The sequence below is a fragment of the Oncorhynchus kisutch genome, linkage group LG27 (genome assembly GCF_002021735.2).
Source record: "Oncorhynchus kisutch isolate 150728-3 linkage group LG27, Okis_V2, whole genome shotgun sequence".
Classification (NCBI taxonomy): domain Eukaryota; kingdom Metazoa; phylum Chordata; class Actinopteri; order Salmoniformes; family Salmonidae; genus Oncorhynchus; species Oncorhynchus kisutch.
In genome coordinates, this window is record NC_034200.2 from 22,036,334 (window position 1) to 22,108,422 (window position 72,089).

General features: G+C 42.1%; 3 protein-coding genes and 2 pseudogenes across 5 annotated transcripts; 2 read left to right on the forward strand and 3 right to left on the reverse strand.

Annotated features, from left to right (window-relative positions):
* The window catches only part of LOC116357765 (selenoprotein Pb-like), an 8,543-nt pseudogene extending 6,099 nt beyond the window's left edge, over window positions 1–2,444 (reverse strand).
* On the reverse strand, window positions 763–3,938 carry LOC109872152 (THAP domain-containing protein 1-like). Its single transcript, XM_020463266.2, has 4 exons — window positions 3,476–3,938; window positions 3,097–3,250; window positions 2,716–2,894; window positions 763–2,484 (listed from the first exon to the last, which is right to left on the reverse strand). Exons 1-4 carry the CDS (start codon window positions 3,623–3,625, stop codon window positions 2,110–2,112), a joined length of 858 nt encoding a protein of 285 aa, XP_020318855.1. The 5' UTR covers window positions 3,626–3,938; the 3' UTR covers window positions 763–2,109.
* Window positions 3,891–8,442, forward strand: LOC109872151 (target of EGR1 protein 1-like). The gene is made up of 7 exons (XM_020463265.2): window positions 3,891–4,576; window positions 4,728–4,768; window positions 4,870–4,966; window positions 5,047–5,208; window positions 5,366–5,625; window positions 7,287–7,449; window positions 7,609–8,442. The coding sequence occupies exons 1-7, from the start codon at window positions 4,463–4,465 to the stop codon at window positions 8,311–8,313; spliced, it is 1,542 nt and encodes a 513-aa protein (XP_020318854.1). The 5' UTR covers window positions 3,891–4,462; the 3' UTR covers window positions 8,314–8,442.
* Window positions 8,443–11,099: 2,657 nt separating this feature from the next.
* On the reverse strand, window positions 11,100–33,705 carry tesk2 (testis associated actin remodelling kinase 2). Of its 2 annotated transcripts, none has more exons than XM_020463339.2 (11): window positions 33,202–33,705; window positions 30,938–31,184; window positions 24,145–24,266; window positions 22,108–22,156; window positions 19,240–19,386; window positions 18,814–18,896; window positions 14,563–14,647; window positions 14,340–14,423; window positions 14,001–14,087; window positions 13,709–13,847; window positions 11,100–12,450 (listed from the first exon to the last, which is right to left on the reverse strand). In XM_020463339.2, exons 2-11 carry the CDS (start codon window positions 31,163–31,165, stop codon window positions 11,495–11,497), a joined length of 1,980 nt encoding a protein of 659 aa, XP_020318928.1. In that variant the 5' UTR covers window positions 31,166–31,184; window positions 33,202–33,705; the 3' UTR covers window positions 11,100–11,494. The 2 variants fall into 2 exon arrangements, with proteins under 2 accessions (XP_020318928.1, XP_020318927.1); XM_020463338.2 differs by having other exon boundaries at window positions 30,938–31,245.
* A 463-nt stretch (window positions 33,706–34,168) lies between these two features.
* Window positions 34,169–35,447, forward strand: LOC109872143 (transmembrane protein 53-like; annotated as a pseudogene). The gene is made up of 2 exons (XR_002252409.2): window positions 34,169–34,368; window positions 34,618–35,447. The product of XR_002252409.2 is annotated as a transmembrane protein 53-like (transcript).
* Window positions 35,448–72,089: the final 36,642 nt, after the last annotated feature.

Here is a 72,089-nt window from a genome sequence, read left to right on the forward strand (position 1 = left end):
TTGGAGGCCTGTGTGAGGCAGAAGTGTCAGCAGGCTTTCAGTAGAGCCAGAACAACTACATTTCCAAGCAGCCCCTTCATGGGGGCCCCATGGCCCTTGATCTCACAGCGCGGTGCCGGCTTACAGATCTTGGAGGCATCATTGTCCCCTTCTACTAACAGAGGCGATGCCCATAGGAGCCCTGGCAGAGCAGCACACAGCCTCAGAGTAAAGAGACCCTGCATCATCTTCTCCCAACCTCACCTAAAAAGAGTTCCAGGAGAGAGGGCAATGTCAGAAGCTCATTTTCAGATTTGATTCTCATTGCAAATCTTCAAATGCATCTCTAGCAAGGAAAATAGCTATAGTCTCTGCTAAGTACAGTATGCAATTAAAATAAACGACTGAATGACATAACTGGACTGACCTAGTTGAGGCTCTCTTCTGCTCGACACAACTAACCGAGTGTTACACTGCTGTTTTTAAGCTTTCAAGTCTCATTGCAAAGGGTCTGAAAACTTGTAAATAAGGTATTTTTATAATTTTTTTTATAGATTAGCAAACATTTTTAAAAACCTGTTTTCGCTTTGTCATTATGGGGTATTGATGAGGAAAATGTTATATTTGATCCATTTTAGAACAAGGCTGTAACGTAACAAAATGTGTAAAAAGTTAAGGAGTCTGAATACTTTCCAATTGCACTGTAGTTCCTGTAACATGAATCAGTTTCATAGAATCTAGTCATCACAGTACTATGAGTAAGGTATTGTCTCCTGTGCAAAATAATGTTTCACCCTTTATTGTAGTGATAAATGTGAATACTTCAACACCCCAAAAAATTAAAGCCACAAGCAGCCTACTTAAAATATTTATTTATTCTTCTTCTACAGTACCGTTGTTTTGATCAATCAGAGTATACTCGTGTGCCCCTTTAGTATGTTGTCTACAAACCTCCTCCCACCAAGAGGTTCTGCTTTCTAGCAAATATCCCATTAGTGATTGTAACAAAATAAGCCTCAGGTTATTCAGCCTGAGTTCAGGGGACACAGCTAGTATACAATGCAGGCACCACAGTTCTCCAAAGGCTGTACACGGCACTGCAGTTTCCAAATGCAGCTAAACTGATTCCCATGACAAAATACAACCTACTCCTCCAATTTGTCCACTTAACATAAGTGACATTCGGGGGGGGGCAAATAAAAACTCTGCAAACAGTGGTTAGAATTCTGCTCTTCCTTAGTATTTGTCAAAACATTCTCAGCAATAAAATTAAAGGCCATCTGCAGTACAGCAAATGATTAGCTTCTGAATTATGGCCCCATATTGAGCACAGAAAGGTGGCTTGATATTGCAGCTTAAAAGCATTAGGCAGATGACTGCTGCTCTTTATTGTTTTGATGAAGGTTATGTTTCCTACCCAAAATAAACACCTAATTCTTTAGCAGAAGTAAACCATTCTGAAAACCACTTGTGAAACCAAGTCCAAAACCAAGAATGTCAAAATCACGAAGTACCCCTTTAAAGCAATGAGGCCCTTTATCTACTTCCCCAGAGTCAGATATACAAATGGTATCCATAAGTTTGTCTCTGTGTCCTGAGGTATCCCTTCAAAACGTGTTCTTGGTTTTGGACTTGGTTTCTCATTTTATCCCGGGAGCCACATCCGGTCTTCATCATGGCCTGGTGGGCCGCACTGAAAATTTGATATAGCGTCAAAATTTGCTAACATTGTCCTCAATCCATCATTTTTGGAATTGTCAATGCTCCCTAATTATCTAGCTTTAATTTGTTTGTTTTTTATTAGCGAGCTAGACAGTCATAAAACTGGATGAATGTAAAGGTCCTTTATAATAATTTAAAATTGGTTTTAATCATTTTAAAGTATATGGAGTTTGTTCCTCCCAACTATTTAAAAAATATATACTTATTTTTCCTCAAACCCCCCCCGGGCCGTATGTTTGACACCCCTGCATTAACACACACATCTCCCATTGTGCATACGCTTCCAAATTTTCTCCACCACATAGGCCTACTAGCTGTCATACAGTCAGTCTTTGCTCTATTGTCCTGTAATTTTGCATTGCATTATTCCAAAATGAAACACATTGAAATAAATAAATAAAAAATCTTTCATGAGATCACTCCAATGAAAGCCTCATCGTCCCCATCTCCCTCTGGACTATCACATGTGGATATGATTCCTAGACCTAGCTCTGCCAGCTCATCACACCCCATGGCTGTCGTCACCATGATTTTGTTATCCAGGCGGTTGCATAAAGTTCTATAAGATGGCAGGGGGTAGCCTAACTCCCGGAGGAATTCATAACCCTTGCCACCGACCGCACATCGGATCTTACGGGCCTTCAGCACTGTCTCGTGGGACCACACAGCTCTCCGGGAACGCTTGGTCAGTGTCAGGGCGCGGATCTGGTCTTCATACAGAAATGTCTGGAGGCCCCTCTCTATTCTGTCCAGTCTGAACATCCGCTTTTTCATTTCCTCTACCTACACAAAAGAAGAGAACATACATGTTGAAGTGTTGTCTTTTCAAAGATTTTCACAAAACGGTGTTGTTCTTACCTGTAAAATCATTCTATTAACTAAAAGACTGAAGGGTCCATTGCATAATTGCGCATAACAATAACTTCCAATGAAAAAGTTTGAATGGAGAAAGTTGTTTTATCTAATATGAGGCAATAGTTTGAAATTGTTGAGAAAAAGGAGCTACCACCACACCTCTTTCTGTAATCTGGCTGTGTGTTGCATTTCTTGTTCCAGCAGTGTTCTGTAATGTTGACAATGGATGCAGGGACGTTCCTCTGCCTTGTGTAGTTCATCAGCATCATCTTCCTCCATGCCCAGAGTCGTTTTCCGTCGTGCGTAGCCATGATCCCCCACATTGAGATCCCTCTCCACTAGATAGACAGAGCATTAACAACACATTTGACTCAGTCATTTGATCCACTGTTACGATCAGGAACAGTTGTGTGTTAGATCAACAGGACCAACATTTGCATTAGGCTTCTATCTGACAAATTGTGTGCTATCTGGTAATCTATCAATATTTAATTTCACTTTTGTTAATGTGATTTTGAAATAAATAAAAAGTTAAGTTACCTGGCTCTGGCTTGAGTGGTAGCACTATCTGTGGGTTTACGGGAAAAGGTGGATCTCGCACATTGAAAAGAGTGGGGACGGCATTTGGTTTCAGCTTCTTTCCCCCTGCTGGCGACCTGGCGATTTCTTCAAACTGACTCAGCTCAAAATGGTCCTGCGAGAAGACATAGCTGTATGTTTAACGTTAGCTGGCTACATACATATCGATGTATTTTCTCTTGGTGCATTATATTGCACTAAAATCAACTAATAACGTTATGATATTAAATGTGTTGGCAAACTTGTCAACATGTTTTGTCCTAATTTGGAGTTAGGAAACTGTTTACTGATGGACCTAGCTAGCTAGCCAGTAATGTTAGCCACCCATAAAAAAACTTGCCTGACACAGTCTGGAATGTGGAGTTGGTAAAAAATTACGCCGGCAGTTTACAAGCCATTTCTTCTTACGTATAGGCTCTTTTGGAAAACGAAACAGTTGCTTCCCAATTGTTGTTGAGTTTGAGCAATTTGGAGCGGAGCACCCACCCATATCTAGCGAGCTAACAAGTCAAAACAGCTAAATATAGCTAGCAAGCTAACCATCAGCCAGTGTTGTTGGCAATGCAATCGAACGACACAGCTAACTAGCATGTAGCTTGGTGAGGCTAATGCTACCAGAACGTTACACTTGTTCTCATAGGAAACAAAACACCAAATACAGAATGTGGTGAAACATGATCTCATCCCAACCATTAACAAAAATATTAAGCGATGCCGAAAAAATATTAAATTGCAAAGAAAGTAAATTCCGACTGTTTGAGCCAAAATGGCGCATTTGCCCCAACGGTTGTTTGCTGGCGTCACCGGTATTCGTTATCCAAGTAACTGCCTGCTTCAAATATTTTTTCAAGATTAGTAAATACAACATCTCACGCATTAAAATTCGAATTATGGTGACTAAGAAAAAACACCATATTTTTTGTCGATATTGTCCCCATATTGAAAATTAAGTGATTACAGAAAGGTAAAAACAAATATTTTCAAAAACATAAACGGTCCACGCGTACTGGGGTCCTTTGTGTGTTGACGGAAAATCTGAGAGGGCCTATTCAGACCACTTTAGAATATTTGCAGTTTTAAACTACGCTTCATTTTCCCCATGAATTTGGATCATTCCAACTGGGATAACGTGAAGAATATCGCATACTAGTGAACAGAACGCTTTCATTGGACAACCGAAAACACCATGCAATGAGCTCCCCGGCCATTCAATAAGTCTAGTCACTCGATCCCACTGTCTTCAGCTAACATTAGCTTAGCTATCTAGCCAACGTTAGAATACAGACGTCGAACATTTTGGTTGTGCTCAAATATTTACCAGGTAGCTATGACATCCTCCATGGTAGTCCCTGTTATTGATGTGCAGAATGATAATTTCAAAGAACTGTGGCCTGCTATGGTCCTTGCAATCAAGACGGCCTCCTTCATTGCACTGGATACGGTAAGTGTCGCATCAAGTTACAGCGAGTTTAGTCGAAAAAAAATAGCTAGCTACGTACATGGTCTTCTATATGTAATTATATGGGCCCAACAACCGTTATGTAGGTCTGTTGACACTAATAATGTAATTCTGTCTGCATGTTTTGTTTCAGGAATTGAGTGGCCTTGGAAATAGAAAAGCTTTGCTGGCAGAGTGAGTATGGTTGTTTTATTAATTTAAATTTAATCTGGATTTTTCTCATTATATCTCAATCTCAAGTGATGCATTGGATCTATCTCTGTTTTTATTTTAAGATGCATAGAGGACCGTTACAAAGCCATATGCAATGCAGCTCGCACACGCTCCATTCTCTCCCTTGGGTTTGCTTGTTATAAGAAACTTGAAAACAAGGTAACGGTCTCCTTTGCACATTGACATTCAGAAAGCTAAATGTACAGTTTGACATTAATTGATGTCTTATCTCTCTCCAGGATGATGATGATACGTACCTTGTGCAGGTGTACAACCTGACATTGCTCTGCAGTGAGGAGTACGTAATTGAACCACAGTCCGTGCAGTTCCTGGTGCAACATGGATTTGACTTCAACAAACAATATGCTGAAGGTGTCCCTTATCTCAGGGGCAATGACAGGGTGAGATCAAGATCTTGTTGTTAATCGCTCAGATCCACAGAGACAAATGCACACGTTTAAACGATACTAGGCCACAGCATTTATTTTGTGGACTATTCCTAATTGTTACCTTTAAGTGGTGAAGTGATCCAGTGTTCTATTCCTTTCTTGTATCCAGAGAGTGGATGCCCATGGAATGAACATGAGGATGCTGTTTGTGGAACTCCTACGGGCTCGCAAGCCTTTGGTGCTGCACAATGGCTTGATTGACATGGTGTTCCTTTATCAGTGCTTCTATGCCCAACTGCCAGATAAACTAGGCACGTTCACTGCTGACTTGTCCCAGATGTTCCCTGCTGGGATCTATGACACCAAGTACGCTACAGAGTATGAGCTGCGCTTTGCTGCCTCTTACCTTGAGTATGCCTACAAGAAGTGGTTAGTATAGTAAATACTAATATATTCCGGGCTCAATTCAATCACATCCGCATAGCGATTGTTTTGACATGTCGGAAGTGAAAATGCATTGGAGCGCACAAATCCACAAGTGGCTCCCGGCATAATACCTAAAGCGGACACTGCCATTGGCTGCACGTAGTCGCATTAACAAAAATCCCCATGCAGCCTTGTTTACAAGTTTGAACGCTGGAACTTTATGTAATATACACCTAGATTAGGCTGATAAATCGGTAAATAATACAGATTTCTTTCAATTAGATTGTAATTATTTCTATATAGCCTATACTTTCCCGTGCTGAACTTCTAACGGGAGTAGGGAGGGTGTGGCTGCAAGAGCAGCTGCTCACTGATTTTGACTGAGCCAATGCAGTTCCACCTCTGACAACGTCAAAACATCCGCTATGCAGGTGTCTGCTATTGCCAGTTAACGCTTGATCTGATAGACTAAGGCCTAAATTAAATCTGACCGTAAAGCTGTGGTAGTATATCAGTGCTGTTTGCCACACCATTTTGATAAGTACAGTGCATTCTGAAAGTTTTCCCGACCCCTTGACTTCTTCCACATTTTGTTACAGCCTTATTCTAGAATGGATTAAATTAAATGTTTTCCTGATCAATCTACACACAATATCCCATAATGACAAAGTGAAAACAGGTTTTTAGAAATGTTTGCAAATGTATTAAGAACAGATCTTATTTCCATAAACATTCAGATCCTTTGCTATGAGACTCAAAATTGAGCTCATGTGTATTACCATTGATTATTCTTGACACGTTTCTACAACTTGGAGTCCACCTTTTGGTAAATTCAGTTGATTGGACATGATATGGAAAGGCACACACCTGACTATATAAAGTCCCACGGTAAGGTCTACACTGCTTGTATTTGGTACATGTGACAAAATTTGATTGGACAGTGCATGTCAGAGCAAAACATGATGTCAAAGGAATTGTCCATAGAGCTCAGAGACAGGATTGTGTCGAGGCACAGATCTGAGGGAGGGTACCAAAACATTTCTGCAGCATTGAAGGTCCCAAAGAACAGAGTGGCCTCCATCATTCTTAAATGGAATAAGTTTGGAAACTCCCAAGACTCTTCCTAGAGCTGGCCGCCCAGCCAAACTGAGCAATCGGGGAGAAGGGCCTTGTTCTGAGGGGTCGACCATGAACCCGATTGCCACTCTGACGGAGCTCTAGAGTTCCTCTGTGGGGATGGGAAAACCTTCCAGAAGGACAACCATTTCTACAGCACTCCACCAATCAGGCCTTTAAGGTTGACTGGCCAGACGGAAGCCACTCCTCCTTAAAAGGCACATGACAGCCCGCTTAGTTTGCAAAAAGGCACCTGACCATGAGAAACAAGATTCTCTGGTCTGATGAAACCAAGATTGAACTCTGGCCTGAATGACAAGCTGGAGGAACCAGGCACCATCCCTATGGTGAAGCAAGGTGGTGGCAGCATCATGCTGTGGGAATGTTTTTCAGTGGCAGGAGACTAGTCAGGATCATGGGTAAAATGAAGAGTAACCTAACAAAATGTGGAAAAAGTCAAGGGGTCTGAATACTTTCCCAATGCACTATATATGTGCCACATTTCAAGAGGTAGTTTAAGTTATTTGTGGTGGTCATTTGTTTCACAGCAAACTGGACAACAGCAAGTCGATTGAGGCTGGTGGTGGTGGACGCCATCTGTTCCTGGAGTTCTGCAAATACTCAGCGCCCCTGAGCAACTATGTGGACTATAGGCCTTGTCTAGCTGGGTTTAGCCCGGATGGACTTCTCAATGTCTGCCAGCGCTTCTCTGTAAGTAGTAGTACATCACCAGGTTCTGTTTTAAAGGATCCCTAAAATGTCTGTGCAAGGATAATCAGCACTGGGGTATTTCATATACTATTTTTATAATGGTAATGCAGTAATCAGTACCATGTTTACCACTTAGCTTGTATTTTCTGTATTTGCCAGGCCTTTGGTTGGTGCCCCAATGGGTCACAGTGTCCCTTGTCACATGACACTGACCTCATCATCCAGCACGATGAAAAGGAAAAGAAAAAGAAACGGAAGAGGAAAAGAAAGAACTCTTCTCAGGGGAAAGTTGAAGGTGCCCCCATGAGCAAGCAGCCCCATATGGAGCTAAAGCAGGACCAGGTGATCCCTGACAAAGACACCAAACCTCCCCCTCTCACAGAGCTGGTAGATGGGGCTCAGGCACAGATGCCAGAGAGCGATGAGAAGATGAAGACTAAAGTGGAGGAAGGCAACGGAGTCAGAGAGCCACAGGCTGTGTCTGCAGATGAGGAAATGAAGACAGACAAAGAGGTGGAAAGAAATGGAGTGTCAGAGCCACAGCCTCTGGCCACACCGGATGCAGAGAAGAAAGAAGAGTCCAAGAGGAAGAAGCTGGAGGGAGGTACCCACCGGGCAGGGTTTGACGCATTCATGACGGGCTACATTTTCTCCTATGCTGCCACTTTGACAGAGAGAGTAGGTAAGCCACTGAGCTCAGAGTCCTGGCTCCCAGAGTGCATGAACAAGGTTTACCTGAGTGGCAAGTCTGTCCCGATGCATATCGTCAAGAGCACATTCTCCAAGTCCTTCAAGGCTCACCTGCACAAGATGGATGTCGTGTGGGGGAAGGATGTGGTTAGCAAAGTAGAGGGAACGGTATAAAGATGAAATGGAACCAAACCTATTCCTGGTTTATAATAAAGCCTTTTTAGTTAAAGTACTTCGCTGTACATTTTAGTTTAATTTCATGCAGTATTGTTTCAATAAAGGCTTTTCCTTGGTTATGACATACATGGTGATTTGTGTCCTGAAAACTACTTGATGTGAGATTAGGCAGGCAAGCCCTTATTTCTAACGATGAGTAAAGTGTATGACTACCTTTATAGGGTCACCAAAAGAAGCAAAATATAAACATTTATTTAAGCGATTGGGAACATGTTCCTTAAACAAAGTACAACTCAAACCAGATTTGGATTAAAACAAGCGTTGTGCTAATACATGTTCATAAATCAGCCAAGACTGGAGGGGAATAAACAAAAAAGAATTTGAACAATCAATATCACAACATTGCATCCAGACAAACTGCATACAAAGCAGTAAGATGGTAAGATTTTTATAAATATCCAAATAGATCCTCTATGCAAAACAATCCTGACACAGTTTACATTTATTGCATAGAAATGTAGTGATAAACGAGATTAAACATTGTTCTTTTCAAGTGCAATTTCCTATTAAAGTAGTTACTGACTGGAGTATTTCAGTATATCAAAACAGGTGCTAAGGGAGTCATGAACCAAAGCACGAGTGAGTGAGCCATCCACACCAACTAGTGCTGTTTGCACAGCTTATACCCAACGGAGCTGCTGACCAAAAATAGGACCCACTGACAAAAGTGTGGCGGATCACACATTCAAGCCACACTCAACACATTCCTCTATACAGAGCTATAAAGTGATACTTTGGTAGATTCTGAACCAGTTTCTCTCTAAGCAGTCATCTGAAAAACAATCCTTAAAAATGTGCACACCAACATATAGGCCTGCCAAACATTTCAAAATGTTAAAGGTACGTACAAACGATCACATTTCCAGTGCTCGTGTACATTTAAACTTGTTTTACTGGTAAGTTTACTGTTTAAATGCTCTGTAATGTACATTTTTATTAGTCTCCACAAGAGACCTCAGTAGTCTGGTAAACCACTCATTAACTAGCCCTTTAATAAAAACGGTAAGGATCTATTCCCTACACCTTAGCTTGGACTCGTTCATCTGAAGCACAATCGTCCAGAACAAAAATACTACCAGTCACAATGAATCTTAAGGCAGGGATCTCAATGTTGGGAAGGCAGTGAGTATGCCGTTTTTCATTCAGACCACAACCCTTTCTCCATGTTGAGAGCGTTAGATTTGTTACTTTCATAGGTATAGTTGAAGTCAGAAGTTTACATACACTTTAGTTGGAGTCATTAAAACTTGTTTTTCAACCACTCCACAAATTTCTTGTTAACAAACTATAGTTTTGGCAAGTCGGTTAGGACATCTACTTTGTGCATGACAAGTAATATTTCCAACAATTGTTTACAGACAGATTATTTCACTGTATCACAATTCCAGTGGGTCAGAAGTTTACATACACTAAGTTGACTGTGCCTTTAAACAGCTTGGAAAATTCCAGAAAATGATGGCATGGCGTTAGAAGCTTCTGATAGCCTAATTGACAACATTTGAGTTAATTGGAAGTGTACCTGTGGATGTATTCCAAGGCCTTACTTCAAACTCAGTGCCTCTTTGCTTGAAATCATTGGAAAATCAGAAGAAATCAGCCAAGAACTCAGAAAATAAATGGTAGACCTCCACAAGTCTTGTTCATCCTTGGAGCAATTTCCAAACGCCTGAAGGTACCACGTTCATCTGTACAAACAATAGTACGCAAGTATAAACACCATGGGACCACGCAGCTGTCATACCGCTCAGGAAGGAAACGTGTTCTGTCTCCTAGAGCTGAACGTACTTTGATGCGAAAAGTGCAAATCAATCCCAGAACAACACTAAAGGACCTTGTGAAGATGCTGGAGGAAACAGGTACAAAAGTATCTATATTCACAGTAAAACAAGTCCTATATCGACATAACCTGAAAGGCCGCTCAGCAAGGAAGAAGCCACTGCTCCCAAACCGCCATAAAAAAGCCAGACTACGGTTTGCAACTGCACATGGGGACAAATATCATACTATTTGGAGAAATGTCCTCTGGTCTGATGAAACAAAAATAGAACTGTTGGGCCATAATGACCATTATAATGTTTGGAGGAAAAAGGGGGATGCTTGCAAGCCGAAGAACACCATCCCAACCGTGAAGCACTGGGGTGGCAGCATCATGTTGTGGGGGAGCTTTGCTACGGGAGGGCCTGGTGCACTCACAAAATAGATGGCATCATGAAGACAGAAAATTATGTGGATATATTGAAGTAACATCTCAAGACATCAGTCAGGAAGTTAATGCTTGGTTGCAAATGGGTCTTCCAAATGGACAATGACCCCAAGCATACTTCCAAAGTTGTGGCAAAATGGCTTAAGGACAACAAAGTCAAGGTATTGACGTGGCCATCAAAAAGCCCTGACCTCAATCCCATAGAAAATTTGTGGGCAGAACTGAAAAGGCGTGCACGAGCAAGGAGGCCTACAACCTTACTCAGTTACACCAGCTCTGTCAGGAGGAATGGGCCAAAATTCACCCAACGTATTGTGGGAAGCTTGTGGAAGGCTATCCAAAACATTTGACCCAAGTTAAACAATTTAAAGGCCATGCTGCCAAATACTAATTGAGTGTATGTAAACTTCTGACCAACTGGGAATGTGATGAAAGAAATAAAAGCTGAAATAAATCATTATCTGCTTTTAATCTGACATTTCACATTCTTAAAATAAAAGTGGTGATCCTAACTCACCTAAAACAGGGAATTCTTACAAGGATTAAATGTCAGGAATTGTGAAAGACTGAGTTTAAATGTATTTGGCTAAGGTGTATGTAAACATCCGACTTCAGCTGTACATGTACTTCCATGCATTTCCCTATGGGGCAGAATATAATCACAATAAAACATCAAGGAGTAGGCAGTGATTTAAAACCAGCATACACACAAATAACATCAAGGAATTAGAAGAACCCTGGTTTAGGGATACCTTTAAGAAAAAAAAAAGCACTTTTCAGTATATTAAATAAAGACAATCTTGAAAAAATAATCTATCTGCAAAGCATCGATAAAGATGATCTGAGGGTCTCTCTGAGGAGTGTCTCTCTCAAAGCGCCTTTTCTCCATGACCTGTTTAGTCCTAGATGTCACACTTAAGATGGCAGTTCTGTGGAGGCGTGTATGGCCGTACATGGCACCAGTACGATGGGACTCAGATGGCCTCCGTTTGTGGCTGGGCTGAGGGTGACAGTGGAACAGGAGGTCTGTTGCTGGTGCTGCATGCCCTCCTGGTCCTCAGCCTCCATCTCCTCACACATAGACACCACGCCTCTACTGTCCTCCACTGGTCCTCCATTCTGGGCCTGCATGGGGTAGAAGTGTTTGTCCTTGTCCTCCACTGGGCTCCCTTGGCTGCTAGAGCAGTCCATAGCCTCTGCACTGTCACTGGGCATGGGAGAAGGAAGCCAGCTCTCATCTACTCTGTTCTCCTCCTCTTTCTTTACCTTTTCTTGACCTCCATGGTACGGCGGGATCTCTATCACAGCATATTTCCTGGCCCAGGCGCTGAGCACCTTCTGCCTGACCTCTTGGCCCAGCTGGGCCGGGTCACACTTGTAGACAGTGGCAGAGATGGGACAGGAGGTCGGGGGGCAGGAGCCATCTGAGAGGGCCAGCTGGGGGGAGGCAGGCAGAGAGCGGCACTGCCTGCCGGTGAACCAGGTCTCCTGCCACATGCCTGGGTGGACAGGGGCTCCAGAGTGGGTCTGGGTCCCAGAGGAAAACACGCTGTCCTGGAGAGAGTGCAAGTCGAACATCAGGGAGAACACGGACTTGCTTGGCACGTCAAAGAACTTGATCTTGCCTCCGCACAGGTCCTCACGGGCATTGAAGGGGTTGATCTTGCGGGCCCCTGGCACAGCCCTGGGGCCTGGGTTGTAGTAAGGGTCATGGACATTGACCTTCCTGCCTGGCTTGCGGGAGAAGATGTCTGACTGGCTGCGGGAGAGCCAGATGTTGCGACGAGGACGTGGTGATTTGGGAGGGATCTTGTCGTCCTGCAGACCCAACGAGTTTAACCTCTTAATCCCCTGGACCTTTTCACCTGGACCTGGAGAGAGAGGGAGAGAGAAGCAACAGTCAAACATCTCTTCCTCACAACACATGGGATTGTTATGAAGTGTAAGTTCCCAATGTAACCACCAGGGGGCAATATAAGCCAAGAACGACAGTACAGGCAAGAGAAACAAACAAGGCACAATCAAATTTTTACATTGAAGTAAATTGCATAGGTGGAAACATTATGGGAAATATATGCAAATTGTTTATAAGATATAATGTAGAAATACTAAATTGGACTGGGAAGCCGAAGGTAGACAAACAGTGAAGAGGGAGTGACTGGCCGAGGAAGGAAAACTAGCTAAACAAAAGCAAAGTCCAGAACCGGTACTCCCATGAACCAAATTAGAAATGAAATAGAATCTGAGAAAAGACGAATGATTTCCAACATACTCTCTGTGTACATTGTGGTTCCCACTTAGCAACATTACTATAGCTTATTCTTTGTTTCACAAAATCTGGTGTTTGAGAAACACTTAAGTGCTCAGAAATGTATGTCATGTTAAATTGTAGTAAGGCAACTTGAACCTGCAAGCAAACACTATCATAACAGCAGAGGAAAGGACTGGGGAAAGTCAATTACTCTTTGGGACAGAGCTGGGAGGGAAAGGACAGCCCTGGCTTGCCACTGGACCTATTTAGAGTAGACCTGAGGTACATCCAAAATGGCAGCCTATTTCCTATATAGTGTGATCCCTGGTCAAAAGTAGTACACTATAAAGGGAAAGGGTGTAATTTGGGAGGCAACCCTAGGGGATACGCAACAGGCAGATTACAATGTGGAGCAGCTACTGGCAGCCTCACTGCTGCTTGGTTTACAGCTTCTTCCTGGTTCCAAGAAACTATTTGTCTGCACTGTGCAGTCTTGACACTGTGCAAGAAACTGGGTGTCAAGTGGTGCAGGACTGTAGGCGAACACATGGCAGTCAGGGGGAGTTGCCACTATGAAAACCAATAATGTCAGGCGAAGTTTTAATGTCTGTACAAGTGCATCTGCAACACTAGATCACAGACTTGGAGATTCAAAATCATGTGTAGTGGACATTGAAGGGAAAGTGGTAACTGAGGGGCATCTTTACACTGTTGTAACTGTTTTAGGGAGTTCATCTGGTGGTGATGTTTGTGGTTTTGATAATGCTAATGTTATGCTATCCTCATAAAATTCAACTCGAGAATGAATAAAACAGTCCCACTGCCTTGGCAGTCAGTCTTCTGAAGGGGCTTTAGATATGAGGTGATTGAGACATCACCTTTGGGGATGGTCTTCTTGTCATTATCCCCACTGAGGGGGATCCTCTCTCGTCCAGACTCCTCTGCCTTCAACCGACACAAGATCTCCTCCAGCCTCTTGACGAGCTCCGGGAACGAGGGCCGCAGCTTGGGGTCCATCTGGAGAGAGGGGATAGACTAGCCAGGTCAAACAAGATAAGGGGGTACTACCTAATCAGATTATGTTACTAGTTTCTTTTCCATACAATCAAATACACATTTTGGAAGCAGTCGTGTGTTTTGGAATAATTAAGAGATTGAGGGCAGACTCACATTGCAGCAGTTGAAGGCCAGCTGTAGGAAGTCATGAGGACAGTCTCCTACCATGTGCTGGAAGGCATGATAATCCAGGCCAAAGTTCTATCAGGGAGGGAGAGGAGAGAGGGAGTAGGGGGAGAGGTCAGACAGGAAATCCATACTTTGGGATGTTATCCATGTTCATCTATTTTTGGCATCTAACCCAACAAATTGAAAGACCTGTGCTCTTCTAAACCACCCCTGGTGCCAACATCATGTCAACTAGACCAGACATGAGTGTAATGAGTGTTTGTCTTATGTAATGTCAGGATGTATCAAGGCGATAGAGGACAGAGGAAACAGAACAATCCTCACTTCAGTGCGAGGAAGGTAATCGGGGTCGGCCTGTATTCGGGCAATGATCTCACAGAGGACAATACCGTAGGAGAACACATCCGCCTGGAAACGGAAGAAAACAGAGAGACAGACATTCAAGATGAGTTCTTAGCTTTGGGGGGAGGGGAGGTTGTAGGAGACAAGTGGTCCAGTTTAGTTCAGGGTGAGGTCAAGGTTTAGAGTTCAGAAGTCAGGGACCTACCTTCTCATTGTAGGGTTCATCTCTCAGCACCTCGGGAGCCATCCAGAAGGGAGAGCCCACCACTGCCAGCTTCTCCCCCTCACCACTGCAGGCACAACACAAGTACAGCAAGAAAGACGTTAGACTGGAGGTTGTCTTTTGACCATTTTTATCACAACAATTAGCAGACAAACCAAACATTTGATGTTCCTTCTCCATGACTGTTTTGAGGAACAAGTCTATTCATGATCAGGTACAGTGCCTTGCAAAAAATGATCCAGACCCCTTTGGATTTCTTCACATTTAATTGTGTTACAATTGATTTAATTGTAATTTTTTTTGACAACAATCCAGACAAAATATGTCAAAGTGGAAGAAAAAAAACTTTTTTTAAAGACTAATAAAAATGTAATAACTAAAATATAGTCGTTGCATAAGTATTCAGCTCCCTGAGTCCATACATGTTAGAGTCACCTTTGGCAGCCATTACAGCAAAGAGTCTTCTTGGGTAAGTCTCCAAGAGATTTGCACACCTTGATTGTGCAATATTTGCCTATTATTCTTTTCAGAATTCTTCAAGCTCTGTCATGATGTTTGGGATCATGCTTCGCCAGCAATTTTCAAGTCTTGGCTTGCCATAGTATTTCAAGCGGATTTAAGACAATACCGTTACTTGGTCACTTAGGAACCGTCACGGTCTTCAACTCCAGCAACTCCAGTGTAGATTTGGTCTTTGGTCGTAAGTTATTGTCCTGCTGAAAGGTGAATTCTTCTCCCAGTCTCTGGAGTAAAGCAGACTGAAGCAGGTTTTCCTCTAGGATGTTGCCAGTACTTAGCCCTATCCAGTTTATTTTAATCCTGAAAAACTCCCCAGTATTTTCCGATGTCAAGAATACCCATACCATGATGCAGCCACCACCATGCTTGAAAATAAGGAAGCAGTTACTGTGATGTGATGTGTTGATTTGCCCCAAACATAGGGCTTTGCATTTAAGCCAGAAAGTGTATTCCTTTGCCATGTGTTTTTGCATTATTACTTTAGTGCCTAGTTGCATACAAGATGCAGGTTTTGGAATATTTGTATTCTTCTTTTCACTATGTCATTATTGTGGAGTCACGACAATGTTGTTGATCCATTAGTTCTCTCATCACAGCCAATGAACTCTAGCCATTTTAAAATCATCAAATGGCCTCACATGCCGAGTAGACCGGGCATCCACGTGCATCCACCTCCATATTGATTTTGTCCAGTCACACCAGACGCGATCAGGACGCGCAGGTTGAAATATCAAAATGAGCTCTGAACCACCTATATTCATTTGGGGACAGGTCGAAACATTCATGGCCATTTAGCCCGCTAGCTTGCTGTTGCTAGCTAATTTGTCCTAGGATAAACATTGGGTTGTTATTTTACCTGAAATGCACAAGGTCCTCTACTCTGACAATTAATCCACAGATAAAAGGGTAAACCTAGTTAGTTTCTAGTAATCTTTCCTCCTTCAGTCTTCTTCTTTGGAATTTATATGGAGGTTGGCAACCAACTTTAAGGTGCATTGCCACCTTAATGCAGACGAGCAGTTTGGATGAAATGATTGAATAACATGTGTAAATACATTTTGCAATGCTCGTGCAAGTAACGCGAGCTGTGTGGTCAGCATGTCATGGTAACATCCCTAAGCAGTTTCATTCCTGTACTGCAGCTCAGAATGATGACTATCTTTGAGCTGTCTAGGTGGTTTAATACATAATGCACAGCATAATTAGTAACTAGACCATTCTTAAAGAGAGTCAATGTCTGATTTGTTATTGTTACCCATTACTGCCCTTCTTGATAAAGATTTTGAAATAATCTGTGTTTGAAATTCAATACTTGACTGAGGGACCTTACAGATGTATGCATGGGGAACAGAGGAAGAGGTAGTCATAATTATTTTTTATGTCAACCCCTATTATTTCACACAGAGTGAGTCCAGGATTTATTTTTGGGTGATTTGTTAAGCAAAATTTTACTCCTAAACTAATTTAGGCTTGCCTAAACCAAGGGGCTGAATACTTGTAGAAAGGCTACATTGTAGTCGTTTAATTTTGTATTAATAAAATAAAATCCTCCACTTTGACAGAGAATTGTGTATATTGTTGAGTAACAATTGACAAACACATTTGAATCATCCTACTTTGTAACACAATAAAATGTGAAGAACTCCAAGGGGTCTGAATACTTTTGCAAGGCATATGTAATAAGTCCTAGCCAGGAGAGAGCGGGGCCTTCTTAACCTGCTCTGGTATTATTAGCCGAGCGCTCCAGTTTATTCCTGACCTGAACAGTACTTCATGTTCCTTCCTAATCAAATGGCCCCCTTCTACTGGCACTTGTCCATCCCTTTACCTCCCAGCCCCACATTCATTTTGTACAGGGAGATTTAACTGGACTGACTCAAAGGAGCAAATATGAAATAATAAAAACACACACACACAGACACACACACACACACACACACACACACACACACACACAGACACACACACACACACACACACACAGACACACACAGACACACACACACACACGTTGAAGTCGGATGTTTACATACACTTAGGTTGGAGTCATTAAAACTTGTTTTTCAACCACTCCACAAATTTCTTGTTAACAAACTATAGTTTTGGCAAGTCGGTTAGGACATGTACTTTGTGCATGACAAGTACTTTTTCCAACAATTGTTTACAGACAGATTATTTCACCGTATCACAATTCCAGTGGGTCAGAAGTTTACATACACTAAGTTGACTGCCTTTAAACAGCTTGGAGAATTCCAGAAAATTATGGCATGGCTTTAGAAGCTTTGAATAGGCTAATTGACAACATTTGAGTTAATTGGATGTGTACCTGTGGATGTATTTCAAGGACTACCTTCAAACTCAGGGCCTCTTTGCTTGACATCATGTGAAAATCAAAAGAAATCAGCCAAGACCTCAGAAAAAAAAAATGTAGACCTAAACAAGTCTGGTTCATCCTTGGAGCAATTTCCAAATGCCTGAAGGTACCACGTTCATCTGTACAAACAATAGTACGCAAGTATAAACACCATGGGACCACGCAGCCGTCATACCGTTCAGGAAGGAGACGCGTTCTGTCTCCTAGAGATGAACGTACTTTGATGCGAAAAGTGCAAATCAATCCCAGAACAGCAGCAAAGGACCTTGGAGGAAACAGGTACAATATATATCCAGAGTTAAACGAGTCCTATATCGACATAACCTGAAAGGCCGCTCAGCAAGGAAGAAGCCACTGCTCCAAAACCGCCATAAAAAAGCCAGACTACGGTTTGCAACTGCACATGGGGAGAAAGATTGCACTTTTCGGAGAAAGGTCCTCTGGTCTAATGAAACAAAAATTGAACGGTTTGCCCATAATGACCATCGTTACGTTTGGAGGAAAAAGGGGAGGCTTGCAAGCCGAAGAACACCATCCCAACCGTGAAGCACATGGGTGGCAGCATCATGTTGTGGGGGTGCTTTGCTGCAGGAGGGACTGGTACACTTCACAAAATAGATGGCATCATGAGGAAAATTACATGGATATATTGAAGCAACATCTCAAGACATCAAGTCAGGAAGTTAAAGCTTGGTTGCAAATGAGTCTTCCAAATGGACAATAACCCCAAGCATGCTTCCAAAGTTGTGGCAAAATGGCTAAAGGACAATAAAGGCAAGGTATTGGAGTGGCCATCACAAAGCCCTGACTTCAATCCTATAGAAAATTTGTGGGCAAAATTTGTGAGCAAGGAGGCCTACAAACCTGACTCAGTTGCACCAGCTCTGTCAGGAGGAATGGGCCAAAATTCACCCAACTTATTGCGGGAGGCTTGTGGAAGGCTATCCGAAACATTTGACCCAAGTTAAACAATTTAAAGTCAATGCTACCAAATACTAATTGAGTGTATGTAAACTTCTGACCCACTGGGAATGTGATGAAAGAAATAAAAGCTGAAATAAAATAATAATTCTCTCTACTATTATTCAGACATTTCACATTCTTAAAATAAAGTGGTGATCCTAACTGACCTAAGACAGGGAATTCTTACTAGAATTAAAATGTCAGGAATTGTGAAAAACGGAGTTTAAATGTATCTGGCTAAGGTGTATGTAAATTCCTGACTTCAACTGTGTGTGTGATTATATATATATATATATATATATATATATTTTACTTTGGGATTCAATTTGAGTCTTGATCATGTTTGATAAATAAGCATTTCCGTGGAAATGACTTACTCTTGGTTGGGAATCTTCTCAGCAAGACCAAAGTCCCCTACCACTGCCGTGTAGACATTCTCCTCAGACTTGATCAGGCAGTTCTGAGGATAAACAGCGAGCATACATTCCATCATCAGCTTCCATCAAAGCCCACATGCACAAGCCGCCGATTTAGCCAGATAAACACATCTTACAATAACATTATGTACTCTGCAGAAAACCAGTTTCCAACTCCCAAGGTTTGAAGAACAGAAACTGAAGCGCGTGTTGCTGTATATGAAGGCTGACTAGATCGACGATTCTTATCTCGGTTGTAGAAAAGGAGACACAGGTGCATCTGAAATTGCAACCTATTCCCTATGTAGTGCACCAGAAAAGTAGTGCACTATGTAGGGAATAGGTTGCCATTTTGGACACATCCATCCACAGTTAACAGCCACCCACTTTGGAGGTTAGGTCCCGGTGGAAAATGCCTTTGGAGTGCAGGTAGCCCAGGCCATTGGCGATCTCACAGGCCAGCTTGAGCCTGGCAGCCCAGCTCAGAGGCTTGTTGCTGTCCAACAGCTGCTCCAGGTTCCCACCATTGATGTACTGCAGAAAGGCCGAGAGAGAAAACACAATGCTCCCATTATTAAAATTAGGCTTCCGTACAAAAGTACACATTACTAGTATGGCTTAAATGCACATTATCTTGAATTCAATTTCCATATATAGGCCTACTGTGTGTACCCTATATAAAAAGGTAGAGAAGATACTGCACTATAAGTCAAGTCATTGTTACAGCATCCTGTCGGTCATTTGGGGCTACTCTACACACCACTCCATTCCGAAAGACAGGTCAAAGAACTCAATTGAGTTACTCTGAGCGCTCTAAACATAGCATCAATCTAATGCCAGGCACATTTGGGGACAATGACAGTGACAGACACAGATGGGACTGTGTGCAGGGAAAGCAAAGTGAAGTGGGAATGTGCTAGAAAGTAGCTCTCTCTTTTACGTTGTGCATGTCAGCTTTAATCGTGACAGGCTTGGCTGTCCCATATACAGAACTACTATGGTGACAATTAATTACAGAGAGAAATGAAAGTGGACAAGAGTAACGAAGAGAGTAAGACAGACTGACTGACCTCAATTCTCTGGGCCTCCCCAGTGGTTCTAGACTGTTGTGTTTTAGTTCTTGGCAAACTGTCACAATGACTTCATTGATGGCTTAGGAAAGTTAACATAACTCAAAAGTGTCTGTTCACACAGCTGGAACTTGTAAATATCACAATATATGAACACAGCCTATACCGTTTAATGGGATTAGTGAGCAGAATTGGGTCTGCCCAAAGTGAAGAGGTTACAACGTCACTCACTTTTGACTTGTGCTTCAGTCTACCTTTGTTCAGGTAGAATGTTTGAAGTCGACCTGATAATAAGTCAACCTAGACAATATACTGTCCAAGTAGGCCTATAGTTTACCACAGGATATGCATGCGATACCAGTGAAACAAATGAACTTCAAGTGTGTTGGATATTCATGTCCATGGGTCTAAGCTTAGGCACTAAAAGCCCCCCATGCTGTAAGGCCCTCTGCACTACCTCCTCTGTCTTCCCTCCCCCTGCCCTGCAGACCATTCCCAAACCAATCCCAGACGCAGGAGAGGATTACGTCGGCTTTACCTTACAAATTCCTCTGTAGCCCCCCTGCATCTGTCGTCTGCATGCCTAATGCTCCACTAGGAGCCTCCCCTAAATGGGTGAAGCCCAGACAAATCTTGCTGCCAGTCGGTCAGTGTGGATATGATCCACTCCATGCATCCAGTAGGTTTATAGACGAGACTCTCCAGATCAGAGGAGTGAGCGAAGCAGCGTAGGCCAACGCTAGGCACACAGGGAGGCCTGTTTTGACACGTGATCACAGATCAGAGACAGCAGGAGCAGTGGACAATAGGAGAAGAGGGGCAAAACCCAGGAAGTTGAAATGTCTTAACATGGAGTAACAAATCTACACGGATGCTATTCTTAGAATTTCTCAACTGATATTATTGACCAGCTGAGGAAACTTTCCTCAAACTAAATAAAAGCCGGGGTACTATGGGGGAAAAAAGCTAAGAAAGATGGAAAGAAAATGGGAATTTCATTGTCTCGTGACTACTGCAAGCATCTTCAAATAATGTTGTAATCCCCAAGTGGGTCATGGATTACCCAGATTATAATGCTCCTAATCGGTATTTGCCTAATGTGTAGCCTAGATCTATCAAGCAGTGGGAAAGCAGTGCGGAGGTTACTGTGCCAACCCAACAGGCCCAAGGAGCTTTATACAGAGGAGGGATTGTATCTAAGCCTGTGGCTGCACAGTAACTTGACTCTTCATTTCCTACCATGGAGGTCCGTCAGGCCCATTGCTAAATTCAGGATCCAGTCAGAGTAAACAGTACTGGTAGCTAGCAGCTAGTTCTTATAACACAGCAGTAGCTACAAAACATAACCACACGATGCAGTGTTTTCAGTACTCACAGCCTGTGGCTTTAGGCTGCTGACATCAAAGCCCAAGAGACTGGGGGTGGGGTGAGCAGAACCGATAAACTGCGAGAGCGGTATCACAGACGTTTCCCTCTCTCCCTCATCTCCATGGATCCACATATTGGATAACTTCCTGCTATCGCTCACTTGACACGAGTGCTTGGGTGAATGTGATGTAGCAGACAGTCGTAAAGCTTTTTCCCTAACTAATCAACGCTAATCATTAGCAACAAGAGAGCATGGACACACACACACGGGTTAAAAATAAGATGAGCTTGAAAACAAACCTTCGCCCTAATGGAACCCATCCCCTGGCTGCTCATTGAGAATATCAACACACACAGCTTTATTTGTGCATATGTAAACTGTTCTTTCAGGCGAACACAAGGTTCTTTCAATTACAGGTCCCTGTACTGGGTGATGTGTCAATGTTCACCTGAGAAAAACCCCTGGGCACACAGTCAAACACCTTTTCATTATATTCACACCGCTACCTTTTAGAGGGTTCTACTTGTCTGAGACTTACTCATGTAATATAACATCAAACTGACTGTCCTGCAACATGACTCAGATGGGAATATGACAGTATAAGCTACATTAAAAGCAAAACACATCTCGGCCTATACTGATGCTAGAGGACCTAGAATCACATTCCATTATCGAGTGGACAGAAAACTGAATAAGAAAACAGAGTGTCTCAACGTTCCAACCTGAAACGTGACAGCCAGCGACAGTCAGCCTACACCGGAGATACCCATCTATAGGAGGCTATAAGACACAAAGAAGAACAGTGGTTCCTCTTACCTCAGTCAGAGCATGGAGCTGGCCTTCCTGAACACACACACCCATGAACCTAGAGGAAGACAAAACAAAGAAAAAAAGACTGGTCATGTTTCCATGTAACTACCACAGTGATACATGTGGTGGAGACATATTTCCTGTTGTGCTTCTCTCACTTTGCCAATTTCTTTTAGAATCTTGATCTATATTGACATGACTAAGCTATGGGGGTCCAGAAAAAAAACATTTGAGTGGGCTGTGTATACATGTCTGTGTTTGCACAGGCAGCCCATTCCGAAAAAATATCTGACTTGGGCTGCCTATGTAAATGCAGCCTCGGTTGTACAAAATGTCAATCTGGCCGAAGGACAAAAGTCCTTTTTTTATTTTTTACCCCCTTTTCGTGGTATCTAATTATTAGTAGTTACTATCTTGTCTCATCGCTACAACTCCCGTACGGGCTTGGGAGAGACGAAGGTCGAAAGCCATGCGTCCTCCGAAACATAACGCAACCGCACGGCTTCTTAACACAGCGCGCATCCAACCCGTAAACCAGCCGCACCAATGTGTCGGAGGAAACACTGTGCACCTGGTGACCTGGTTAGCGTGCACTGTGCCCGGCCCGCCACAGGAGTCGCTAGTGCGCGATGAGACAAGGATATCCCTACCGGCCAAACCCTCCCTAACCCGGACGACGCTAGGCAAATTGTGCGCCGCCCCACGGACCTCCCGGTTGCGGCCGGCTGCAACAGAGCGCGAACCCAGAGTCTCTGGTGGCACAGCTACCAGAGACCACTACGCCACCCGAGAGGCCACAACATTGTAATTTTTATCTCAAAAGGACTATGTTCTTGGTGTGGAAATGGTTAAATATTTCTGCACTGGTGGGCTGCAAGACAAGACAAGAGGTGCAAACAAGAATGTCATTTTCAGGGGGAAAACAAGGTTCACTCTCTTGAGCTGCATACAATCTCTTTTCCCTCTCTTTTCTTGAGATACTGCTTACAAATCTTAACAGGCCGGAGTCACAGTCAAGTCTTTTTTTTCTCTAAATTACACAAATTGCCTGTATCAATATCCTAACACACGGGCCAGGCCGTATGCACAGCGAGTGTTGGAGCCGCTAGAGTTATGACCCAATAAACGTGAGACCTCGAAGGGCTCCTCAGACAAAGGCTCCCCCTCATGCTCGTCTGCCCACCCCCACAGAACTGGCTGCAACAAAGCTGTGATTGTAGCACAGCACTTACAGACACTCTCTTTCCCACCCACCACCTACAGCAGAATGTGAGCTCTGTAGAATATCATCCAGTACAGAGACACATCGCGTGTTCAGAATGGCAGGAATCACAGAGAAACTAGAACAACCAGGATCATGCAAAGCCTCGGTCAGCCTAATCCATGAGGTTATTAAATTTACAGATTAGAAATAGCTGGTCATACAATTATGTATCCTAAACATTATGTCCCATCATGATGGGTTTGGTCAAATATTTATGCCCATTTTACAGGCTCACAACGCTATATGAAAATAAAACAGCCTTGGTGAGAAGAAAGTGAAAAAGCAAAGGGCGTACATGTCAATGAAATCCAAACTCAGGATGTCGTTCCAGAAAACCATTGTTAATAGATTTCTGACCTGCTTTCTGCGGAATCAGGGAGATCAAGGTCACCCAACTGATTCCATTAGAAAGGCGAATGTCATTTTGACAAATAGCTACAGATCCAAATCTAAAAAATGACTGATATTTAGTCACATTCTAAAAAAAATACATTTAAAAATGACACATTAGGCTAGAAGTCCACAACAAAATAAGCCTACTTATGAATATGGCACCATAACTCAACTTTACTATCCCTGTATTTTACACCATTTTTTATATCCCCTTGAGATATAATTAATTCAACACCATTGCATAATATTGCAGAAGGAATTTTATGTTTCTTCAATGGACAGATCGATACACAAACTATACAAAATATTGATGATGGTGGTGTGCCGAAGAAAAATGATGCTGAATATAGTTAGTGGTAGACATCATTTTGTTTCCTGGAACTCACCGGAGGATATTGGGATGGGACAGTCTGTTCATCAGTTGGACCTCTCTCAGCATGTTGGCTCGATTACTGCTCAGTTTGTTCATCTTCAGAGCCATCACCTGGCCCGACACTCTGTGGCGCACCTGCAACAAACACAACAATCCGGTCATTTAGGCGATATCTAGGAGGTTCCATTGAAAATATACACTTCTCTCTATAACCATACAGCTCCCTTATCAATATTCCCTTCTAATGAGGACACTACTCAAAACATGATCAATATTCCCTTCTAATGAGGACACTACTCAAAACATGATCAATATTCCAAGATCATGGAGCATGACTTGCTCTACCCTTGCTCTAACCTTTCATTCCAAATTCAGAAACCATAGCAATAGGCCTGCTGACTCCCTATTTCTACTGTGAACGAGGTCAGTTACTGGCCTTCCTTGCAGCATTATCTCTGATGTGATCAAAGATAAGTGGCTGACTGTCATCCACAGTTGTGCACTAGAAGGAACAGTGAGCCGAGGCTAAGAAAATGTAGGCTATGCTTTGGTAGAGAATACATAGCCGAACACCTACAACAATACAGACCTCTCTGTATATCGCTAAGCTTAAGTCGGATTGATATGCTTTCTCAGAGGGCCATAACCACAGGAAGTTATGAATTAGGGTGAGAAAATGGTGAGCTTGATCTGCTACTGCTCACTTCCTCCAGCTGAAATATTAAGACATTGAAACCAACAGTCACTAAGAATATACTAAATCGCTCTACTCAGGTTAAAGATTGCAGGTACAATAATAGATACAATGCATATAAATGGTTATATACTGTGCATGTTATATTTTTCATAATCACTATGATCACTTTCCTACAGATATGAGTTGTATATCAACACTGTTGGAGAGAGGAGATAAAAGGAAGTTTGAGGTGCAGAAAAAGGAAGCAGACCGAGCTAGGCCTTATTTATGAAGCATTTGGATGAGTCTCTCCAGTGACAAATGCTTCTTTAGCCACTCTTGAAGTTCAAGTACAAAGAAGGAGCTAGCCTTCCTCTTCGGTGGAGTAGAGAAGCAGGCAGCAGATGGCCTCCTCTAGACCCTCCCCACTCACACTCTTTCCCCACCAGGAGAGAAAAGAGAAGAGTCTGGCTCAAACAAAGACCCATAGGCTGCTCCAGCAAGGCCCTGCACTTCCAATCTGTCTCTCCAGCTAGTCAATACCTAGTCATGTTAACACGACACAGTCTAAGAAACAGATCATTCCATTGATTTCATGCATTTTCAAAGCAATGTAGATCTATTGTCCCTTTGCTTAGACAGATATGGAAACCTCATTACACAGTAAATATTTGGGTCCATTAAGTGAGACGACAAATCAAACTGACAAGCAACGAGGGTAAGTATCATTGCACTCATAAAGCCCAAGTCATCACATGAGCCAGAACCATAGTATCTCGAGTGGAAAAGACTGGAAACAGCTAGGGATGCACGATATATCGGAATCGGACAATTTTAGCTAAAAATGCCAACATCGGTATCGGCCCAATGTCTAGTTTAACGCCGATGTGCAAAACCAATGTCAAAGCTGACGTGCATACCTATATAATGTAGGTACATGACGTAATGACTAGAGGTCGACCGATAAATCGGAATGGCCGATTAATTAGGGACGATTTCAAGTTATAATAATAAATCGGAAAACTGTATTTTTGGACACCGATTTATAAAAAATAAAAAAAGTTTTTACACCTTTATTTAACTAAGCAAGTCAGTTAAGAACACATTGCTATTTTCAATGACGGCCTAGGAACGGTTTTTACCTTGTCAGCTCAGGGATTCAATCTTGCAACCTTACGGTTAACTAGTCCAACGCTCTAACGACCTCATTACATTGCACTCCACGAGGAGCCTGCCTGTTACGCAAATGCAGTAAGAAGCCACGTTAGGTTGCTAGCTAGCATTAAACTTCTTATAAAAAATTAAAAAACAATCAATCATAATCACTAGTTAACTACACATGGTTGATGATATTACTAGTTTATCTAGCGTGTCCTGCGTTGCATATAATCGATGCTGTGCGTATTCGCGAAAAAGAACTGTCGTTGCTCCAATGTGTACCTAACCATAAACATTAATGCCTTAAAATCAATACACAGAAGTATATATTTTTAAACCTGCATATTTAGCTAAAAGAAATCCAGGTTAGCAGGCAATATTAACCAGGTGAAATTGTGTCACTTCTCTTGCGTTCATTGCACACAGAGTCAGGGTATATGCAACAGTTTGGGCCGCCTAATTTACCAGAATTTTACGTAATTATGACATAACATTGAAGGTTGTGCAATGTAACAGGAATATTTAGACTTATGGATGCCACCCGTTAGATAAAATACGGAACGGTTCCGTATTTCACTGAAAGAATAAAACTATATTAATGACCAAAGGCTCGTATTTCTGTGTGTTATTATGTTATAATTAAGTCTATGATAGAGCAGTCTGACTGAGCGTTGGTAGGCAGCAGCAGGCTCGTACGCATTCATTCAAACAGCACTTTTGTGCGTTTGACAGCAGCTCTTCGCAATACTTGAAGCATTGCGCTGTTTATGACTTCAAGCCTATCAACTCCCGAGATTAGGCTGGTGTAACCGATGTGAAATGGCTAGCTAGTTAGCGGGGTGCGCGCTAATAGCATTTCAAACGTCACTCGCTCTGAGACTTGGAGTGGTTGTTCCCCTTGCTCTGCATGGGTAATGCTGCTTCGAGGGTGGCTGTTGTCGATGTGTTCCTGGAAGCTATACTGTTACACTGGCAATACTAAAGTGCCTATAAGAACATCCAATAGTCAAAGGTATATGAAATACAAATGGTATAGAAAGAAATAGTCCTATAATTCCTATAATAACTACAACCTAAAACTTATTACCTGGGAATATTGAAGACTCATGTTAAAAGGAACCACCAGCTTTCATATGTTCTCATGTTCTGAGCAAGGAATTTTAAACATTAGCTTTTTTGCATGGCACATATTGCACTTTTACTTCCTTCTCCAACACTTTGTTTTTGCATTATTTAAACCAAATTGAACATGTTTCATTATTTATTTGAGGCTAAATTGATTTTATTGATGTATTATATTAAGTTAAGTGTTCATTCAGTGTTGTTATAATTGTCATTATTACACACACACACACACACACACACACACACACACACACACACACACACACGCACATTTTATTTATTTATTTAAATTTTATAAAATCGGCCGATGAATCGGTACCGGCTTTTTTTTTGGTCCTCCAATAATCGGTATCGGTGTTGAAAAATCATAAATCGGTCGACCTCTAGTAATGACAACATGTAAAATTTTGCGCTATACGTGCAACACAGCAGTCCTAACCTAGCCCACAATGTCCGTTGTGTGGATCGAGCAGTCAACAAGTCAAACAGTCATTGAAAGAGTAAGAACATTTCAGCAAGACAACTCAAAGGCAAAATCCATTAACGCCAAGATAATGGAATTCATTGCCCTTGACAATCAACCGTTCTATGTCGTGGTCGAGCACCGGTACACAATACCAAGTGCGCTATTTTTCAGATGTTGCCCTACCGGAGTTACACAGTAATAGCGTCACTGCTATTAGCTTCACGACTGACATTTGGACCAGCGAAATCAGCCCCATGAGCATGCAGAGTCTAACAGCAGTGGGTCGTAGAGTATTTCGTACTGGGGAAAGTCGTATTGTATGCTCATGAATGTGCTGGTTGTCATACCACTGCTGCCATTTCAATGCCATTTGAGAACATGTTTGACACTTGGAAACATGAACACACTAGCTAGCTCCATTCGAACAACTGACTCGAGAAATAAGCTCATCAACTGTGCCTGCAGCAGACGTGATACCCTTGGTCATGGCACTGAAACGCCTGCTCAACAACTGCCGACACAGGCTGTGAACAAGCGATTCGGTGGCATTCTCTCTTTACTGGTTTGCCACCATGCTCGATGCTATGTAAAAGGACCGCTACGTCGATACAGACAAGAAACAGGGTTTACATGAAATGTTACATACACAGCTGCACAAGATGGAAACGGACACAGTGACAGTGCGCACCGAGGAAGAGGCCATGGACAGAGAGGGCTGAAACTTAACTGCTTTACATATATGCTGAAATCCTGGTTGAGAATGAAGTGACTGAACAAATGAACAACGAAACAGCACAGCAAGTAAGTGACAGAAATACGTTTTTATTATGTTTTACTGTTAATGGGGACATACGTAAATGCCAACAAAATAACATTTGGTCAGTGTGGTGTGTGTATATTGTGTAACCTTTAACTAGGCAAGTCAGTTAAGAACAAATTCTTATTTACAATGACGGCCTACCCCGGCCAACGCTGGGCCAATTGTTCACCGCCCTATGTGACTCCCAATCATGGCCGGATGTGATACAGCCTGGATTCTAATCAGGGACTGTAGTGACACCTCTTGCACTGAGATGCAGTGCCTTAAACCGCTATGTCCATGTGTGTGTGTTAACTATACTAGAATGCTTAAAAGGCCGGTAAAATATCGGTATCATTTTTTTGGGCAAGGAAAATATCAGATATCGGTATCGGCCAAAAAAGTTATATCGGTGCATCACTAGAAACAGATGATGCTATAACATTAGAATGGCCCCAAGGATCAAACAGCGTTTATAACATGGGTGAGCGTTCAGGTTAATAGAGGAAGAAATGTATTTAGCATTTGTTCAACAAGAGGAATACATGTAGGGCAGCAGGCCCCAATCATGTTGAAGTTGGATGGGCATTCCCTCCCTAAAATACATGGTGTAATTACTTCCCCTCAGACAGCCTGGGGCAGGAGCCTACACGCTGCCCTTCCCCCCACCAAGTCAGTGATCGGTACTGTGTGAGTGGTGTGCATTAACCCTTTGAATTCAATGAGCAGTGAATGAGCGGTCCCAAGGCAGGCAATTGCCTACACTGTGCCGCATGGCTCCAGACCTAGCAACACCTTCACTTCTTTCAATTAAACTGAGGTTATCATTTACTATTCGATATGTAAACTGCTCAGCATTCTATTTCTGTTCCATCTGTATGTATGACTAAGATGCAAGACATGGGACATGGATGGGTGCTGACATTATTGTGGTACTTGTGCAATCAAAAACAGAATACTCTGATTTCAGTAGGTAGGGCTGAATTCTATAGTCTACAACTAATTGCATTGAAAATAAAAATGCAAATAGGCTTAACTTCCAAGAGCGCTGAGGGTGGAGGAAATGAAAACGGGAGTTACAACTAAAGTGAATGTAGGCAGTTTACTGATGTTTTGAGGTCAAGTTAAGGACTTGACCCATCAGATGTCAACAGCCATCTCTGTGCGAGTACCAACTGTCAGGTTGGGTTAGTGTAATTTACGATACAGCACTTATCCGAGAGCCATTGTAGCCTAACTACCAGTCCCATCACTAAACCTCTTCAGAGGGAGCTCTCCGAGGTGTAACCACATCGACATGGAAATATAGAAGGGCTTTTCGCTCGTCCCAAATCAGTCCATTGTGAGAGAACCGATCAATGAAATAGGGAGAGGCCACATGAGTATCTGCATGCTCTAAGGGCCTGTCTGACCTCAATAGGGGCTGGTCCATAACCTAACATCTCTGGGTGGTTTGGAGGGAGGTGCAGGGTTTTCCTACTCTGCACAGAAGTCAATGTATTAGCCAACTATATTGCGGACCAATGACATATTTAATTATAGAATGAGGGCTGAACTCAGTGTATGAGATCATAGGTTTCTAAGTAATCCGGTGTGTGTCCTTATTGTCACACACCGGATAGGTGGAGTGAAATGACATACCATTGCTTTACAGTAGGGATAAGCAACTTTGCAGGGGGTGGGGCCACAAAAAAATCGTAACTTATCATGAGGAGCTACAATGGCTCACGGGACTGAGTACCCACATCCATACCCACACATGCAGTCAGAGCCAGCCCTAGCCTTTTGGGGGCCCTAAGGGAAATGTTGTTGCAAGGTTTTAGAGTTGATTTCCTGCAATTCTACAAAATTTTCCAATGGGGCAGAGAGAAATGTTGGCAGTTAATATGATATCTGAGAGAGAGTGACTAACAAAATCAATTTGCCCCCCCCGGGCAATAATTCGACCGTGATTATGACCATGACTACAAGTTTAGATGGCTGGCTAGACTAATTAACCAATCGATTTTTTGTTGTTGTTGCTGCTGACATGGGCTAAGTGACTGACAAAAACTGCTGATGTACAACCAAATCTCAAAATGTCAGCCCAATTATTTTTCCACAAATTAATCTTTTGACCAAACACATCAGATCTTCTAACCAATCATGGTCAAAAGCCCAATAAGTGAAAAAATTAATATAAAAATGTGTCTGCCTGTAGAAACGCAGCCTATGTACTGTTTGACATTTTTTAGGTACATGATGCAATTTAGGTCTCACAGGGTTCATCTTAGATTAATTTAAAGTAGGGATGCCAATAATCTGAAATTTGTTTTGGTACAAAATCTCGTTCTCTGAGTAATCGTATTCATATAAAATCAATTCCCATTTTTTTTGCATACAAGATAGCTTGGTATTTGTGTTCTTTATTTTTATTTTATTTTTTTATCCGTTATTTTACCAGTTATTTTTTTTATAGTCTGTTTTTATCATCTTTATCAAGGGTACCAATAACTTGAGGTGACTATGTGTTGATATGAATTAATTACAACACCTACCAGGCATAAACCTCTTGCATTTCAGGTCAAGCATAACAAACTCACTCTGTAGACCTCTGAGAAGAAGCCAGAGCCGATCCACTCGCAAATGAAGTCATCAAGGCGCGTCAGGCAGGAGAAGGCACTGATGAGGGCACGGTAGGATGAGGGGCACACTCTTCCCACCTGAGACGGGGCCCATTCCCCTCCTCCTCCACCATCCAGGTCATCGAGCCGGTCAGGCCTCATGGAGGGGAAGCCGGCGATGGAGTTGCGCTTGTTCCGATCCATCATTGCCTCTTCACTGTGAACTCTGTGGAGGACTCAATGAAAGTTTCACATTTTCGACAACTCCTTTGCAACCCTTTACAGCCCTAAGGGGAAAGAAACACAAAAATCCTATCTCAGCAGGCAGACTGAGGAAATGGTGTGTTTGGGTGGTTTACAGGCTGCAGAAGACCAGCCAGAAAACACAAAAAGATTACAATTTTCAGCTGTTATCCGTAGCATCTGTATGGAAAAAAATGGTGATGCATGTACCCCTGAAGTATTGTAACTCATAAGTGTGTGTGGTGTGATCTTATACGCATGTCGTTCATTTAAGATGGAACACGTCGTGTTGCCATGAGGGGCATAATGAGCCTAATCTATTTAACACATTCCTCTAACATTTCATAATTTTTTTCCCTCAACATGACAAAAAACAAGGCAAAAAATAAAGACAAAAGCATTACTTTAGATAAGGTCAATCTTCTTAGACACACACGGCAGGGCTCCAACCCCACCGCTCTCAACAAGTTCACAAATAATGGCTCTAATAGGGATTGGTTGTCCAATTATATGAGATTAAGCCAAGATAAAGCTAAAGTACAAGACTGGGATACAAAACAAATCAGGGAGCCATGAACAGGAATAAAAGGAGACATAAGAACCCCATAGTAATGATCATAGGAAGCAGCCCTTTGATTTATATTATTCAGGACCCCTGATTTTCCCAGCATGCACAGGTCTGAGTTTACTCAAAGGGCTGGTTGTCCTCCCCTTTTCTTGAGTTAGTGACTTCACTAGAGAGGATCTATTAAACTCTGGGAAAATAATTATATTTAATTCAGCCTCTTGTGAGATTCCCATCCCCCATCCAATCCCAAACTAAAACAACTGAAATCAAATCGTCCAGTTCAGGGATCTTTTTGCTGCTTGAGCAGTATCCTTAAAAAGGATGTTATCCTCCTCTACTACTAAAAGCATCTTTGCCAATTAGCATTTGTATGATAATGATCAAACACCCACTGCCAAGAATGAGTAAAATAGCCACTTGAAACAAATCAGCTTTTCAGAAGCAGAATGAATGTAGAACATATGAGTTAGTTCTTCCATTTGAATTGCTGCTAGGCCTTGTCTGGGTAAAAAAAGAAGAAGATACATTTCCCTTCATTCAAAGCAGAAACAATATAAAAAAACAGATGTCATTTCAAACCTTCCACAGCCACATTGTGGCTACTGTATACAGGCAAAGAGGGATTTCTCCAGTCTACACACTAACTTCCCTCCCTAGCATCTCAGCAGTAGCTACACCTCATAACTGGTGAAAAACAATAAGGCCAGTGTGGACATAATGCATGCTTCCAAAGTGATACATCGCAGACTCAACTATAAAGGGACTCCGCAAGGAAAAGTGGAGGAATTTTAACAGAGGGCTGGGCCACTAATAAAAAAAAAACAGACGGGACATCCCTGTGATAATGTTTTTTTTAACCTATACAGCTGTGTAAATGGGCTACAATAAAAGGTGTATATTGTAAATCATCCTAACAGGAGGGTCAGCTGGTTATGAGGAAGTGCAAGATTGATAATCCCCATTAAAAAAAGGGATGAGTGGGTGAGGGTAGAAAACAGAAAGCATTATGTATAGGCCTATAAATGATAATATTGTAAGGTTTCTGTTGTGAAATAGGTAGTCAACGAATTGCATTCACCACATATGAGTTATTCTTAGTTTCACTATCTGAGCCTTATCTGTTGTAAATGGTGCGTATCAGGGATGGCAACAGCATACCTGACATTCCTGAGATTTTAAATAATGACCGAGTCGTGTTCATAGGAGAGGGCCCAATTTCTCCTGATCTGGAATCATCAACCTATAACCTAGCAACGAATATATCTTGAGCTTGGATACAATATGCTGACCAAATGATTGTCTAGTTAGTTACTAAATGGTCACATTACTGTTAGTTAATTTGAATGGCTGGCTTCGTTAACTAACGAGCTTGCTAAATTAGCTAGCAACCACGCATGCTGGCAGCAGTGGTAGAGTTATCAAGAGTTCTTACCTTGTCGTGTGTCATTAAAACGATGAGATGATGGACTCTTCAACAACTTGATGAAACAGGCCAAACTTAGTTCCATCTCACTGCAATAATAACTTGCAGGCTATTTTATATACTCCCCATGAACGAGCTGGTAGAGTAACGTTATCTAGCCGGCTAACTTTATTGTGGTTAGTTGGCTAGCTCGCTGGTGTAGCTAGATACCGTTAGCTAGTTTAGTTTGTCAACAGTCCAAGAGGAGATGCTAGCTAACGTTAGCCACTCCAGTTCGCTAACAAACTAGAAGTTATGCAGCCAACGCCGAAGTAACTCTAGCTAACTACACGAAATATAGCTGACCTCAAACCGTAAACTCACAGTCCCCCTTCTTATGTGGCATTTTGTTTTCTCATTAGTAAGACACAATTGCCGTCTGCCATGGTTAGATATTTCAACTGTTTGACAGCTCTGCTGCGCAGTGTTGTCTGGCTCCTTCAACACTCCCACTGACCTGCCCTCCTCCGCCTTTTCACGTCCAGATTGACAGCTGAAGCTTCCATTCACGGACGAGCCAGCGACACCGTTTTACTTTATGATGACACCGTTTTACTTTATGATGGGGTGTAAATGTACAGTATTTTATTATCTACTGTGTTAGCTCGAATATTGATAGTAGTGTGAAAGTATATCAGCATTTTACCAGCTGTGAATACTAATTTACCTCTACTATGCATCGACTCTAGTCTACAGTTATTTCACATGTCACTCTACTACCAATCACATAATTTGGTACATCGATGTTGTTCCAATTAAATAAAGCAATAACATAAACAATTGTTATTCCACAGATTGCGTAATGTTGTCAAATAATTCCCATGTTATTCTGAGTGAAATATCAGACTAGTTTTTCTACAGAAGCTTGACAACTCTAATATGGACATTGTCCGCCATCTCACGGAGGAACATGGAACTGAATGTTTCGAGAAGGAAACGCGAACCAATGAACGGACTGCAACCCGTTGATTTACGTAGCGATTGGCGGCGAGTAAACCTGTCAACACGTTAAATTCCAGCTAACACATGTGCCAAATGAATCGTATAGCAAAACTGAAAGAGAGATAATAACCGGCTACAAAATGGCAAATGATGGCGTGGAATACACCATTGTGTTTCCAGATGCATTGGTCTCGGGTGAGCAATTTGTTATCGATAGCCTTGCTAGGCTAGCTAGCTAACGACACGCAAAGTTATCTGTCACCCAGAGCCATGGCATGAGCTATTTAGTCAACGTTGGCTCTGGCAGGTTTGTCCATAATTCAGTGACAGCTGGATTGGACAAACTCAAAGGCTGCTTGCTAACGTTAGCTAGCTAAATTAGTTGTCCTGGTTAGGTAGCTAGTTAATTTACTAATCAGAACTTTTTTTTTTCTCTCCTTTCAGATAGACACTGGCATGGAACAAAATAACCAGTTGTCATACTGCTGGGATGGGCTGGATGCAGAGGCAGTATTCTTCTCTGAATCTTTTGGCGACAAGGAGCTGAGTAACACTGCCCTCAAACTGCTTGAGATACTCTATGATTACGAGGTGGAAAACAGTCCCATATTTTTCCATGTGTTCAGCAACGGGGGATTCATGCTTTACCGCTACATTGTTGAGCTCTTGCACAGTCATAAACAGTTCAGCACCCTTTGTATAGTTGGGGCTGTGGTGGACAGGCCCCAGGCACTCGAAATGTGAGGGGGGCATTACGGGCTCTTACAGCCACTCTGTGACCCAAACTCAATGTCATGTTGATGTATGTTCTCTTGGCACTGTTTGCTGTAACAGTTTTCCTGCCTAGGGTGGTTCTATACCCTGTGACCAAGTACACCCACAAGAACCACTACGATGCCATCCGGGAGAGCCTTCCTACCTGGCCACAGCTGTACCTGTACTCCAGAGCTGATCGAGTGATTCGGTACAGTGATGTTGACCTCATGGTCAAAACCCCTGCCCATGTGAGCCACTTCTGTGACTTTCCAGAGGAGTACTCCAAGCGATGCCTGGCTGTATTCAGAAGGGACCCACCAAAAACTTGATACTTGAGCCAGCATTGAAAGCACACTACTGTAACATATCTCATAAGTCTACGGCACTTCTGTTTTTGTGATTATACTGTAATGTTACACATGTACACTACCGTTCAAAAGTTTGGGGTCATGTAGAAATGTCTTTGTTTTTGAAAGAAAATAATTTTTTGGGGGCCATTAAAATAACATAAAATTTATCTGAAACACAGTGTAGACATTGTTACTGTTGTAAATGACTATTGTAGCTGGACACGGCAAATATTTTATGGAAAATATACAGTTGAAGTCGGAAGTTTACACACACTTAGGTTGGAGTCATTAAAACTTGTTTTTCAACCACTCCACACATTTCTTGTTAACAAACTATAGTTTTGGCAAGTCAGTTAGGACATCTACTTTGCATGACACAAGTCATTTTTCCAACAATTGTTTACATACAGATTATTTAACTTATTCACTGTATCCCAATTCCAGTGGGTCAGAAGTTGTACATAGGGTTAGGCAATGCTACCAAATACTAATTGAGCGTATGTAAACTTCTGACCCACTGGGAATGTGATGAAAGAAATAAAAGCATGAAATCAATCATTCTCTCTACTATTATTCTGAAATTTCACATTCTTAAAATAAAGTGGTGATTTTTTACAAGGATTAAATGTTAGAAATTGTGAAAACTGAGTTTAAATATATTTGGTTAAGGTGTATGAAAACCCTTTTGCAATTATGTTAGCACAGCTGAAAACTGTTACCCTGATTAAAGCAATAAAACTGAGTTTCTGGAGCATCAGCATTTCTGGGTTCGATTACAGGCTCAAAATGGTCTGAAACAAATATCTTTGATCTGAAACTTGTCAGTCTATTCTTGTTCTGAGAAATGAAGGCTATTCCATTTCAGAAATAAGCCGTTTCAAGCAACAATAGTCATTCCGAACATTAACAATGTCTACACTATATTTCGAATCTATTTTATATTTTAATTGACAGAAAATGTGCTTTTCTTTCAAAAACATGGACATTTCTAAGTGACCCCAAACTTTTGAACGTAGTGTATAAATCTGTACTAGGAAATCTGCAACTCCACTGGACACCTTATTTCAAATGTTTACGTTTTTGGAGTTGAAGACAACAAATCAAAATTATACAGGTGATAACCAAATTGCGAGCGTGGGGAAATTTGATTGGTACTATTTGTGAATCTTTAATCCACTTGTTGATGTTTTCAAGAGAATGTGATTGACTACGAAAGACTGTGCTTATTAAACATGTGATTTTCAATTGTACCTCCTATAAATAAATAAAAAACATTATGTCATCATTTGCATTTCATTTGGTCTACTTGATTAGAAATGTGGAACAGTAGATTACTTTGGAAAATTGATATCTAAAGTTTGTCCTGGCCCTTACATGAATTACGTTTTTTTAAATGATAGGTTTAAAGGGGCAATCAGTAGTTGCTACATCTGTTTTTCAAATTATAAATGAATGATATGCACCTATTGATTCTTGAAGAATAGAACTTATAAATGCCTCATGAGCTTGTGAACTCAAGAGCTGTCATACCCCATCAGAACCCAAAATGTAAGCTTGTTTTACTCCAATGTTTGTAAACAAAGTAAATGCAAAAAAACTCTGTATAGCCTCAAAACATGTTTGAAACTATGTTCATCATGGATGGTCAGTCCTTGCATCCTTAGCTCTGTCTATGAATTTTATAGTGGTTACATTTCTCCAGCCTCATCCCTCTGCTTTTTATCAAAATGGGTGGAGAGGCGCTTTGTTATTGTTTCAACTGCTGATTGCCCCTTTAAACACTCGATTCAAATGAAATAACATGTCTCAGTTGTTGTAATGTAGTGTTGCATTCATATTTACTTTATGCTGAAATAGTCAATATTGCATCACACAAAAGGTCATTTGTAGGTATTATTTCGGACTTTAATTTTTATATTTATATACTCTTCCACTCAACCTAGCACTGCAGATTGTGCATGGCTACCTTTGGCCTTGTCTAAAGAGAGATATGTTACCTCAAGGCAGACAAACTCAGTCTTTGCCTCAGCAGACATCAGCAATAGTTTGAAGAGCAGGGCTCTGAGTTGGTCAGGCAGATATGATTATTGAATGTCTCTGACTGTCATGTTTGACATTTTGGAGCGAGTCATTGGCATTTGTCTCTCCGGAAGGCTCACCCTGGCACTTCATACATCATTTAGAGCCACTCGAAGGAAAATGAGAAGGAAAAAGTTTATATATCTGCAGAGACAGATGAACATCGCTTATTGGAGTGCATACTCAATCCTTTTTGTTCCCTTGGCTTGGGTTGGGTGGCTGCATGGCTCATGTTGCCAAATGGTTGTTTGACAGCGATGCAGACACTTCCTGCTGACCTGATTTAAACCTAACTGACTCTCTGGGTTTAAGGTTTGAACTTTTTATTCAACAGAAAGAAAAATGTAAATGTACTGTTAGAATGCTGGAGGTGGTTAACAACGCAAGGAGACAACATGTCTGGATAAAAATAATGAGATGAAGAGCAAGCATGAATAACCATTTGGATTGTGTTCCCAATCAATGAAAGTCTGAATTGCAATATTACAAAATACATAAAATAATTCCTGAGGTGATTTGTGGATAAACTATGGCCAAGTCTGTGACAATACAGACACACACAGCGGCTCCTAGTTGGAATGGTTTGCCAAATATACAAACCTTAAAGGTGTGTGTGTGTGTGTGTGTGTGTGTGTGTGTGTGTGTGTGTGTGTGTGTGTGTGTGTGTGTGTGTGTGTGTGTGTTCTTTGTCTTTGTATACATTTTTTTTCTTTAACTTAGACAACCTTTATATTCCCGCCTTATTTTCTCAAAATGTTGAAATGGGGCATAAATGGGGGAATTTGTTCTAATTACACAAAAAACAAATGTTGATGACATGCTTTGTTTAAATGGTTTTGCATATAGCCTCAATCAGCTGACCCGAATGAGGTCAAGTTTTTGAATTTTTTTAATAATATGTTTATTATTTTACAATAAAAATTCAAATAAAAAAGACAGCAATACTAACAATGACATTGATTGTCCTGTTGAATGGGATGGACCATTTAGAGGACAAAACAAAACTTAATCGAACATGTCTGGATACATTTAAAAAAAAAAGTTGAAATAGAGATACAGTGTAGGATTGGTTGAAATTGGAGCAAAAAATGTCAGGTGACAATTGAAATGTCAGCTGAAGTCACAAATACACTAGTCATCTGTAATTGAAATCCTCCTCATCTGGTGTTGTGTTTCTAGTTTATTAATTATTTTGTTAACTTAAAAAGAGTATCAATAACCAAATACATTTTTCTGTGATTTTAGCAGTACATGAAAGGGACTATTCAGAGATTCTCTGTTGGTCAATATTCTATTTGGGTGATTCACCAACATTTGTCTACGAGCAAAAATAAATGGGCAAATATCTTACAAAAACCTGTCACAAACCTCCCAAAAAAAGGTCAAATAATTATTCATATACTCATCCAAATATAAATCTATTCAATCTGTTCACTAACAGGCAAGGTCATAATGTGGGCATCGTTGTGAGTCAAAATCTGGAAAACTAGACAGGGCAAATCAATGTGTTCACATAGGCCTATATAGTAGTTGTTGAGGCCACACTGAACCACAGTAACATTGCTATGCCTGTGGAGGGCAGCATTTAACCATTATTTTCAACAACAGTATTTTATTCAGAGTCTCACCATAATACATACAAAGACTACACAACATATTCTTTTTTATTTAAGTGTGTATAATTACTGTAATCTTTCTCATTGCTATTGAAATATAGAAAAGGTCATTGTTCACATTTAGTTATGTATTTTAGAGTATATTATTTTACACAATTGTACCATCCAATGGCCTTCAAAAAACCGCAATGCCTTTATGATAGACTTTCATTGAGGTAACACTAGTCAGGCTGTTACTCACAGTCAAAGCTCTAAGGAGGTTGCTCTGATCTGAAAATGCACTGAAATTGACCCAGAAGTTAAAGAAGTCTCTCGTCACAATGAGGGAACATTGTGGTGAAGAGGGGTCAATGGGCCTCTTTAGCCTCCTCTTCCATGGAAAATGGCCACTGTCAAGCTCCTTAAATTAGCAGATGTTCAGCATTCATACAGCAAACAAGGCAAGCACCAAGATGAATGGTGCTAGGTGGTAGAATTTGGCAATAAAGCAACATTTTCTCAGTTTAGTCTCATATACAGTACCAGTCAAAAGTTTGGACACACCAACTTATTCAAGTTAATTTGTGTAATTTATGTTGTTCTTAATGCGTTTGAACCAACCAGTTGTGTTGTGACAAGTTAAGGGTGGTATACAGGAGATAGCCCTATTTGGTGAAAGACCAAGTCCATATTATGGAAAGAACAGCTCAAATAAGTAAAGAAAAACGATTGTCCATCATTACCGTTAGACATGAAGGTCAGTCAATATGGAACATTTCAAGAACTTTCAGTTTCTTTAAGTGCATTCTGCAGCGATATGCCATCCCATCTGGTTAGCGATTTGCGCTTGTTTTTCAACAGGACAATGACCCAACACACCTCCAGGCGGTGTAAGGGCTATTTGACCACGAAGGAGAGTGATGGCGCTGCATCTGATGACCTGGCCTCCACAATCACCTAACCTCAACCCAATTGAGATGGTTTGGGATGAGTTGGATTGCAGAGTGAAGGAAAAGCAGGCAATAAGTGCTCAGCATATGTGGGAAGTCTTTCAAGACTGTTGGAAAAGCATTCCTCATGAAGCTGGTTGAGAGAATGCCAATGGTGTGTAAAACTGTCATTAAGGCAAAGGATGTTAACTTTGAAGAATCTCAAATATAAAATATATTTTGATTTGTTGAGCACTTTTTTGGTTACCACATGATTTGATCGTTTTGATGTCTTCACTATTATTCTACAATTTAGAAAATAGTCAAAATAAAGAAAAACCCTTGAATGAGTAGGTGTGTCCAAACGTTTGACTGGTACTGTATGTCTCGACCATCAACCATGTACAGTAGCACTAAACCTAAAATGAGTTCCTGTTGTGCCTTTTGAACTATAATATAACAATGAATTAACCAAAGTCAATGAAACGTTTGGAAGGCAAGTACACACTCAGTCAAATACTCAGGTGTAGCTAAACAGCAGCCAAGTCCACATATTTTACTACAGCCATTGCATTTGAGCCTATGTTGGTTTGCATTGCATTGCAAACGTCAAAGAAACCACATGTCAATCTTTTAAAGAGTCACTGTTTAGTTGAATTCTTTAATGTGCTGTCCATTTAATTATTTTGTGGCTCATTTTTCTTTCAGGTCACTCTGACTCTTCATGTTGCTCGAGATGTGAGGAGGAGAAGAGAGATGGACACTATCTGTTGAGCTGGAACTTCTAAATCTGTGAAGATACAAATTGCATTTAGCAAATAAAACTGTTGCTTATCTTACTTACCTTCCTAGAAAGTCGAGTTAAACATCTATATATCAACGTTGCTGTGGAGAATATAGCCATCGTCGCTTCAACAAGAGCTTGTCTAGGTTTTGTTGGATCAGGAGTTGGGGGGGACAGCCTGTTCCAAGCAAGGTAAAGACCTCTTTTGTGACCGTGAACATGCTTCTGTTGCATGCAGGGAATTTTCTGCAATGGATTAAAAATAGGCATCAGCCTTGGAATTATTGTTTCAGGGGGTCTCGAGCATTTCCATATGTCTCAAGCATTTCTTGTCTTGCTCTTCAGGGTGCAGTGCCTGCTCAACAACATGAGATTGGATGATGTGAATCAATGCTAGACACAGGAGCGAATGGGTTTTCCAACATTTGTTGGAGGACAAAGTACAATGGCCGTCTTAAATACAGATAGCTGTGTGACCTGTACACTGCCTGCTGTGTAGACCATCCACCGTGTACAGTAGCACTAAACCTACAAGAGAGAATGGTCTCTCTTTCACCAGAGTTATGTCTCTCAGAGGCTGCTTTTGCTCTGAGTTTGTCAGGCTATATGTCTGATTTAAGCAGAGGCTTTTTGAGGTGGAACACTGTATTTTGATTTATTACATTTTGCAAGCTATAGGCCAATGCATTGCCCAAGTACTGCTATAAACCAATTTTATATCAGTGGATGATGTAGATCGAATCGTTCACGTATGTCTGTTCTCCTCAGATGATGTGTGCAAAAATGATGAGGCAAAATATAACATTTAGATTTATTATTGAAGTCATGATTTAGGTTCACTGAGTTTGATTTCCATTCAACATTCAGTAGGTTAAATACCAAATCAAGGTCTTTCTTTTCAAACAAAATAACAACAACACCATGCATATAGCAAAGTGTTATAATAAAGGTAGTATAGTAATACTGCTCCTCTACCCACATTTAGGGCCAACCTCCCTATTCAACCCGCTACATTCAGTTTTAAAGGTTGAATGTGAACAGATATGTTTGGTCACCTTTTCCCTCTTCCATCTGGCTCTTGTAAGCTCGTAGGCTTTTGTTTTCCAGCCTTGACTGTCTGGAGTCAGGAAACAGACACCAGACATCATCCCTGGTTTGTCCTTCCGTCTCTACTGCCCTCACACTACTCTGGCACAGAACACTGACGTTTACTGAAAACACACTAAGGGTTGTTCCTACTTCCTAGTCCTACCCTTTCCTCTGCAGCTGTTTTGGCTGACTGACTTGTTATGAAGTTGAGCAGGGAGCCACGAACCAGTCCCCTCTTCCCTAATGAGCAAAGTGTCCCGTGGAACATGCTGGTGACAGCACGGCACCCTCCCTCGGTTTCAAAGCTAGGGAGCTGTAGGGACCAAAGTCAGCTCTGCTTTGAGACACTTTAAAAGGTTTCCCTGGTGCTTGGATTGAAGAATGAAGAAAGTGAGAGAGAGAGAGAGAGAGAGAGAGAGAGAGAGAGAGAGAGAGAGTGGGGAGGGGGTGTGTATGAGCTGGACTAGACATGGAACCAACTGTCATCATCAGAATCCCCATCTCCCATCAGCCCTCCACTTAAGAAGGGAAATAAAGAAAGAGACAGACACGGAAGCCCTCAGCGTGTGCGCAGCACCTCCCAGCACACAGGGCGAGCAGAAGCCAGCGCGGCCTGTTCAAAGGGACTCTGCTGCTTCACAGATGCCCTTCAACTGAACACCTCCAGTTCAGCTGTGTGCTGCTGCCGCATTTGACAAGCAGCAGGCTCTCTAGTTAAAGCACTGTCAAATTAGATGTACAAAACAAACTGTGTGTCAGCTAGGCGTCGCTGGTGTGACGGTGTACTGGGCCATGTGTGTGTGTGCTCACGCTTATGTGTGTGTGCTTGTGTGTTTAATTTGGATCGGAGCGGGAGAGAGGCACACGGGGAGTGGCACTGGGGAAGCGTGTCTAATGAGGGGGAGAGCAGTGCCTGTTTCTGACAGCCAACCAGTGTGGGACTCTCAAAAGCCACAAGCCACACAGGCCCAGGCACAAGCTAGCAGCCTTTTGATACTACCTCACGCCTTGTCGTCCAGCCTCCTGTCGACATGGACTGTCTTTGTGTGTTTTTGTTTTATTCCATGCAACCTCTAGGTTATAGGTTTCATATGGTTTAAATACAGGGGCACAAAATACAGTTATTCTCATTGTTAAATGAATGTGATAATTATCAACGGTGAGTAATGAACCTCTATTTTGTAGAGTATGAATACAATACAATCTGAGTCCCGATGGGAATTTCATGCAGTTTCATAGAGTATTTGTAGGTTAATAAAATAATTGAGAATCATATCATATAACCCATTTAAGTGTATTTTAATAGTCATCTTAATAATCCACATTTTCACTTACACTATTCTTTCTATCTTATTATATAATCTTCTCATGAGAGGTAAACACACGGTAGGTCATCACTCTACCATTAGTATTCGTCCTATGCAGAGGCAAACATTATTAATTACACTATGATAATGCAGTAGTTAATGGAAATAAATATCAATGATAAATGGCTTCATGCTTATGTAAAGCCAGTTTCCCTGTGGGCTGGGTGGAACTCCATATATGCATCCCAAATGGCACCCTATTCCCTTTATAGTGCACTTTTGACCAAGGGCAATTGAGCTCTGGGCAAAAGTAATGCACTATAAAGGGGATAGGATGCCATTTGGGATGCATACAGCCCATGTAAATAAAGAGGACCTTTGCTTTCCTTGGAGAACCAACGGTCATGGCAGCATCTTCATAATCCTCCTCCATGTGCTTTAGGAGGTGGGAGGAGTGTTTAACTTTGCTCTCATTAGTAAAATGTTATGATTCATGCAGTTGCCGGCAGACTAATATCTTTAGAATTTTGGCTAGAAGCCGATTCATCTTTAAGAGTGATGAGGGGAGGTTGCTCTCTATGCAAAACACATTAAAGCTAAATGAGGAGTCTATTACTCAAATGTGGCTGATAATCCGTTAGCTAGAACCCACTAACTAAGCAGATTTAGAAATGACACGGCGACGATAGCCCCACCTCTGAAGTGCAGTACATGAACTTAACTTTCCCCCACCCCCACAATTTCCCCTGACACACACCACTTATCTGTATATAGTACAAGCTCACTTTATATAATTCATTCTCTCTCCTCGTCCCCTGTACCCGTTGTGTGGAAAATGCACCAGGGACTCTTGATGTGCCTGTGTTGGTGTGAGCATGACCTATACATCATGGCTTGATTAACATACAATTCTTCATCTATCTTTCATCTAACCTGGTCCTCCTAGTCTCTCAGCTACTCCGCCAAGAATTCCCCTCCTGCTTTTAGTCTCCGCTGTTCTCCTCTTTTCCGGTTGTAAGAATCCTGAAATGTAACTACTGATACATTTAATATGGTTCATTGGTATTCCCCGTATAGACCTGACAAGTATAATGTTTTATTTTTCATTACATTGTAATTTAGTTCCCTTTGAAACATGATGTTGTTTTCTGGAGAGAGAGAGAAAAAAAAAGCTCAACATAAAATAGAAGACAGATTTTTTATGTTTTCATCATTAGAATTGAATGGAGAGAATACAGCTTAAGAAAGATATAGCAACACAGCCAAATAAATAACATGGAACAATTCATTGTAACACAGAGAAACTGCAGAAGGGAGACAGGTGTTGTTGTCTGCAGCCTCTGCAGTAATAACTGGGTTCTTGGCATGAAGAGATGGTGGGGAAAAAATACAGAACAAAAATATGTACTCTATCTTTGGCGAGGAAATTGCACTGTGGGTGGATCAATTTGGCTTTGTTCCCCAGGAAAGGAGAATCCTGTCACAAGGGCCCATCTGAATTAGTCAACACTGTTCTTTTGTCTTTTTAATTGTAATAAGTTCATTACATTTATTCTACCTTACAAAATGAGTGATACTAGAGGTGGATTATGGTAGTTTTTCCTCTTCTGTGATTTATCACTTTAAAATGGACAGAAAACCATGATGTCATGCAGTTTTCTAAGCATCATTACTTTCTTATGTTCCTCTATCGTCAGTGCCTTTATTTAAGTATTTTCAGTTGTTCCTTTTGAACAATACTATAATAATGAATCAACTAAAGCCAATTAAACATTTGGAAGGCAAGTACACACTCAGCCAAATACTCAGGTGTAGCTACACAGCAGCCAAGAGACAAATCACAAGTGCACAGGACATCTTATTGTACCATGATAATATCAAACAATCATAATCTTACATACCAGAATTTGCAGCTCAATCATTTTAATGATGACACTGTTCAGATAAGTGCTTTCTCATACATTTCAGCTGCAATGCGTAATTTGGCAGCTGTCTGAAAGTGTATTGTGGCATATTCCAGCTACAGCGGGCATGCAGTCAGCAGGACTCCTGCTCTGAGCCTTGGATGTCCACTCCACTCCAGCCAAATGATCAAGGCAACACTAAAGCGCCGCAAACCTGCAAAATGGCCGACCTATACAAGGCAGGTCTTGTTTTGAATGGTCGTTTGGTACTAATTAATGGACTATGGCCCATTCCTGGCTCCGAATGAAACACCAATGGTATGAATTAAACATGGTGCATCCTTCATCTTGGCACTGCAAACTCAGGGAGACAAAACAGTGTGGAATGCCGGTGACCACAGCTGCCATTGAGGGCTAAATACATCACGGAGTGCACTTCACTTCACCCTATCCCCCGAGCATAAATTGCTATCGGCACGGTTGCCAGTGGCATTAGCACCCAACAGGATCAGCTTAGCTGACAAAAGTTAATTTGCACTAATGATGCTTTATTCTCCCCATTACATTAAATCATATTGTTCCTCCCTATTCACTGTCCGCTGTGTGCGTGCCAGCTAGGCCAGCATGGTTCTTTCCTTCCTGCTACAATGTCATTTAAATAATATACATTTTATCTGGAAAATATTACAGCTCAATTACCTGATCCCTGGCCAACCCCTCTACACTGTAGTAGAGTCAGTGTTGCTATTGCCATTGCTGGACCTTACAGTTCATGATCCAACGTTAGAATTAGCTGGTCCACCCATTACGGACACATTGACTTGAATGGGGATTCCCGTTCTAGTGACTCTATTTCTATGGATCCAACAAGGCCTTACTTAAGCACAGAGGTGGTTTATTACTGTGAAGGTTTTTACTGGCCAATTTCAAGGTTTACCAGCAAACTACCAGCTTTTTGGTAACTTTCAAGGAATATATGGAATATTATCAGATGACATCTAGTGGGGTTTTTGGGAACTTCAGATTATCACAGGTGTCTACAATGATCTCTGGCCCTCTGTGCTTATCACATGTCATTGTAAAATAGATTGACTAAGCTGTAAAACATTATCTTAAATACAAACCATCAACTTAGTGAATACCAATGGATGCTTAATATGAGTGTTTAAGCACGAAATATCCTTTATAAACTTGTATTTATTTGACTATGTCTATATGTCTTTGTTGTGAAAGTTTCAGAGCCAAACTCATTGTAATACGTTTGAAGAGTTGCAGAGTTAATTGGAAATGAAGCCTTTGTTGATTAGATGCTTTTTTCATTAATTAAGTTACGTCTAGGACCAAAAGGCTCCTCAACAGCTTCTACCCCCAAGCCATGAGACTGCTGAACAATTCATACAAAGCTTCTACCCCCCCTCTTGTCCACTGCTGCTACTCGCTGGTTGTTTGTTATCTATGCATAGTCACTTTGCCCCCACCTACATGTACAGATTACCTCAGCTAACCTGTACCCCCGCACACTGACTCGGTCCCCCCTGTATATAGCATCGTTATTGTTATTCTTATTGTGTTACTTTTTATTATTACTTTTTATTTTAGCCTACTTGGTAAATATTTTCTACTTCTTGATGTGTACTGTTGGTTAAGGGCTTGTAAGTAAGCATTTCACGGTAAGGTCTACACTTGAGCATGTGGCAAATAAAGTTTGATTTGACAGTATATGAATAAAAATAAATGCAAGTATAAATGACCAAAGTTATCATAGATTGCCACAGATTTCATGTCAATTACCAAAATTACAGAAGATTCAGGTAATTTTGATAAATTATCGGTAGCTTTGCAACCCTACTTAAATGTTTGGATTGCAGTCTTGTGTATAGAAATATACGTGACACCTTTTCTTCTGAAGTTTAATCCCGGGCTCCAATAGTCAATTCAGGGGACTTTGACACTGTCTCCACTTCCTCTCTGAACCTACAAGTTACCTCAGGAGGAGAGAAACATAACCCTTCCAATTTGAGGGAAACCACATAATAACATTTCAATAATTATATGAATCTCTCATCAGGCATTTCCCCCTACAGCAGCATAACAAAGGACTGGTGGAAAGAGAATATTGTGAAGCTACTGTTCTCTATTTCCTTCTGAAACCTTTGTTAGATATTGTAAATGAACAAGTAATTACTAGTACTGCAGTTTGATTTTGAGAGAGAACATGTTTACACATGGGCACTATATGCACTTAAAATGTTTAATGATCCAACACAAAAATGTCTTATTTATGATGTATGCTTAAATGGGGGATTATGCAGTAGTCATTGAGCCTAGTAACGAATAGAGTTAGCATTAATGAATACATTAAGGCTTGCTTTTGAGATTGTAAAATAGTATTTTACACCCTTTCTAAACATTTGCTTTATCTCCCTACAGTCCCTATCCATCCTATAGTATAGCATCATTTCCTTTCTACAGGAAAAAGTTGAGTGCACCAAGTCTGAGTACACAGGCCTACCATCACATCAACTCTAACTTCATTGCCATTAACGTCTGATTAATGAAATAAATGGTTTTAGTCCGAAACATTGCAGTACACTCTGTAGCACATTCGTTAGAAGTCATTTTGCAGTTGGTTTAGTATTATGGATGCTGCATAGGCTATGAAATCTGTTCGAAATAATAGGCAATAGTCATTTGTTATCTTTAATTGTTCTCCAGGAGAGGCTTTTAGTACAGATGACACATGAATCTATTAGAAAACTTTGCTCTCCCATTTAGACAAAACAGACATGAACAATTCCTTTTGGACTGTTTTCAGGACCATGTTGGATTACAGTGTGTGTGGTGGGGTGGGGGGTGGTGGGGGGGGGGGAGGGGGAGGGGGTTTAAAGAGCCTCTCTATTTCATGGTAACATTTGAGGACAACGTAGGGAAAGAGATTAGAAAGATGTGGCTTTTTATATCTCCAGTACCATGGTGATATGAAGGACAAAGTGGATTAAGCTTTGACGTGACCTTTCATAACAAGTTCTGTTGTTGTGCAGCTCATAAATCTATCTGCTTGAATACAAGCATGCTCCCACTTTCAAAAGGAGGTTTTGTGGAAATTACATTCTTGGCCATGATTCAACTTTTTCTTTGTTAAGACTCTGGACTGGAGTACAAGTGTTACTTTGCTGCTATGTCTTATATGTTAAACGTATTTAAGCATTAGTTGACGAACTGTGTCTGTGTACTTGTATGATACTTGTATTTTTTTATATACAGTATTGCACAAACTATCCATTGATGGAACAACAGAGATTTTCGGGAATCTTAATCAAGTACAGGACATTCTCCACAGTGAACATTTAGGGTTAGTTGAGTTAAACAATATATATATATATGGTTGTGTTCCAAGTGGCACCCAATTCCCTATATGGTGCACTTATTTTTTTGTTATTTTTTAATTTTTAATTTTACCCCTTTTTTCTCCCCAATTTTGTAGTATCCAATTGTTTTAGTAGCTACTATCTTGTCTCATCGCTACAAGTCCCGTAGGGCTCGGGAGAGATGAAGGTTGAAAGTCATGCGTCCTCCGATACACAACCCAAGCCGCAATGCTTCTTAACACCAATGTGTCGGAGGACACACTGTGCACCTGGCAACCTGGTTAGCGCGCACTGTGCCCGGCCCGCCACAGGAGTCGCTGGTGCGCGATGAGACAAGGACATCCCTTCCGGCCAAACCCTCCCTAACCCAGACGACAGTGGGCCAATTGTGCGTCGCCCCATGGACCTCCCGGTCGTGGACGGTTACAACAGAGCCTGGGCGCAAACCCAGAGTCTCTGGTGGCACAGCTGGCGCTACAGTACAGCGCCCTTAACCAGTATATAGTGCACTACTTTTGACTAGTAACGGGCATAAGGCACATGGTGTCATTTTGGACTTAACTTATGTCCCCATCCTATAGGCAGCAACAGAAAGTTTGATGTCACCAATAAAACAGTAATCCAGTCGTCCATTAGTGGCATACAGTGGAACTGGGGCCACGGATATCTGACATACTGTACAGTGGCACTGGGGGCCACGGATATCTGACATACAGTTGGACTGGGGGCCACGGATATCTGACATACAGTGGAACTGGGGCCAAGGATATCTGACATACTGTACAGTGGAACTGGGGGCCACGGATATCTGACATACAGTGGAACTGGGGGCCACGGATATCTGACATACAGTTGGACTGGGGGCCACGGATATCTGACATACAGTGGAACTGGGGGCCACGGATATCTGACATACTGTACAGTGGAACTGGGGGCCACGGATATCTGACATACAGTGGAACTGGGGGCCACAGATATCTGACATACAGTTGGACTGGGGGCCAAGGATATCTGACATACAGTGGAACTGGGGGCCACGGATATCTGACATACAGTTGGACTGGGGGCCAAGGATATCTGACATACAGTGGAACTGGGGGCCACGGATATCTGACATACAGTACAGTGGAACTGGGGGCCAAGGATATCTGACATACTGTACAGTGGAACTGGGGGCCAAGGATATCTGACATACTGTACAGTGGAACTGGGGGCCAAGGATATCTGACATACAGTACAGTGGAACTGGGGGCCAAGGATATCTGACATACTGTACAGTGGAACTGGGGGCCAAGGATATCTGACATACTGTACAGTGGAACTGGGGCCAAGGATATCTGACATACAGTGGAACTGGGGGCCAAGGATATCTGACATACAGTTGGACTGGGGGCCAAGGATATCTGACATACAGTGGAATTGGGGCCAAGGATATCTGACATACAGTGGAATTGGGGCCAAGGATATCTGACATACTGTACAGTGAACCTGGGGCCAAGTATATCTGACATACAGTGGAACTGGGGCCAAGGATATCTGACATACTGTACAGTGGAACTGGGGCCAAGGATATTTGACATACAGTGGACCTGGGGCCAAGGATATCTGACATACAGTGGAACTGGGGCCAAGGATATCTGACATACTGTACAGTGGAACTGGGGCCAAGGATATTTGACATACAGTGGACCTGGGGCCAAGGATATTTGACATACAGTGGACCTGGGGCCAAGGATATCTGACATACAGTGGAATTGGGGCCAAGGATATCTGACATACAGTGGAATTGGGGCCAAGGATATCTGACATACTGTACAGTGAACCTGGGGCCAAGTATATCTGACATACAGTGGAACTGGGGCCAAGGATATCTGACATACTGTACAGTGGAACTGGGGCCAAGGATATCTGACATACAGTGGACCTGGGGCCAAGGATATCTGACATACAGTGGAACTGGGGCCAAGGATATCTGACATACAGTGGACCTGGGGCCAAGGACATCTGACATACAGTGGAACTGGGGCCAAGGATATCTGACATACAGTGGACCTGGGGCCAAGGATATCTGACATACAGTGGAACTGGGGCCAAGGATATCTGACATACAGTGGAACTGGGGCCAAGGATATCTGACATACAGTGGACCTGGGGCCAAGGATATCTGACATACAGTGGAACTGGGGCCAAGGATATCTGACATACAGTGGACCTGGGGCCAAGGATATCTGACATACAGTGGACCTGGGGCCAAGGATATCTGACATACAGTGGACCTGGGGCCAAGGATATCTGACATACAGTGGAACTGGGGCCAAGGATATCTGACATACAGTGGACCTGGGGCCAAGGATATCTGACATACAGTGGAACTGGGGCCAAGGATATCTGACATACAGTATCTATGAAAGCAAAAGGTCACGAGCTGTTGGATGATGGCTCAACAGTTCAAATGACAAGCCCATTATCAGTTCCTGCCTTGACATCTGCCCCAAAATCATGGCCATATCGAGTTTGACATTTTGCTTCTTAAATCTGAGACAGTCTCTCTCCAGTATGAATTTGATGTTTGTTGAAGGTCTATCCTTTCTGATTCTCTATAACAACACTCATGATGAATGGTTGGAAATATTCCAGTCAGATGTTATTAGTCCTTCAGAAAGCTCTCTTTGGTCTGGGAGTCAGGTACCACAGAGCCTTTTCTCTGGTATTTTTATAGAAGAGATGCACACACAATTATGTGTATCTTAGCCTTGTATAAACGTTTTCAGGGTTCTGCTCTTAAAAACATTAGCTTGATTGTCACGGATCCCTCCGGTACTGTTGCTCATTCCGTGCAACAGTTTCAGAGGTCTAAGTCATCGCCTCTAGGAACTGAACTGTGTAATTACGCACACCTGGTCCCCATATTCTCCCCTGATTAGTAATTGTACAAACGTGCCCTTTGTTTCTCCATTGTCTTGTCAATTATTGTTACAATGTCCGTTGGTAGTGTGAGTACCTGTGCTGTGTTGTTTTGGCTTTTGTGCCACTTGTATTATGCAGATGATTACGGGCTTCGTCCCATGTGGAATCATTGTGTGGATGTATGTTACGGGTCTCGTCCCGTGTGGAATCATTGTGTGGGTGTATGTTACGGGTCTCGTCCCATGTGGAATCATTGTGTGGATGTATGTTACGGTTCTCGTCCCATGTGGAATCATTGTGTGGATGTATGTTACGGGTCTCGTCCCGTGTGGAATCATTGTGTGGGTGTATGTTACGGGTCTCGTCCCGTGTGGAATCATTGTGTGGGTGTATGTTACGGGTCTCGTCCCATGTGGAATCATTGTGTGGGTGTATGTTACGGGTCTCGTCCCGTGTGGAATCATTGTGTGGGTGTATGTTACGGGTCTCGTCCCGTGTGGAATCATTGTGTGGGTGTATGTTACGGGTCTCGTCCCATGTGGAATCATTGTGTGCGTGTATGTTACGGGTCTCGTCCCATGTGGAATCATTGTGTGGATGTATGTTACGGGTCTCGTCCCATGTGGAATCATTGTGTGGATGTATGTTACGGGTCTCGTCCCATGTGGAATCATTGTGTGGGTGTATGTTACGGGTCTCGTCCCATGTGGAATCATTGTGTGGGTGTATGTTACGGCTCTCGCCCCATGTGGAATCATTGTGTGGGTGTTGGTTACGGGTCTCGTCCCATGTGAAATCATTGTGTGGGTGTATGTTACGGTTCTCATCCCATGTGGAATCATTGTGTGGGTGTATGTTACGGTTCTCGTCCCATGTGGAATTATTGTGTGGGTGTATGTTACGGTTCTCATCCCATGTGGAATCATTGTGTGGGTGTATGTTACGGTTCTCGTCCCATGTGGAATTATTGTGTGGGTGTATGTTACGGCTCTCGCCCCGGTGTATTTATTTGAGGTACTCCTCGCTCTTTCGTTTGGGTTTAACCCTGTGTTTTGTATACGTGTTTGTCTGGTCTTCGTCCCCTTGCCTTTACATGGCACGCTGTAATTTGGGTCAATAAAAAACCCTATTACGCATTCCTGTGCCTGTCTCCCGATCCCTTTATACCAACGTGACATTGATAGCCTACACATTTAGGCATGGGCGCAACTTGGGTTTTAGAAGTGGGGGAGGCATCTTTTTGTTATTATTTTTATCCAGTCGGATAAACACTCCAAACAGCCAGTCCAACCGTTCATTGGCATGGTCCTAAACGGTCCTAAAGCTTTACCGTTGCCTCGGACATGTCCCCCCGTCCCCAGTGAAAGGATGGTATTAAGGCATCACATGATTTGAAGTGAAATAAGACAGAGTTACATTAACCGTTAACACCATTTGCTCTAGAATCTCTTGGCTCTTGACACCCAAGGAGTTAAGTAGTCTTCTGCATGGGCGACGTGAATGAAACATAATAAAGGTCATTTACTGCAAGGCAAATTCCATAGCTAAAGGGTTCTTATGTTAAATAGCTCCGTGACCTTTAGCGGCTGATTTCATAAGGAAGGCACAATCAGATTAGTCCAGGGAGAAAAAAGGTCAAGCGCATTCACAGTTGTGGCCGTTCAGCTCGGCCAGGTAGAGATTATTTCAAAGTGGCATCCCGGAAAGAACCTATTGGCTCCAAGTGAGGGGACAGTTAACCTTTGTGGCCCCAAAATCTGTTTGCATAAAGGGCAACATCACAACATGGTTCGCATATTCTCGTCTTTATGTGCTCAATGGATACCTGGCTGAAAGCACCGTCATCCTCAGTGATTCCCTTTAAGCATACTTGTCTTGGTCTTTGTGTTTTATTAATGAGCTTAGAAGATGGCTTTATTGAATTCTATCGACAAACCAGACGCTGACTATCCTCAAACCTTATCACGTTGTCTGTCTCCCCAGTCTCCACCACCTCAAGTCTTGCCATGATTGTATCCTGCTACCACTGGACTTTAAATGACATGTCATTCTATTATACTCTTACACCTCTCGGGTGTCGCTTTTACACCAAAATCAAGTCACACATAACCTGTAAATTGCTGAGGGGCACTAATCGTGGTTCTGGGAGAGATGGAGAATGGCCTGTTTAATCTAAGTGAAGGGCAGAGGCAGCAGACACAGTGGATGCACCCCAAATGGTGCCCTATTCCCTATATAGTGCACTACTTCTGACCAGAGCCCTATGGACCCTGGTCAAAGTACTGCGCTATATAATGTATAGGATGCCATTTGAGAAGCATCCACACAGTGGCTGTGCAGGGGGATGACGCAATTGGTCGCCACAGTACAGATGACATTAACTCTGAGTTTACCTCTGCTCCCTCACTTTCAAGACATATCTCTACACCCCTCTTAGGCATGTCTCAGAGTTTTTCTCAACAACTTCTTTGTAATTGTACGAAATCGGACACAGCGCTGTTGGAGGATATTCATTCTAAAGAAACATGATACATAATATGTAATGCAGTTTTAATGCCTTCTATCAAACCTTAGTGTAATGTGAGACTTTCCACGGGCATGTATAACAGCTCACTGGTACTTCATAACAGTCTATAATGCATAAAGAAATGCACAGACCACTGCTTCTTACACCATGTGCTTTCATAATGCACTATTGACAGGTGAAACCCAACATTCTTTATCAGACTGACCCATGCAGTGCTGAGGTACTAACAAGGAAATAACACACAGCATTACAAACAGTATTATGAGGCGACTTGTTGAGAGAAAGATGTTTAGGTATGCTGCTCTAATTTGTACAGGAATCGTATTCCACAGCCTTCAGTGTGTGTGTGTGTGTGTGTGTGTGTTTGTGTGTGCATGTCGGTGTGTATGTGTGTCAGTGTGTGTACTATGTGTGTCTCTACGAGTGCGGCACATCTGTATATGTGTAGTGGAGGAGGCAGTTTGTCTTCCATGTGAATCCACAGTGCGAGGCCTGTCAGTGGGTTTTACAGCGCTCCCATTAAGCGCCTGACATGGTTAATGCTGATTGCGTAGGGCGCAGCGAGGACCTGACAGTAACGGTGCGCTGAATGACGGAGATGATGTTAACAAGCTGGAAGAAGCGATCGGGGCCCTTGTTTACAATGTGGGGGTGCTAAACCTGTCTAGAAGATAGGAGATAACCACCTTCCAGTAATGCTGCCTGCCTGCCTGTCTGCCTGCCTGCCTGCCTGCCTAGCCTGCCTGGCGCACACCCCGAGAAAGAGCAGCATAGCAGGATAATTAGGATGCTGGAAAACAAAACATCTGAATATGATTCTTTCTCCTCAGAAACAGTGGGTACCTTGGATAAAACTGAGGTGCCGTTGGATACAAAGTAAGGTGTGTGGTGCCCTTCTCTGTTCAAATCAGATCCAGCTTTGTGACTGTCAAAGCAGGAGGGTTGCTATAGATCAAAGATGTTTTTGAACCCTTACAAACCAATGTTGAATCTAAAGATAGGTTTGGACACATTTGAAGCATGTCTGATTGTTTTTCTGTACCTTGATAGTGTTGCCTTGGATCAAAACAGAAGGATGAAAGAAAACTACCACACACAAATGAAACATAGTAGGTGACACTTTCTACATGTTGGCCAAGTTTAGTCTGCTAAAATGGGCCTAATTTCGATGATGATCAAGGGACAACATGCTCAAAAACAATTACTGCTGAGAACTCACGTTCCAAATGAAGCTGTAAGGCCATTGTATAAATAAGTCCTCTTGTCAGCCCAGTGAAGTGACAACTAATGAGCTTCATTAAAATGCTAAACAGGCCTTTTCCCCTCATTTTGCACTTGCTCTGTCCACTGCAAAGTGACCAGCTCAAGAATATTTCTAATTGCAAGTCAATTATGTCATTGAGCCCATTTAGAACTTCATTTGTATGCAAATGTGGGGTTGTGGAGAAGGAGAGGGGTTCACCACTTGACAACGTTAAAGGCACGTTGACGTTTATTGTCATGAGTCTTATCCTGGAGGCAGACTGAGCTATTTTCCTGCAAAGTCAAAGTTGGCTATAATATATTAATATTGTGAAAATGTATGAAAACTAAAAATGTGCTTTATGGTCTTAATTTAAGGTTAGGGTTAGGCATTATGGTTAGCAGTGTGGTTAAGGTCAGGGTTAGGCATTATGGTTAGCAGTGTGGTTAAGGTCAGGGTTAGGCATTATGGTTAGCAGTGTGGTTAAGGTCAGGGTTAGGCATTTTGGTTAGCAGTGTGGTTAAGGTTAGGGTTAGGCATTATGGTTAGCAGTGTGGTCAAGGTCAGGGTTAGGTTTAAAATCAGATTAAGACTAGTGACCACTCTGCACAGCTGCCTCCAGAACCAGATTGAAGAAGAAAAACGCTAACTACTGGATGTAAATTGACTATATTTTCATGTTTAGTTGTCTCATTATATGCTTTCAATATTTGTATATGAATGTCTACAATGTATAGTTGGCTTGAGGTTTTTAAGTCATTGACATTTTGAGCTATTGACCTTACATTGTGTAATTAATTGATGGTCCCTACCTAGCCGCATAAGAATATCGAATGTCCAACATAAATTAACCATGGGCATTATGATCGGGTCGGGTCATGTGCATCTGCACTCCGAATTTATGATGATTTGGGTGCTACCAGCTGTGGGCAGAAATGAAAGAGACCGTGCATTCAAAACAACTGGGAACTCGGAACTGGGAACCCGGAACTGGGAACTCGAAAACCTCTGGACTTCCACCTCAGTGCGTTCAAGACAACTAGGAACTCGGAAATAAACCAGCTTCGACTTTGTAAAATCGTTTGAATGGTCATCCAACTCGGAATTCGATCATCCAACTCGGAAACTCGGGCCTCTTTCTAGAGCTCTGACTTTCCGACCTGAAGTTCACCGAGGTCAGGATTTGACCTGGTATTTTTCCGATTTCCCAGTTGAATTGAAAGCACCATGAAACGCACCAATAAACCCAACCTAAGAAAAAGTGTTACGGTACCCTTCATTCCATAACATACATTTTTTTCCTATTACCTCGCAAAACTCCGTTTTGGACGAGATAAGACCAAAATGATCCTATTTACACTTTAATAAATGTTTCTGACTCATATCGATGCCACATATGCCGATTTCGAAACGAGAAGTTGCTTTTTAGGGGCAGTTGCTCCTTGAAGTGTAGAAATAGTAACCTACATGATCTTACACTGGGTTGCATACCTGGGCTATTGGATAGTGCGCATGCATACAGCAGAGAAACTAGGGTTTTATCACTAGCAAACTAAAATAAAGGATCATCTCAACATTTAAGAAGGTAGAAGATAAGTTACTCTCCTGCTGCTGTCGCTCATTTAGTAACAGTCTGCTCAGAGGCACGAAGCAGCCGTGCTTACTGTCTGAAACATGAGCTCATCAATTCATCAAATGATCATAAATTGTGGTTACTGGAGTGGGGTGGTCCCAGTAAATGATTTCCCTATGCATCATCCTGCTTGGATCTTTTTTCTGTTGAGTACACGCTTAGCGGAGTGTAAAGCCCTCTCATCAATAAGTAGAGGTGAAGGGAAGACCTGGGAGAGAGCTACAGCGGTACGCCCTCTAGTGGTGTTGACTGGGAATAGGCAGAACGCACAGTAAACAGTTGGATTTGAATGAGTCGTTTTAAAGCTTTTCTTTTTATTAAACAGATGCTCCTGTTGTGCGTTTGATTCCGTCTTAGCTCCAGCTGTTGATGAATATTGCAAACATAAAGGAGGTTCATTTCAAACATATTTGACAAGCAGGGGCAGTGCAGAGAGTATGAGTCTTCTCATGGCCTACAGATGAAGAAATTGGCCATCCACACACACTACAGCTAGTAGGTTGGGAAAGTTAGTTTCAAAGGTGAACTCCAACTCCCAGAAGCAAGGCTATTTGGGACATGGAGTCAGATGAAGGGTGCTGTATTTCCCCATCCATCAGGCTCCTTAAAGAGGATCAAGCTTCAAGCTCCCTCTGTACGCTTTATTAGCGCATGGTGGAGCTCTGCACAAGAGACAGGGTTGTAAATTTGCTGCCAGAGGTGGCGTCAATACCAGAGAAAATCCTGTGACATTGTGAAGTCTGCCACCCTTCAGCAGTTAATGAATGGATGAAGTTAAGACCATTTTTAGTAAATTCATTACTGTATTGGACTTGACAGGGCAGATTAATAATTGGTTTGTCACCGTTTTTTCTTCCAAATGATTAATATGCTTATTGATTAGGGTCCAGCAAGCGTGCAGATGATATGGAGAGAAATGCATGCACAAGCACTAGGTTACAAAAATCCAATGGGCACTTAAAGAGTGGTCAGCAGTCAAAAATACTGCATCCATCTTAAAGTGATGCTCCTGAACTGTTGTATCATTTCAGCCAGTAGTTTTGAGAGTGGTGCTCACGAGACAAAACGGGTCCCCGTTTTTTGTGTACTTCGTCATCCAATTGTATACCATGTCATCCATTTCGTAGGATATGTTACGTCCTGTTGCAATTCATATGATATGTTATGAATCCAATTCATACAATATGTTATGAATTTGTTGTGCTAAAGATCCTTCACTTTTTAATCAAAAATGCTCTGAGTCATGGTGACTTTCAGTAACGGAATCCATACTGTCTAAATATACAGTTCAAGTTGGAAGTTTACATACACCTTAGCCAACTACAATTTAACTGTGTTTTTCACAATTCCTGACAATTAATCCTAGTACAAATTCCCTGTCTTAGGTCAGTTAGGATCACCACATTGTTTTAAGAATGTGAAATGTCTGAATAATAGTAGAGAGAATGATTTATTTCAGCTTTTATTTCTTTCATCACATTCCCAGTGGGTCAGAAGTTTACATACACTCAATTAGCATTTGGTAGCATTGCCTTTAAATTGTTTAACTTGGGTCAAACGTTTCGAGTAGCCTTCCACAAGCTTCCTAAAGTAAGTTGGGTGAATTTTGGCCCATTCCTCCTGACAGAGCTGGTGCAACTGAGTCAGGTTTGTAGGCCTCCTTGCTCGCGCACACTTTTTCAGTTCTGCCCAAAAATGTTCTATAGGATTGAGGTCAGGGTTTGTGATGGCCACTCCAATACCTTGACTTTGTTGTCCTTAAGCCATTTTGCCACAACTTTGGAAGCATGCTTGGGGTCATTGTCCATTTGGAGGACCCATTTGCAACCAAGATTTAACTTCCTGACTGATGTTGCTTCAATATATCCACATAATTTTCCTCCTCATGATGCCATCCATTTTGTGAAGTGCACCAGTCCCTCATGCAGCAAAGCTCCCCACAACATGATGCTGCCACCCCCGTGCTTCACGGTTGGGATGGTGTTCTTCGGCTTGCAAGCCTCCCCCTTTTTCCTCCAAACATAACGATGGTTATTATGGCCAAACAGTTCTATTTTTGTTTCATCAGGCTAGAGGACATTTATCCAAAAATACAATCTTTGTCCCCATGTGCAGTTGCAAACCGTAGTCTGGCTTTTTTAAGGCAGTTTTGGAGCAGTGGCTTCTTCATTGCTGAGCGGCCTTTCAGGTTATGTTGATATAGGACTTGTTTTACTGTGGATATAGATACTTTTGTTCCTGTTTCCTGCAGCATCTTCACAAGGTCCTTTGCTGTTGTTCTGGGATTGTTTTGCGTTTTTCACACCAAAGTATGTTCATTTCTAGGAGACAGAACGCGTCTCCTTCCTGAGCGGTATGACGGCTGCATGGTCCCCTTGGTGTTTATACTTGCGTACTATTGTTTGTACAGATGAATGTGGTACCTTTAGGAGTTTGGAAATTGGAAGTTTGGATGAACCTTGGGAGCAGTTGTTTTTCTGAGGTCTTGGCTGATTTCTTTTGAGTTTCCCATGATGTCAAGCAGAGGCACTGAGTTTGAAAGTAGGCCTTGAAATACATCCACAGGTACACCTCCAAATGACTCAAATGATGTCTATTAGCCTATCAGAAGCTTCTAAAGCCATGACATAATTTTCTGGAATTTTCCAAGCTGTTTAAAGGCACAGTCATCTTCGTGTGGAATTGTGATACAGTGAATTATAAGTGAAATAATCTGTCTATAAACAATTGATGGAAAAATTGACTTGTGTCGTGCACAAAGTAGATGTCCTATACGACTTGCCAAAACTATAGTTAGTTAACAAGAAATTTGTGGAGTAGTTGAAAAATGAGTTTTAATGACTCCAACCTAAGTATATGTAAACTTCCGACTGCAACTGTAGCTGCATCCCAAATGGCTCATTATCCCCTATATAGTGCACCAGTTTTGACCAGAGCCCTATGGGGAATAGGGACAAACACATAAAGTTGTGTGTTCCATGTGCATAGATTAGTTATAGACCAGAGATGAGTGATTCTTGGAGAATACAGACATCATTCAAAGTGAAAGGGATGTCCATTTAAGTCTGCAATTAATAGCATAATAATAACTTTTCTTTCGTGGAAATAGGTTTTGCAGACATGCGTACAGTACAGTCACGGCTGTTGAAGGAAGAGGACCACGGTGCATCTTGGTGAACCTACGTATTCTTTCATTTAGAAAAGACGCCGAACAAAACAATAAACACTCCAAACAAACCGTGAAGCCAAAGGCTTTGTGCCATGAACAAACTTCCCACAAAGAAAGGAGGGAAAAAGGGCTACCTAAGTATGGTTCCTAATCAGAGACAACGATAGACACCTGATATCACAGGATTGTCCTTATGAAGTGTTATATTTCTTCAATTTTTGTACCAGACATGTATTATCATGTAATATAGTTATAATTTCCCACCTCTTCTGTGCCACCAGAGCCTCTGGGTTCACGCCCAGGCTACTAACAATTGGATACCATGACATTTGGGAGAAAAGGGGGTAAAAATAATACAAAATAATCTGATGTGTCCATTTTTTTCTTCAAACCCTCATTAATTTATAAAACATGTTGTTTGATGCAACACTCATACCACATCATCACGGTGTGGAGATAAAGTGCTCAGCTCCATTTCACTCCATCCCAGATTAAGAAACCCCCCCCCCCCAGCTCCTCCTGAAAACAGAGCATTACCATATGAATATGGCTAGTCTTTTTCGCCCATCAATCTCCGCCTTGTGCAGGAGATCCAGATAACCTCCAGGATATCCCCTCTTCACCTCCATTTGGTGGGATGTATTAAGAGATCGCTGTGAGCCGAGGTGTTTGAGCAGCACTCCAGCACTGCCATTATTCTTCCCAGAACGAGTTATAACGCCATTCATCTTGTCCAGGAGGAAAAATATGGCACCTAAGTGAATTTTACATGAAGATCCACCCACTACTTCTCCACCACGGCCCATGACTGGTTGTTCAGTAATTGTGTTGTGACACAGAGGATGACTGGGGCTGGGGGTGAAGGGAACTGAAGTAATGTATGTTCATACTGAGAGACGGATGTGGCATGAGGGGCCTTGTGCACCACTGCCACTAGTTCGGGAGTTGAAAAAAAGACATACTGAAGAGACAGCCACATAGTCCAAAATGACAACGTGTGGGTAAAATAAAGGAAAATAGGAGACCGTCAAATAGTACAAAATGAAGAACAAAATGCTGCTGTGTCATTTTTTCTTCTGCTGTGCTGCTGACCATAACTTTCCAAGGGGTCTGCAGTCAGACAGTAAACTAGCCAGGTGCCGTTCTGATCCTGCTCCGAACGGGCTGGAGCTGCTTCCTCTTCCCCTGTCTCCGAAGCAGGAAGTGACTCTCTTCCTGCCAGCCAGGTGCAGGAGACACCAGCTCTATCATGGTATTATATGTACTCTTTACGCTTTATATTCAACGACAATAAGACAAAGTTTAAAAAAACATGACATCATGTAAAGAATCCCTGGGTTCAAGAGAACAACGAATGATGTCATCTTCTTCTACTGTGAATACTGTTGCTTTCTCTTATGATTTGTAGTAGGTCTGAAAACCTTTCTAATTAATGTTACACAAACATAATGTATGATCTAACAGGATTGTATTGAATTCGACAACGGTAATACTTGTCCTTTTGCAAAAAAACAACATGATTCGCTCTATTCAGGTCATTTAAAGACCAGCTGATATCTAATCTTTTTTTTTTGCCAATTTTTTTTGAATGTCTAAAGAGGCTTCATGAAGCGTTGCAATAATATTCTTGAACAAATGTATATATTTTTTTATAGCTCTTGATAAATAAATTAAAACATTTGCGTTTCACCAATTTTCAGAAATGTAAAACAATTTAAAAAAGAAACATACCCATAGAAGACTATTTAAATGCTCACATAATTATTCAATTGAATTGGTTCGTCAGTACGTCACATATTGTAATGTGTGAAAGACATAGGTAGATACATTCCCTAGAAGAGCCAGGAGTTGTATTCTGTGGTAGACGGGGGCAGAGAACACAGGTGAAATTGATTCCTGGTGTCTATACTTCATGTTGAAAATTGGCTCGTACATCTAGTGGTTTGATCTATGAGGCCGTCGTCTTAAGAAAAAACCTTAGTAAATGTGTAATTTCTCCCTTGATGGAACACGGGCGAAAGGCGATCCTTCTTATTCCTCTGCCTCTTTCTCTCTCCTTCTCTCTCCCTCACTCTCTCTCTCTTGTTCCCCCTCTCTCTCTGCCGGATTACTGCCCCCTCCCTAACTCCTGTTCTCTCCTTTTCATGCTCCTTGATGTCTCCATTTCATTACTGCCCCTCCATTTATCAATCGTTCTTTTTCTTTCTTTTAAGGAGTGACTTTCCTCATGCACAATTTTGGGGGACTGTGATTGTGTGACTGTCTGCCTGGTAGTGGGGGGGGGGGTATTTATTGGTTGACATGAGAAGTTCTCTGGGTGATGATGTTCAATGGTCTCACGGAGCCAGCCCTGTTAGTGTTGCTGGTATGGGTAATAGGCCGGAGGGAGGCTGCCCTCTATGCAGACTGGGGGATGTGCATAGAGACATAGCATAGGTAAAAACTAAAAAAAGGGAGTCAAATAAAAGGGGACAGACTGGGAAGCAAGCATCTACCTGCGGCCAAGGGAGGAAAGGAAGGGTGGAGGGAACATTTTAGAGGGAAGGAGGATGAGAAGAAAACCTGGAGAGTGCATTATAATCAAGAGATGGTGATAATAATAATAATAATAATGTGAAATGAGTTCTCTCTATTAATGGCAGAGTAGGCAGGCCTTTTAATCATGGTCTAAGAGGTGTGAATGCTCTTTATCATCATTGAACTGTGTCCGGGTCTAATTGTGGCCATATTTCACTGTCCTGGAGCCCGGGTGGCGAACGATTTGGCCTGCTGGAGCGGCGGCGTGATTGAACGCAGATAAAGTCGAGTCACAGGGAGGGCTCAGCTGGGAGCGAGGGAAGAGACAGACAGTAATTGAAACAGAGGGTCCCCCTCCTCTCCTCTTCTTCCACCCCTCTTCCACCCCTCTCCCTCTTACTAAAGCAGAATGGATCTCCCTGGAGTTCAGGCCTGGGCTGTGTAGATCAGATGAGGATGTTAAGTCTCAAGATGGTCCCTTAGCTTAGCAGGATGGGATGGTCAGATCTTTACCGTACACTAATTATTCAAAACATTAAGAACACCTTCTCTTTCCATGACCTAGACTGACCAGGTGAATCCAGGTGAAAGCTATGATCCCTTATTGATGTCACTTGTTAAATCCACTTCAACCAGTGTAGATGACGGGGAGGAGACAGGATAAGGAAGGATTTTTAAGTCAATTGAGACAATTGAGACATGGATTGTGTATGTGTGCCATTCAGAGGGTAAATGGGCAAGACAAAAAATGGAATTGCCTTTGAACAGGGTAGGGTAGTAGGTGACAGGCGCACCAGTTTGTGTCAAGAACTGAAATGCTGCTGAGTTTTTCCACGCTGAACATTTTCCTTTATGTATCAAGAATGGTCCACCACCCAAAGGACAGCCAGCCAACTTGACACACTGTGTGAAGCCAGCATCCATGTGGATTGCATTCGACACCTTTTATAGTCCATGCCCCGCCAAATTGAGGCTGTTCTAAGGGAAGGGGGGGGGGGGGGTGCAACTCAATATCAGGAAGGTGTTCCTAATGTTTGGTGTTCTCAGTGTATGTAGGCATAAGACTGCAAATCAGAGGAAGGATTGTAGTTGATTGTTGGCCAACTTCATTAATGGAAAGTATGGTGAAAAGCATAAACAGACTCATATATTGAGTAGCCTTGCCTGAGACCTGGAGAGTCGTTCAGATGTCTATGGTCTAGCAGTATGTACTGTATGGTTGATTTTAACACAGGGTTAAAATGTCATGTGAAATGAAAATCTTCAACACGGATAAAATCTGTGTGATTTTATGTCACATGCATGTACTTACTTACTTCAAAATTACTACACATTTCTAAAAAAAGGCGCTATCTAGAACCAAAAAGGGTTATTCGGCTGTCCCCATAGGAGAACTGTGAAGAACCCCTTTTGGTTCTAGGTAGAACGGATTTGGTTCCAGGTAGAACCCTTTTGGATTCCTTGTAGAACCCTTTCCACAGAGAGTTCTGCATGGAACCCAAAAGAGTTCTAACTGGAACCAAAAAGGGTTCTCACATGGGGAACCCTTTTTTCTAAGAGTGTATAGTTTCATTATTCATGCATGACTCACACATCCAAATGAACCAAAAACATTTGTTGATTGCAAGAGAGGGACGATGCTACACCATTTCCATAAGTCCCTGCAGTAAGCCAGCCTGTTCAACTCTCTTTCCCGTTCACTTCTTTCATTACCCCTGTCCTTCTTCTTTAATCAGTTCTGTCACCTCTCCTGACTCTCACCCACCTTGGCAGAGAACATAGGGCACCTAGAAGGAAGGAAAAGTTTAATTAAACTTAAAGCTTCAGCAACGGTTTGAAACCTCGGGACGAGATGGGGGGTAGAATGGATAGGGGGTTAGCAGTGCCCCTGCCCCCCTCCACCCAATCTGGGCACTAACATCACGGAAGAGGGGCGGTCATTTCCATGAATTTTACCTAATGGACAAGGTTATGTCCTTCATAACCAACAATGGAATGAGAAAGTGAGCGTGCTTTTCCCCGCCCCAAACCTCCACCTACCCACCTACACTCTGCATCTGTGCGTGTGACACAATGATATGTGCAGTGGTGTTTCTTGTTTGTGGAAGCTTAACTGTGTTTGTGGCAAGGTAATGCATAATTCTATTTGGGTCTGTAGCATTCTCTAGTTATGAGTCATTAAGCAGCAATTGTGTACATCATCTACTCTGAAGGGATAACAATTTTTCACAGGCAAACAGCCATGTTACCTAAAAGCATTTTACAAGCAGAATCCAAATATCCTTTGAGCGTGGCTGTTATCCGATAGCCCTGTGGCTGTCAATGACTCTCTATGATGTGCTGGAGAGCCTGGTGGTTTTTAAAGACACCGCGGCTGAGGATCTGTGTGTGCCTCTTATGATGTTTCTTCTGCGACTACCTCCCTGAGGTGGATCTGGTTTCAGACACACTACAGGGCCCAGGCACCTGATACCAGGAACATGCAGCAAACATTGGCTCCCAAAGTAAAATGCACCATCTAAAGAGCCACATAAACACAATTAAGTCGAGGAGATGTTAGCTAGCTGCTGAGAACCAGGCTGACTGGATCAGTGTTCCTGGTGTAAAATGACACAGCTATTTGAGGGGGAGACCATTCAGAGAGGGGCATCTGTCTTAAAATGGAACTCAATCTCATTTCAATGACGGACACATCATCAAATCAAATATGAGGGTTGAAAATGGCTCTGGGTGGCCTCAAAAATAGGATAGAATAAAATGTTGGGAAATGTTGCTATTGCCGGTAATTTTACAACGACAAAAATAAACAATAATCCTTACCCATGTTTGAGTTACCCATATCAAATATTTACAGTCAGTGCAGCCCAAAGATTTACCAATGCACAATTGACAATGCATTGTTTAAGTGGTGTACAGTACCATGTGTGATACAGGCAGCAGGAATTAGCTGTAGAGCCCCCTGCATGGCTGGAACACCGGAAGCATTTTGTATGGAGATGGATAAAGGCAATCCATGGCAAGGATCAACAAGCCCATTAAGCCTGCTCCATAAATGTGTCTCATCAGGGGCAGCTGTCATAACTCACTTTACTACATTGATTTTAATCATATGAAATGTAGACATACGTATTATCAATATCAATGCAGAAAATAACTTTGTAATATGCAATTACAGGGTGGCATTGATTTTTTCCTCTCAATGTAATCATCCCCAATTGATTTAATAAAGCCGTTATATGGGCAGGGCTTGGTGAACATTAGAAACACAATTTTCATAAATTTCAATGCACATGGAGATGGCTGCATTTCCTTCAGGGGGAAAACCTGAACAAAGCAGCTGGTCTCCATGGAATGTTTGTGGGTGTTATCACAGACTGCATGCTCACTAAATCAATCTAGCTGTCACCACTTAAGTTGTCACTGACCACTATCTACCGCTGTGTGTGTGTGTGTGTGTGTGTGTGTGTGTGTGTGTGTGTGTGTGTGTGTGTGTGTGTGTGTGTGTGTGTGTGTGTGCGTGTGTGTACGTGCGTGTGTGTGTGTGTGTGTGCGTGTGTGTACGTGCGTGTGCGTGCGTGTGTGTGTGTGTGTGTGTGTGTGTGTGTGTCCGGTGCTCTAAAATATCCCTTGACAGGTGTATTGAAGACACAGTGGACCACATTGCACATGACTGGATCTTCAAAAGCCCTACTCTGATTATGTTGTCCTGTCTATACATCATACAGGCTTGAGCCAACAGAGAGAAAAAAGGGAGAGAAAAAACCAAGGGTGGGCAGTCTAATAAAAATGCACTATGCTTTTCGTCTTCATGTACAGTAGCCTACATCTGTATTCAGAAAAACACTCTTGAATGATTTGCAACGTTTGGCAAAGCATATTTTATTACAGATCTCCAGGCGATAAGTTTTAGAGAGAATGAAGTGGATATTTACTTGAGTCAATGATCAACAGTTTCACTGACTCTAAATAAAAATAATTAATCTACAGTGATGTACTGTGTATCCCACATTATGCATTCGGCATTTACGAAATGTGCCCGATCAATAACAATAATGACAGCAAGACAACATGAATGTATGCACTGTATATCAGGATATGGCTGCTCTATACGATACTTCTCATATGGGCTACATATCACTGATGTGGAGTCGTGATAACCTCAGTATTCACTCTGGAGAGATATGAGCTCTCTCTCTCTCTCCCTTTATCCCTATCTCCTTCTCTCTCTCCACACGGTGAAGAAGACACACATTCCTGACTCAAAGCAATTTCTCCACACATTTCCGCTGTCAAAAACTGGGCAGATTGATTTTCCACTCTGCACAGTGCTATGTTATCAGATTGTGTCCAACAACACGAAGACTAGTCCTATTCTATTCTTCTATTCAGATGTGGTTCTAATGAGGACAAACTACCACCATGACATCACTATGGATCCTCACCATGCTCAAGACAAAATGGCAGCATTGAAATGAGAGGACAAAGAGGTCAGCTCTCCACATCAATTTTCATATTTCCAAACGCGTCTCCCCAAATGACTTTAGGTGTTATAATGGCGTGGTGGATGGTGGTTGAGGCCCATTGGCACATAAACATGGCAGTGGCCATCTCTCAAACTATCACTTCTCTAATATAATCAGTTTAATAGCTAGCAAGGTCTGATGGGAAACCCTGCCATGGATCACATTAGAGAAGTTTTTATTTGGAACCTCAAATAACTGACCGCTAAGATAATTAAGACGTCCAGAAATTCATTTCAGGAGACAAGCTGGGTGTGGGGGGGGAGTTTTTACTGGGCTTGACAGCCATGGGAAGAGCCGAGGCTGTACAACAACATAGCAGACGAGGCATTTAGGGAAGAGACAGCTTGGTTATTCACTGTCTGTCTGCTGCTCTATGTGACTTGACGCTTGTTGTGGGAAAACATTTCCAAGGTGTTCATTTAAGTCTTTCACGCCAGTCAGTCAGCGTTCACCTGGAGACAGGCAGGAGTGTTAGTCTTTCAGCTTGATGCAGCTGACCAAAATGTCTAAATTAAAATGATTGTGAGCCAAAGTTGAAAACCAACAGAAGCTGTGAAGTGGGCTCTGTAGTGTCAAATGGCAGCCAAATTGAGTTTGCATAGTCCAAATCATAATCATAGCAATTACTGATAATATTGTTTTTATTCATAGAGTATGGTTACAGTCTAGTTAATGATAAAAGTAGGATAATAGCTGCACTGTTTAAGTAAACTCTTCTAACCTTGAGCTACAATGCCTGAACAAATGTAGCTAAATACATTGTATGCTGTCCAGCATGAGGTGTAGGGTAGTATAAATGCTACTTCAGCTACTTCTCCCCTTTGCTGTGTTCTCAAACAGCACAACTGAACCTAGCCATAGACATATTCTGCCTTTACTCCCTGGTGCTCCATCCAGCCTCTCTGTATCATCACCATGCTGCCGGCCTGCCAACCCTGTGCTGCTATCTCCTCTCCCACTGCCTGCCTGCTATTGACCCACTAGGAATCATAGAGCTATCAAAGGTGCCGGCTGCTGGAAATGTGTTCATTTGCAGCGCACTGGCGTGGCACCTGAGACTCTGGGGTAGTGACAGAGGGGGTAGGGCGGGATGGGGGCCGGGGGCTGGGAGACGGATAGCCAGTCAGCCCCAGCCCAGCAGGTCCATATTTAAATAGGTCCTGTGTTTTATAGCCAGGGATGTGAACCAGTGGCTCTGAAACCAGGTGGCCATACATCAGTGTTAAAATGGCAGATTACTGTTAATGAATGTTATTTGTGTTGAGTGTGTATGTCAGAGAGGAGGAGCAAAGCACCTCCTCTCCTCACCCCGCCTCCGTCTGCACACACACCATGCAACCTCCCTGCTCCCCTCTATCACTTTTTTATTTGACAGTGCTGAGAGTGGATTTCATTTAGTGAGTGATATTTAACTGCGCTTAATAATGCCGGGCTAGCGGAACACTAAGGCAGACTATGAGCTGTGGAACCCTACAACCTGTTATGAGGGGACATTCTATGCACAGTCCTAGCCAGATTGTGATGATAGAGTTCCTGATGATGTGGGAATAAGACAAACTGGAGGGACAAAAAGGGACTGTTCAAAATACATTCCTCATTGTTGATACAGTAACAGACCAGTCATTAATGGTAAATATACATAAGTCATACACCCCCAAGCTTCCCCCCACCCTTTACTGAGCCTATGTAGCCTGCCTTAGTTTAATCCTGTTGGTTTGACCAATCCAGACCCAGATGTGGTTCTCTAAACTTGAAGAGTGTCAGGGAGAGTGATAGGGCTTCCTCATAAAAGTCCCCAGCAGATGTCACTCACCCATAAGTAAATGTGCCAGACAATTTGGACAGCTAGGGTCCTCAGTCGGCCATCAACTCAGGACAGGAGGAAATATTCCCTCCCTCCTCACTACTGATAATGCACAAACACCAAAATACAGTAGATCACACACAAACATTTATAAAGGCTATAGAAAAAATCATATATTTCTTGTAAGTCGGTGAGAATCAGTGTGACACCTGTTTTACTCATGCTGTTCATACTGAATACGAATTCTCTCTATTTATGTACAGTAGATCTCATTCATCTTGACCAGCATCTGTTGTCAACATCATATTAATCACTCAGGAAACGGCGTTACCTCAATGTGATGGAATTTCCTGTGACCCCACAGCGCTTTAATGAGACGAGAGGAGGTTACATTAGACTCAGACATCCTCCCATGTGATGTCTCATCATCAAACTCTGAAACAACTTCCAAACAACTCCTATCCCCGAGCCTGACGCACACATGCACGTACCCTTACAAAAAAATGACATTGGAAATTTGCAGTTTCACATGTGAAAGTAGCACAAAATGACATTGGAAATTTGCAGTTTCCCATGTGAAAGTAGCACAAAATGACATTGGAAATTTGCAGTTTCACATGTGAAAGTAGCACAAAATGACATTGGAAATTTGCAGTTTCACATGTGAAAGTAGCACAAAATGACATTGGAAATTTGCAGTTTCACATGTGAAAGTAGCACAAAATGACATTGGAAATTTGCAGTTTCACATGTGAAAGTAGCACAAAATGACATTGGAAATTTGCAGTTTCACATGTGAAAGTAGCACAAAATGACATTTTCACATGTATTAAAATTAGATTGCACATGTTAACACCACATTTTCTCATGTGAGGAGAATAACATGTTTTCACCTCATATGTGAATTGCAATTTCAGCTAAAATAATATTACAACCAAAATGCATAAAAATATTAATAACAGCTAAAAACAAGGTGATGTGAGGCTTTATCTAGGCTTTATCAAGGCTTTATCTATTTACCTGATTTTGCTAACCGTTACTTTGGACAAATTCAAGACATCAACATTCTTGCAATGCATTTATATTAAAAAATCTTAAATTACAGATCGATTTCAGAAAATTCAGAATTTGTTATTTAATCGTGAACAGTGACTATTCTGAGAGAAAGAGAAATGTATTTATTTAACTATTTAACTTATTCAAGGGGTTTTCTTTATTTTTACTATTGTAGTGGTTTCTTTGCAGCAATTTGACCATAAAGGCCTGACTCACGCAGTCTCCTCTGAACAGTTCATGTTGAGATGTGTCTGTTACTTGAACTCTGTGAAGCATTTATTTGGGCTGCAATTTCTGAGGTTGGTAACTCTAATGAACTTATCCTCTGCAGCAGAAGTAACTCTGGGTCTTCTTTTCCTGTGGCGGTCCTCATGAGAGCCAGTTTCATCATAACGATAAAGGTTTTTGCGACTTCACTTGAAGAAAGGTCTTGACATTTTTCATATTGACTGACCTTCATGTTTTAAAGTAATGATGGACTGTCGTTTCTCTTTGCTTATTTGACCTGTTCTTGCCATAATATGGACTTGGTCTTTTACCAAATAGAGCTACCTTCTGTATACCACCCCTACCTTGTCACAACACTACTGATTGGCTCAAACGCATTAAGAAGGAAAGAAATTCCACAAATTAACTTTTGACAACAGACACCTGTTGTGACTACCTCATGAAGCTGGTTGAGATAATGCCAAGAGCGTGCAAAGCTGTCATCAAGGCAAAGGGCAGAAGGAAGAATCTCAAATACAACATTTATTTTGATTTGTTTAACACTTTTTTGTTTACTACATGATTCTATATGTGTTATTTCATAGTGTTGATGTCTTCACTATTATTCTACAATGTAGAAAACAGTAACAATAAAGAATCCCTTGAATGAGAAGGTGAGTCCAAACTTTTGACTGGGACTGTATACATATTTTTTAACCTCAAGACAAAAACAATAAACAACTTAACATGTACAGACATTTCCACAAACATTAATAACACAATTTGAAGTCATATGGTGCAGTCTTACAAGTATTAGAAACAACATTGGGTGTGGATACGGTGGGAATGTGGTTCTGACTAAGTGTGAAGACATTGTTTGTGCCATTTTGTGCCTGACTCATCCCACCTGCTACCTCTCCCTGCTCCCTGACTGTGTGTGAGCTGAATTGGGGGGAGTGCGTGGAGTAGAGGGGGGTATGGCGTGTGTTTTATGGGCATGGCTCCACGTGGCCCAGAGGGTGGACCCTGGACCATGGAGCAGGACGCAGCAGGACACACAGGGCAACAGGAAGAGGAAGACATTAGCCAGACTGTCTATTGAAAACATGATGCACTTTTACCTCATCAACACTCTACCTTCACCTGCACTCCCACACCGAGTGAGTGACTCACCACAGACCTTTCCAAAGACATCCATTATGACGTGTTGTTATGCAAGATCTCTGCCTTTGTGTGTAGTGATTTACAAATTCACTCACTGTCAGTGTCCTACACCGTATAAGTCACATGTCTGTTAACTACATGTGCTTGACTGACCTCATGTTTGGGCTGACTGTCAGAGTGACCACATGCCAATGCTGACAATTTTCTTTTCCTGAATGACACTGCCCTAATACTGACCAATGGCCATGGGACACTCTCTCGCCTGCTATGTGCATTCCATGCTGACAGACCGCAAGGACCCTGGCATTCCTCTGTGGTGGAAGCACCTGGCTGATGAGCAGTCTAAATGGGGAGCTGTGAGGGGACAGCGAGGGGACTCCACCACCAGCTCCAAAGCCAGCCCTAGAGCCCCAGACACAAAGCAGCAGCAGGCACCTGTTTCCTCTGGAACACTGTTGTTTGTTTCCCTGTTTGCCTGTTGGCTCTGGCTCCAGTCGGCTTCCTGTGGTCATGTGACTCAGCTGTCTGTAGAGGCTCTTCTACTGAGCCTACTAGGCTGATCTCTTCCACTGGGCCTACTAGGCTGATCTCTTATATTGGGCAGCATAGTCGGCAGCAGGTAGCCTAGCGGTTAGCGAGGGGAGCCAGCAACTGGAAGGTTGCAAGTTTGAATCCTGGGTCTGATGTAAAAATTGGCTAAGTGAGCCGCCAACTGGAGGGTTGCTGGTGGCAAATCCAAGATGTCGTTGAGCCCGAAAGACACTTAACCCCGCACAACAACGGGACCCAGAGTGGCAGAACTCCCACACCTCTCCAAACACCTCTACATGTGTCTTTCGGATGGTTTGGGTTAAAAAGTGATCTCAATCTAATCTTACACTGGGCCTACTAGTCTGATCTCTTATAGTGGGCCTACCACTTCTAGTATGGTCTCTTATACTGGAACTACCACGTCTAGTCTGATCTCTTATACGGGGCCTAACACTTCTAATCTGCCCTCTTATA

Excerpts from the sequence above, each read along its gene's own strand:
- tesk2 (XM_020463339.2), bottom strand. The coding sequence starts at position 31,165 with ATGATGGATCGGAACAAGCGCAACTCCATCGCCGGCTTCCCCTCCATG. Across the intron at positions 14,648-18,813 it reads GAGAAGATTCCCAACCAAGA|TGGTGAGGGGGAGAAGCTGG; the intron begins GTAAGTCATTTC and ends TTGTGCCTGCAG. Across the intron at positions 14,088-14,339 it reads ATTACCTTCCTCGCACTGAA|AACTTTGGCCTGGATTATCA; the intron begins GTGAGGATTGTT and ends CCTCCCTGATAG.
- LOC109872152 (XM_020463266.2), bottom strand. The coding sequence starts at position 3,625 with ATGGGTGGGTGCTCCGCTCCAAATTGCTCAAACTCAACAACAATTGGG. Across the intron at positions 3,251-3,475 it reads CACATTCCAGACTGTGTCAG|GACCATTTTGAGCTGAGTCA; the intron begins GCAAGTTTTTTT and ends GTCTTCTCGCAG. Across the intron at positions 2,895-3,096 it reads ACCACTCAAGCCAGAGCCAG|TGGAGAGGGATCTCAATGTG; the intron begins GTAACTTAACTT and ends CTGTCTATCTAG.
- LOC109872151 (XM_020463265.2), top strand. The coding sequence starts at position 4,463 with ATGACATCCTCCATGGTAGTCCCTGTTATTGATGTGCAGAATGATAAT. Across the intron at positions 4,769-4,869 it reads AGAAAAGCTTTGCTGGCAGA|ATGCATAGAGGACCGTTACA; the intron begins GTGAGTATGGTT and ends TTTTATTTTAAG. Across the intron at positions 5,209-5,365 it reads ATCTCAGGGGCAATGACAGG|AGAGTGGATGCCCATGGAAT; the intron begins GTGAGATCAAGA and ends TCTTGTATCCAG.